At 49.5% G+C, this 70,123-nt stretch overlaps 2 protein-coding genes across 8 annotated transcripts in view; one reads left to right on the top strand and one right to left on the bottom strand.

Moving 5' to 3' along the window:
- The window catches only part of SH3BP5 (SH3 domain binding protein 5), a 41,488-nt gene extending 18,243 nt beyond the window's left edge, over nucleotides 1-23,245 (top strand). Inside the window, exons 3-9 of the mRNA XM_040963129.1 lie at nucleotides 1,336-1,464; nucleotides 17,244-17,408; nucleotides 19,376-19,506; nucleotides 20,534-20,576; nucleotides 20,923-21,142; nucleotides 21,567-21,827; nucleotides 22,070-23,245. Of these exons, the coding sequence (XP_040819063.1) occupies nucleotides 1,336-1,464; nucleotides 17,244-17,408; nucleotides 19,376-19,506; nucleotides 20,534-20,576; nucleotides 20,923-21,142; nucleotides 21,567-21,827; nucleotides 22,070-22,266 (1,146 nt within the window). The 3' untranslated portion in view covers nucleotides 22,267-23,245. The remainder of the gene's footprint in view (nucleotides 1-1,335; nucleotides 1,465-17,243; nucleotides 17,409-19,375; nucleotides 19,507-20,533; nucleotides 20,577-20,922; nucleotides 21,143-21,566; nucleotides 21,828-22,069) is intronic.
- A 2,072-nt stretch (nucleotides 23,246-25,317) lies between these two features.
- CAPN7 (calpain 7) lies at nucleotides 25,318-54,397 on the bottom strand. 7 transcript variants are annotated; one of them, XM_040963058.1, is made up of 21 exons: nucleotides 54,217-54,395; nucleotides 50,655-50,763; nucleotides 48,265-48,422; nucleotides 47,541-47,608; nucleotides 45,758-45,958; nucleotides 43,604-43,690; nucleotides 42,030-42,156; nucleotides 41,382-41,467; nucleotides 39,908-40,001; nucleotides 37,450-37,596; nucleotides 36,341-36,447; nucleotides 35,511-35,631; nucleotides 33,851-33,995; nucleotides 33,622-33,721; nucleotides 33,194-33,329; nucleotides 32,593-32,668; nucleotides 30,148-30,293; nucleotides 29,313-29,375; nucleotides 28,791-28,921; nucleotides 26,946-27,038; nucleotides 25,318-26,847 (listed from the first exon to the last, which is right to left on the bottom strand). In XM_040963058.1, the coding sequence occupies exons 1-21, from the start codon at nucleotides 54,316-54,318 to the stop codon at nucleotides 26,703-26,705; spliced, it is 2,442 nt and encodes an 813-aa protein (XP_040818992.1). In that variant the 5' UTR covers nucleotides 54,319-54,395; the 3' UTR covers nucleotides 25,318-26,702. The 7 variants fall into 7 exon arrangements, with proteins under 7 accessions (XP_040818992.1, XP_040819000.1, XP_040819021.1 ...); XM_040963066.1 differs by lacking the exon at nucleotides 45,758-45,958 and having other exon boundaries at nucleotides 54,217-54,318; XM_040963076.1 differs by having other exon boundaries at nucleotides 26,756-27,038; nucleotides 50,655-50,759; nucleotides 54,217-54,397.
- Between the last annotated feature and the right edge of the window lie 15,726 nt (nucleotides 54,398-70,123).

Here is a 70,123-nt window from a genome sequence, read left to right as displayed (position 1 = left end):
CATCCCCTGGTCTGAAGCCACGATCCAGGAGTTTTATTTAGGTGTCCCACGTGGATGCACAGATCCAGGCACTTGGGCTGTGCTCCGCTGCTTTTCCAGGCACATTCGCAGGGAGCTGAATTGGAAGTGGAACAGCCACCATTCGGACTAGAGTCCCTGTGGGATGCTGAAACTACAGGAGATGCTTTACTGGTTAGGCTGCATTGCTGGCCCCTTGGCTCTGTGACCAAGGGGGGTTAGCCCATCTTCTCTGTGCCTGATTTCCTTCTTTGGGAAACATGACCAGCAGCAGGAGCACCTGCTCCTGAGCCTGCTCGTGATGGCACTTTGGCTTGTCCCTGCTGTGTAGGAGGTGCAGGTGCTCTGTATGCCTCTTTCCCGAGAGGGCCCAGAATAGCCCTTGGCACATCATGTGTCTCCAGGGACTGGGCATGGATGCTGGGTGTGGTTTGGGTGCCAGGTTGCCATGTCTGACATGCCCCCTGGCCCCTGAGCTGTCCGCGTCCTGGGGCTGCCTTTTCTACAGTGGACGCTCGTGTTCGCCTGACCCATTGCACGGATAGTACCTGAGAGGCAGGGCCTGGCATGCTGTGTGTGTGTGCTTGGGATCTTGGAGCACAGGAGATGGTGCCATCTTGGGAACTCAAGCTTCCCCCGGGATGGTTAGACTGGGCATTTGTACCCCAAGCACCTAGACTTTATAGCGTGAACTCTGCTGTCTAGTACAGAACACTAACCACATTCATTTTCGTTTGTTTGTTTTTTTTAATTATTATTTTAAAAAATTCATTGGAAAGAGTTAGAAAAGTCTTCCATGTCATTCACTTTCCAGATGGCCACAACAACCAGGGTAGGTCTGGGCCAAAGCCAGGAGCCTCATCCGAGGCTCCCATGTGAGTGGCAGTGCCCTAAGCACCTGAGCTGCTTCTGCTGCCATTTCCCAGGCTGTGGGCGGAGAGCTGGATTGAAGTAGAGCAGCTGGGACATGAACTGGTGGCCTGTAGGAAGCTGATATCGATGGCAGCTTTGCCCACGACGACACAACCCTGGCCTCCAGTTTTTGTTTGTTTTTGTTTTTTTTTTTTAATGCATGTAACTGTTGAAAGGTTCATTTCATTCTAGCCAGTATCAAGTGCCAGTGGTGACACAGTGGATTATACAGACCATGGGATGTGTTTTCCTGAGCAGAAGGTGCCTTAGGAGGGTGCTGGGGGGAGCATTGTCTTGTGTGGGTGATAACTTAGGGGCGTGGGTGTTGGATGAGATCTCCCTTGGTGGGGAGCAGGTGCTGACACATCCTTTCTTCCACCTTGAACTCTCGTCCTTTGGCTGCAGGATGCCCGCCAGAAGTTCCGCTCTGTCCTGGCGGAAGCAACGGTGAAATTGGACGAGCTGATGAAGAAGATTGGCAAGGCCGTGGAAGAGTCGAAGCCCTACTGGGAGGCGCGGAGGGTGGCGAGGCAGGTACGGTAACCCCGCGGGGCCACTGCGCTGGGCTCTGAGTGAGGGTGCTGTTGGATTTTTGCATCTCTGGCTGGCTGCTGGTGAGAAACACAGGGCCCAGATGCTGGGAAACGGCTGTGACTGTGTGCTTAGCCACGTTGGAAGTCCGTCTTTTATCCCTGTCCCTAAGATCTGCTTCATAGCTCTGCACTATGAATAGGGTGGGTGCTGGTATCTGGATGCCCTACAGGCAGGCACCGTGTTACTGTCTAGTCCACCTCCCTGGGGGCTGGACCTGCTTTCCGGTATATCCCACCAGAACACAAGGCAGGCCTCTCCTGCTCTCCTAGTGTTTGCCCGTCAGGTGGCACCGGTGTATTCTTTGAAACAGGTTTCTGTGTTCCTATAGCCCGACTTTGCAGAAAAGGTGCTGAGACCGAGGCGGGGTGGCGTGGGGAGCTGGGGAAGCCATAGCGCTCTCAGAGTGTGTCCCTTGGTGGTCCCTTGGTGGCCCCTGAGGAGGTGACATGGTAGATGGCTGGCCACCTCCCAGCCTCCAGCTGGCCCTGCCCTGTGAGAGGGAGGTGAGGAAGAGTTGCCCAGCTGTGACTAGTGCCTGCTGTGTGCCATGCCTGGGCTGGGGGCCCGCTGAGTGTGGGTCAGCATCCCTTGTGTGTCCGAGCTTAGGTTAGCTAGGAGCTTGACCAGGTGTTGCTGTATGGGCCTCTCGGGTGGATGGAAGTGGCTGCTTCTAGAAGTCTCTACTTGCAACAAAATTAAGTGCCCTTGCTGTGTGTATGTGTATGTGTGTGTGTGTGTACACGCATGCAGGCATGCATGTGCCCTGTGCTGTGTTGTCAGCTACTGTGGCAGAGGAGACTGTGGCAGGGGGAGCCTTTGGAGAAGAAGCCTCAACACGGGAGGATGAGAGCCAGGGAGGGTGAGGAGCCGGGATGTGGTTGTTCCTCTCCCATTCCTTGTCATCCCCGGCTGCTCCCATCTGGCTGTGCGCTGAGTGGGACCCTCAGGGCTCTGAGCTGGGGTTTCCGGCTGGGGCCTGCTAGCCAGGGGACCTGTCTGCCTGGGTGGGAGGGCTGCCCGAACCCTCTAACGGGGCGACCTCAGAGTCCCAGTTAACTGTTCCTGGCTTGCAGTGGGCTCTGAGCAGCCACTTCCTCTTTTCTGTCCTGTTCTCGCCCGCCCAGACCCCAGGGCTTTAGGAAGAACCCTGCCCCCTGCAGAGGGGCCACAGTTACCTAGCACGTGCCCTTATCCCTGAGTTGTTGAGATGCTCCCACGTGGGGTGTCCTTCCTGCACCCAGGGAGGTGGTCTCCATCGGTACAAGACATCTTCGATATATGTTTAAAGATCTATTTATTTTATTTGACCGTTACAGAGAGAGAGACAGAGATCTTCCATCCACTGGTTCACTCTCCAAATGGCAATAGCTAGATCTAGGCCTGTCTGAAGTCAGGAGCCAGGAGCTTCATCTGGGTCTCCTATGCAGGTGCAGGTTCCCAAGGCTTTGGGCCGTCCTTGACTGCTTTCCCAGGTCACAAACAGGGAACTGGATGGGAAGTGGAGCAGCCAGGACAGGAACCAGGGTCCATATGGGATCCCGGTGTGTGCAAGGCAAGGATTCAGCCAGAGTCATTGCACCAGGCCATCGTGCACACACATTTATTAAACATACAGCGTGACTGGGGGCTGGGGGCTGAAGTCATCTGTGACACAAGAATAAACTTTGCCATTAGGCTTGGGTCTGTGCCCAGGGTACCTGAGTGTGGGTCTGCAGGTATTCCTGAACCTCCAGCGTGTGTGGGACCCAACGTCTTGGATGTGGAACATTCAGCAGGTGGCAGTGCGGCCAGAGTGTTGTGTTGGAGTGGCCTTGAGGCAGTGTGGCAGTGCCTCCCGATCTGGCACTTCCCCGCCTGGTCCCTCGAGGGACCGTGTGGTCAGGACCCCTCAGGGTTGGTTGCTTGAGCTGCACTGACGTCACACATGCCCCTCCTCCATTGAACTTCCTGTTCCCTCTGGTGGTGATGTTGTCCCAGCCTCGTGCCTTGCCTCCTTCAGACCTCTTTCTTTTTAAAAATTTTACTTATTTGAAAAGGCAGCATGACACAGGGAGAGACGGAGATACACAAAGATCTTGCATCTACCAGTTCACTGCCCAGCTGGCTGCAGTGGCTAGGGCCGTATTAGGCATGAGTCAGGAATGCCACAAGGGTCTCTGTGTGGCTGGCAGGGGCCCGAGCACTTGGGCCGTCTGCTGCTGCTTTTCCCAGGAGCGTTAGTGGGAGCTGGATCGGAAGCGGAGCAGTGGGGATTCAACCAGCTCTCCCGGGGGCTGGTGGTTGCAGCTGGAGGCTTAACACGCTGTGCCACAGCCTGGTCAATTTAACCGTTTTCTGTTCAGAGGTCAGCCCTGGCTGGTGTCTGCCACCTCCCTCCCCCTTCCTGGCCTGGGCTTCCTCCCTCCTAGGGCTGCTCACGCCCACCGGCTGGGGGTTCAGGGTAGAGGGAGAAGTACTTCAGGTCCCAAATGCGTGTAGCAGGTGGGCTCCCAGCTGCCTGTTCCTGTGGCCCAGCTCCTCTTTGGGGGGAGTAGGAGGGCAGCAGGCAGCGGGCTGCGAGGGAGGCAGGGCTGTGGCCTCGCTTCCTTCCTGTGACTATGGTGCATGGAGCTCCCTGGGTAAGCCCCTGAGTCACCAGGGCTAACCTGGCCTTGCCCAGCTCTCACTGACTCACTCTGCAGGGGTGAGTGTTGAGGGCGTCCGAGAACCTCTTCCCCTCTGCAGGGGCTCGTGGGTCGGGAGCAGAGGACGACGGCTGTGGCCTGTCCTCTCGGTGTGAGCTGACTCTGGGCTGGGGCAGGTGCTGCTCCGACGCTTCCTGCTGGGGGTGCTTCTGGCCAGCTGCCGCCAAGCAGGGCTTCCTGTCCACTTCTGCCCACTTCCCCGGGCCTCCTGCCCCTCCCTCGTTCCTGTTTACATTTACCAGGGATTCCCACAGAGCAGTCCTTCAAGGGCCCGTGGTGAGGCAGTCAGCCCGGAACTGGTTCCTGCATCTCCCCTGAGGGGTGAGGTTGTCCCCAAGTGTTCGACAGTGGCATCCCTGTATATGCCTGGGTTTGGGCGTCTTTAAAAATCAGGACTTACTGGGCCTGGCCTCGTAGCGCTGCAAGTTAAACTGCTGTTTGCAGTGCTAAAGCCCACGTGGGCACCTGTTCAAGTTCTGGCTGCCCCGCTTCTGATCCGGCTCCTTTGCTGGGAAAGCTGTGCGAGATGGCCCAAGCGTTGGAGTCCCTGCCAAGCTGGAGACCCGTGTGGAGTCGTAGGCTTCCATCTGGGAAGTGGACCAGCAGGTGAAACACCTGTCTCTGTCACTCTGCCTTTCAAATAATCGAAGAACCCTTTAAGAAATTAGGATTTATGAATAGCATTGAAAATTTAGAAAGCAGACAAGAGGAAAATGGGTCCCGGGACCCTCTCTTACCTGCTGTTTGCCCCCTCCCCATCTGTTCCTGAATTAACAATCCCACTGTGGGTGGGTTGGTTGTGGTGGTTGCCTGTGTCTCAAACATTCGTATCAGTGGGGCAGCAAGGTCAGCTCTGGCCTTAAAAGAGAAAAACTCCCCTGCCACGGGCTTGTATGGGAAAGCAGTAAAGGATAGCCCAATGCCTTGGGACCCTGCACCCGCGTGGGAGACATGGAGGAGGCTCCTGGCTTCAGATCAGCTCAGCTCCAGCCACTTGGGGAGTGAATCAGCAGATGGAAGATCTTCCTCTTCTGTCTCTCCTCCTCTCTGTATGTCTGTTTTTCCAATAAAAATAAAACAAAATAAATCTTTTTTTAAAAAAACAGTTCTGGTAAAGTAGAAGTCATGTAAAAAGATCATTTATTTATTAAGATTTATTTCTTTGGAAGGTGGAGTTATGGGATAGATCTGCCATCTGCTTGTTCACTCCCCAGATGGCTACAAGGGCTGGAGCTGGTGAGACACTTGAAGCCAGGAAGCTGGAGTTTCTTTTTGATCTCTCACATAGGTGCAGAGGCCCAAGCATGTGGGCCGGTGTTCACTGCCTTGCCTGGCCATTAGCAGGGAGAACTGGATGGGAAGTGGAGCAGCCAGGACTTGAACCAGCACCCGTATGGGATGCTGGCGCTGAAGGTGGCACTGAACCCACTACACCAAAGCTCCAGCTCCCACTCAGCCCTGCTCAAGGTGTAGCCCCCAGCCCGCAGTGCGTTTGCTTCACTGCCTCACTCTGGAACTTTCTCATCTTCCCCAACTGTGGCTCTGTCACCATTAAACTGTAATGTCTGTCCCCACCTCCCCCCGGCCACCCCCGTGCTCCTGTTTTCATGAGTTTGCTACCCTAGGTATGTCACGTGTGTGCTTAGGAATCACGGCGTCGATGTCGGTCATGACAGGCAGATTTCTGTTAGCTGACTGTCCCCTGGGTTTGTTCACCATGTGACATGTGTCAGTATTGCCACCCTTCTTAAGGCTGGATGCTGTTCTGTTGTGTAGATGGACCACATTTGTCCATTCACCTGTAGAAGTTGGGTGACCTTGCTGTTTTGGGGGAACCTGTTTCTTTTGGAATGTGCCAGAAGACAGCTGAGCATTTTGAAAACCTGCAAGTTTAATACATGCAGAATATTGGGGCTTATTGGAAGTTGTGTGTTTAGTGTTATGGGGCCACATTCATGTCCTACCCTTAACTTCTTTAGAAGAGTAGATGGGAGAGCAAAGAAGTCATTTGACACTTGAGTGGCTTAGCGGTGGGGACACCCGGACGCAGTGTACCCTCTGCAGGTGGGCTAACCGGCTTCTGATCACCTGCTCAGCTTTCGTAGCTGTGGGACCTTGAGTAGGTTCTGGAACCTCCCCTTGTGCCTCACTTTGTTCATCTGTACAATGGAGCTGTACAGCAGTTAGCTTCTGCTGCACAGCAAGACTCCGTGCAACTTAATGACTTAAAGCATGCATGGAGCTCTTGCTTTTGCTCGGCAGTTTTTCTGATTTCAGGCTTAGCTGTCCACCAGTGGTTGTCGGCAGAAACCCGGCTGCCTTGGAGTCCTTGTATGTCACCCTGGGAGTGACTGGGCCACATGTTATCCAGCAGATAGCCTGGGCTTTGTCTCTTGAGGTTGGGACAAAAAGGGAACAAAAAGGGCACACTTTTTATAAACTTCTCTGTGTGATCGATGACGTTCTGTGAGAGCAAATCTCATGACCCATGGGAGCTGGGAATAAATGCACTTGGGTCAGGCACTGGAGAGTGTTGCAGGCATTTTTATAACTATCCACAGGAGTGAATTAGTGCCTGGAAAGCAATTGCATCAAGAAAAGGTTAGTTACTGCAAAGGTTTTTTTCTATGCAAATCTGTTATCTTTATAATTAAATTTATTTTTAAAAAAACAGGGTGGGGCCCGGCGCGGTGGCGCAAGTGGTTAAGGTCCTCGCCTAGCACGCCCGGGATCCCATATGGGCGCCGGTTCTAATCCCGGCAGCCCCGCTTCCCTTCCAGCTCCCTGCCTGTGGCCCGGGAAAGCAGTCGAGGACGGCCCAAGGCTTTGGGACCCTGCACCCGCGTGGGAGACCCGGAAGAGGCTCCTGGCTTCGGATCGGCATAGTATCGGCCCGTTGCGCTCACTTGGGGAGTGAATCATCGGATGGAAGATCTTCCTCTCTGTCTCTCCTCTCTGTATATCCGCCTTTCCAATGAGAAAATAATAAAAATAAATCTTTAAAAAAAAAAAAAAAACAGGGTGAAGGTGCTGATGTTAAACCACCATTTGGGAATCCTACAGCCCATATAGGTTTTAAAGGCAGGTTCATGGAGAAGAGACAGAAAGATCTTCCATCCTCTGGTTCACTCCTCCAGTGGCTGCAATGGCCAGAGCTGAGCTGAGCTGAAGCCAGGTGCCCAGAGCCTCTTCTGGGTCTCCCATGCTGGTACAGGGTCCCAAGGCATTGGCCCATCCTCAGCAGCTTTCCGAGGCCACCAGCAGGGGGCTGGATGGGAAGTGCAGCAGCCAGGACACAAACCAGCTCCGTATGTCAGTGCTTGTAGGTGGAGGATTAACTGATTGAGGTATTGCACCCCCAAGTCCCCATCCAGTATTTCTGATCTGAGTCCCTGCTGCTGTACCTGGGAGGCAGCAGGTGACGGCTCAGGTATTGGGTCCCTGTCGCCCAGTGGGCTGGAGCTGCAGGTGTGGGCCCAGCCCGGCCAGCCCGGCCAGCCTCAGCTGTTAAGGGCATTTAGAGGGTGAACTTAGATGGGAGATTTCTCCCTGCTCATCTCTCTGCCTTTAAAATACAATGAATAAAAACCTCCACTGCAGTAACAAGAATGTTAGAGGTTGAAGAAGGGGGCGATCTGGGCTGTCGGGGAGGGTTGTGATATGTGAGCAGCCTGGGGTCGTCCTGACCGAGGAGCTGGTGGGCACAGAGAGTGAGAAAAGAGAGAGCAACTGGTTGTCTCCCACGGGCCTTGATCCATGGGTAATCTTGTTTTCCGGTGACATGAAGCTGGCTGCACGCAGGAAGTCATCCTTGGCTGCCTCCCGAATCCAAAGCAAACCGAGTGCCATGGCCTGTGTTGGGTTTTGCTTGCAGCAGTGTGGCTGGGGTCCTGCAAGGGGGGCTACAAAGCATGGGGGTAGCTGGCCAGAGGGGGCAGGACCTGCTTTGCTTGGCCAGGGATTGCTTTTCCTTGTGCGGTTCAGGGTTGGCAAAGTGAGATGGCCCAACATGTGTGGCAGGTGTGTTCTGTGACGTTGCCATGGACACTGGACCACTGAAGGGGAGAAGGGTGTTAGGTTTCCAAGAGCACCTGGACTCGATGTTTCTGTCAGCTGATGAATGCTAGCCTTGTTGTGTGTGTGCTTTCTGTGTAAATGTACCGATGTAATCTCTGTTACTTAGAATGAATGAATGAGGGGCCGGTGCTATGGCACAATGGATGAAGCCACTACTGAGAGTTTGGCATCTCCTATGGGCACCGATTCTGGTCCTGGCTGTTCCACTAAAGGACTAGCTCCTTGCTAATGTACCTGGAAAAGAAGTGGAAGATGGCCCAAATGCTTGAGTTCTTGGCACTCATGTGGGAGACTTGGAGGAAGCTCCGGGCTTCTGCCAGGCTCAGCTCTAGCCCTTGCAGCCATTTGGGGAGTGAACCAGCGGAGGGAAGATTTCTCTCTCTCCACCTGTTCCCCTTTCCTCCTCTTCCCTTCTGTCTTTCCCTCTCCTGCCCCCCCTCCCTCGCTCATCTCCTCCCCCTCTCTTCTCCCTCTCCCTACCCTTTTTCACTTTCTCTTACACTGCTTAAAAAAAAAAAAACTCGGAGAAAGAAAAAGGAACAAGTGAATTCCCCGGAGTACTACTGTGAAGCAACACACACGGCGGACGGTCTTCCGATGCTGGATGCCCTGACTAAGCTGCGGAAGGCACCATGCGGCTGCTTTCTTCTGCCACTTTGCCACGTGCTCCCTGGGTCACTTGAGCCCTTAGTGTGTGGGCTCATGTTCGGCTTGCTGCACTTGCCACTTCCACTTCCCATTTCCGGGTGTGTCTTTTCATTGACGCATTAGCGCTGAACTCATGTAGCTGCTGATGGGACTCCCCAGAGGAGCTCATGTGACAACTGCATCTTCTCCCCTGAGGCAATTCAGGGACCCTGACCCTTGGGCACGAGATGCTTGATTTCCGTGATGATGCCCAGGGCTCTTCTCTCTCATTTCTGGCAGCTCCGCGGAGGGGACGGGCTGTTGGGACGTGTCAGGAACCACTGCACAGTTCTGGGTGGGGGAGGCCCATTGTCTTCCCTTTCTTTTCATGCTGTTCAGGTGAGGGAACTGTGGCCTTTACAGGAACCCTTCTGGTGTGGCCCAGGGAGAAAGAATGTGGAAACCTAAGATGGTGGCCATCTCAGCTTGGGGTGCCCATGGAATGTTGACGGGAGGCGGGATTTGGCTGTGGAAAAGGCATGGGGCTCACTTTCTAGAATGTCCAGGTTGGAGTGACCAGGCCTGGGGTGGGGGGGAGCCAGTGATGAGCAGAGAGTGTCTGGCAGTGGGAGGGGGTGGCTTTAACATGCTCGAGGAGGACACTTTGCTGAGTGCGTGCTGTGTGTGAGAGGGTTACTTGATCGAGTTTGGCTACAGAAGCAGACTTGCAGGGGTTGAGTTCTCCGTGCTGAACCCTGGGCATGGTGGCCTGAGGCTTTGTGACTGCCCACCTTCTGGCGGCAAAGCTCTCCTGCTACTGCCTTCACACGCATGACCATCGTGTGTGTGTGAGCAACAGACCTTAGTAGGCAGGGAGCCCGGAGCAAGGTCTGGTGTGTGGCGTGTGCCTGCCTTCCGTGACTGCAAGAAGCCTGAGGATGCGTGAGCCTGTCTGAGAACGGGTCTGCGGGATGCGTGAGGCTGGACGTGCACTTGCGCTCCTCTCCCTGGGCCCCCCTGCCTGCACGGGGCTGCGTCACTTATGAACCCTTGTTTATGAGTCACCGAGGCCTGGGCGTTTCTTACCGCTCTGGGCTCTGTCTGTTCCCCTGGGACTAGAGTGCAGCCTGGGAAACCTCCATCCTGCCCCCAGGGCCAGCCTGCCCTGCGTTTTGGGCTCAGTGATGTCCGGCCCTGTGGCCTTGGTCATCTTCCCTGTGGGTGGCCAAGGAGCTGCGTCATCCCTGTGAGTGTCGGGGCACCTGTCGCCCGGCCGTGATTTGCTGCGGGCATGGAAGGTGGGCTTGCAGCTCTGCATCCTGCCCACAGTCCTGGGAAGGAGCAGCCGCATTCTGGAAGCCTTGCTTGACAGTGGGGCTGGCTGCAGGCCCCGACACAGAGCATGCCTTCGCTCACAACCAGAGGGTCCCACTTCCGTATCCTAGCTGGTCGGCCTCCCCCTCTCCCCTCGCACCGTGCCCTGGGGCTCTGGCTGGAGCAGATGCCATGTCACTCATCTAAAGGCTGTTTTCTCACAGAGCAGCAGGCACTAACCCTTTCCTGCCTGGCAGGTGACAGGAAGGCTGCATGGAGGGCTGGTCACAGACGCTTCCTTCTGCTGCCTTGCCAGGCGTGTCCTTGTGGGCAGAGCTTCTCCTTGGAGTGTGGCGGGCAGGGAGTGTGCTCTCTGCAGTTGATGGCTGTGGCTTATGACCACTGTGTAGCAGCAGGGCGAAGCATGCATGTTGTTCTGTCCTTCTGTTTGAAGCCACGGGATTCCTCGGTGTCCTCGTCTTGCTTGCTTTTCTCCCTATTGGCTGCTTTGAACACACTCCCCGGGCTGATGGCACACCCTTCCTCTCCTGTCTGCCAGCCATAGGCATCCCCCGCTCATGACTTTCCATTCAAGCAACCCAGACTGTAGATGGTGTCTCCGCCACCAGCTGTGTCCCCTCAGGAGGGGCTGGCCCTCAGATGCTCGGCGGTTCCACTCCCGTTCCTGACCTTGGCATCCTCCCGCTCTTCTTCCCTCCCTTCCGTGGAAGTCTGTCCGTCAGTGTCTGATGAACTTGGGCCTGCTGGGAGGTTGGTGACTCGCACGGCTTAGAGACTCGGGTCTGTGGACTTGAAGGTGGTGCTGATGTGGTGGTGTGCCCCTGGCTCAGGACTCTACTCCAGATCTTCCCACGGGGGCATGGCCTGATGTGCAGGAGAGAAGCCATTCCGCCAGGACGCCAAGAGGGAGATACCGAGAACATGGGAAGACACAGCGAAATAATGATTCTGTGTTAATGACTTTCTTTTTTTGAAAGGCAGATTTACAAACAGACAGATCTCCCATCCATTAGTTCACTCCCCAAATGGGCACAGTGGCCAAAGTTGAGCTGATCTGAAGCCAGGAGCCAGGAGCTTCGTTTGGATCTCCCGTGTGGAATGCAGAGTCCTAAGGACTTGGGCCATCCTCTGTTGCTTTCCCAGGCCACAGGCAGGGAGCTGGATGGGAAGTGGAGCAGCTGGGACACGAACCAGTGCCCATGTGGGAAGCTGGCACTTGAAGGTGGAGGATTAGCCTATTGAGCCACAGCACTGTATTTTTAAAAAATGAGTCTGACTCATGCAGTGTTTTATGAAGCATAAAAGAGATGTAAGTAGTTCACATGAAATTCATGCCTAAGTGGGAATCTGCTGTAGTTTGAACATGACTTGACAATGAGACACGAAGCTTGAACTCCAGAGTTGATTGTGCTAAGAGGAAAATTCCTCCAGTTATGGTGTCTGGAAGGTGGGCCTGGTGGGAGCCCCTCAAGGGCTCCTGGGGGCTGTAGGGGCGTCCGTGTCCTCCGGAAGCAGGAACAGGTTGTTAGGGAAGTTGGGCCCTGCATGACCCCTCTCTGCTTTCCCCATGGCATCCTCGGCCTTTTCCAGCTCTGCAGGTGAATTCTCTGCTGCTCATCCTACTCCAGAGCCACAGCTCGCATGCCGGTTGATTGTCAGCTGCCCCTACTGCGCCATGGGACTAGCTTCATAGCCAGATGTTTTTCCAGGTGTTTCTAGGAGAGCTGGGTGAGGTCAGCCTTTAAATCAGTGGCCTTGACTCCTGCCACAGGTGACTTCCAGGAGCCGGAGGGACTGAGCCACAGCCTCAGCTTCCTGCCGTGTCTCCAGCCTGCCAGCCTCTGTGATGGCAGGAGCCAGCCCCTTAGGATAAATTGCTTCCTCTCTCTGTACACATCCAGATCCGTCTGTTTTCCCGAGGGACACTGGCCCAGACACAGCACCTGTCTGGCCTCAGGCTCTGGGTCTGAGCACAGCACCCCAGGGCTTGCGCCATCTGGCTGGCCCCCAGCATCTGCAGGCCTGTGGTGCCCTGCGTCGTGCTGCAGCATGAACGCCTCCACCACATCTCACAGGCTGCGGGTGCAGCATGCTGTGCTGTTTCTTTCTCGCCATGTTTTTCTTGCCTCCCTTTACTAGAGCTGGGGTTGTCGCCCTGAGCCACTGAGCCATGTGGTACCGGCTTATGTAACAGCAGCCATTCCCTGCCCTCCCCCAAGCCCTGTGCTGCTGGCCCCTGTGTCTGCTCTGGGCACCTCCTTGGCTCTGGCGTACTCCCCCGAAAGCAAGCCCAGGAGACCACTTCTGCTCTTGTCTGTGTTGCAGCTGAGGAAAGCAAGGCTCTCGCAGCTGCTGAATGGGCCCAGGCAGTCTGAAGTCCCCAAAGTGCACCTGGCCTCAAAGCCGTGGGTTCCTTGAAATGGACCCTTCTGGAGGGCAGAATTGCTCCTTAGCCTGTCTGTGATGTGCAGAGTGAAGGCGAGATGCTGGGATCTGTGCTGCAGGCATGATTGTGGCAGCCAGGAAATGCTGGAGTTCCGCGTGTGGACATCTTCTGGGGTTCCATTCTCCTCTAGCGGTTTCTGCAGACTTGCCCTGTGGGCTGGAGCCAGGTGGGGGAGAACGGGATCGGCCAAGAGTCTGGGTCCTGACGGGCAGCCCCCTTCTACCCCAGCTTGAGCCAGCCTAGCTGCTGCCCCGGCCCTGTTGCTAACCCTTCCCTGTCTGTCTGCAGTGGTGTGGGCTGTGCAGTGGCCAGAAGAGGCCCTGGGAGGGTGATGCTGTTTCTGAGAAGCCATGCGACCATCCCTGTCCTTGTGTGGGGACACCCCCTTGGCTTTTCCATATGCCAAGTTCAGCGGGGATGGCATCTGTGTATGCCAAACCCTTGTCTTCCATTGTGTACCTGCCTGGCGCTATTGCGGATTTTTTCAGAGTCTTAAAGATCTGGCTTTCTGAAGAGATCATTGTGGGTTTTTCAGATTAGGGAGGCTCAGCCAGTGAAGTCTGAGTAATTGATTCACAATCTAAACTCTCCCCAGGCGTTTGAGATGAGGGGTACTTGATCTAACTTAATCAAATCCAGGAGCAAAAGATATGTAAATAAGGGTGGAGGGTGGAGATTGGGATTTCTGTGAATCAGGTATTTCCTTGTTGTACTGAGCTCCTAGTGGTGCCTGGTGACCCAGGAGAGTCCAGGGAGGAGGTGGCGGGGGGTCAGGTGGGATGGGGGAATGGGTGGGGTGGAGGGGGCCCATGTGGAGCTTCAGTGTTCCCAAGCCCGGAGGCTGGGCCAGGTCAGTAGGCAGAGCTCACCCTGTCTGTGTATGAGGGGCCTGCAAGAGGTTCATGCAAATATGTATATGAAAAAATAAATGCTACATGTTTCAGAATTTGGGGCTGAAGTAGATCTTTTAATTCTCCATGCACTTTTTGCAGTACTCAAGATTTCAAAACGTGACTGAGTCTTGAAACACAGACATTTGGTTCTGAAAATGAGGAGGGGGCACATGTGCCCCAGGTGTGAATTCCCCCAAGACCCATGGGCTCATCCCTGCTCCCGCCAGTCAGCTTGTTGCTGTAGCATGGAGGTGGCAGTCTTTGACTTTTTAAAAAGATTCGCTTATTTATTTGAAAGGCAGAATTAACTGAGGGAAAGAGAGGGAGGGAAAGAGAGGAGGAGGAGGAGGAGGAGGAAGGGACAGAGAGCTCTTCCATTGGCTGTTTCACTCGCACATGACCGCTGCGGCTGGGACTTGCCCGGGGCTCCTCCTGCGTCTCCCACATGGGTGCAGGGGCCCAAACACTTGGCGCATCACCTGCATGTTAGCAGGGAGCTCGGTCAAGAGTGGAGCAGCTGGACCTGAATGGGTACCCATGTGCAATGGCAGCATTACAGGCGGTGGTTACGCTGCTGCATCACAATGCTGGCCCTAGGATTCAGTCCCGAGACAGTGGCACTCGCACCCCTGGATTTGCTGTTGTAATTGTTGTTCGGTTTGGAGATTGTTCTGGTGAATGTTCATGTCACCATAAACTGGCACTTCGAAGGATGGATGCACCTTTATTGTACGAACTACAGGAGAGAACAGAAATCACACAGGCATTAAAGTGATGGGGCTCAGAGGAGTCTGTGGTTTGCTGTTGGTACCAGAGCTGGGTGCCTTAACTAAACAACTGTATCTTCAGCCACGGCAACAGGTTTTGGGAGTGAAGACATTCAGTCACGGTTTCTGCTTCTGTGGGCTGCTGCACTTTGTCACCATTGCAGCTGCCGAGCGGCAGGGGCTGGGGCCCCTGTACGGCACCTGTCGGTGTCCCTGGGTTTGGATTGGTCCGTCTCCTCCCTGACCTGCCCTTACAGGCAAGGAGATGAAGCCACTTGGCTAACGGCAGCCCCTTGGGAGGGAAGCCAGGCAGGTGTGCAGAGGTATCTGTTTAAAAGCAGAAGCTTCATTTTGTAGTTTTGCACTTGGTGGGGAAGGGGCTGTCAGTTGATACACTTTCACTTCCTTCTGAGTGTTTCATGTCTCAGAGGCACGAGGGCTGTCTGCCTTTGGAAGTCGTTTATGTTTGATTCATGTGGGAGACAGGCAGTTTCCATCAGTTGGTTTATTTCCCTGGTGCTCACAGAGGCTGGGTAGGGTGGGAACTCAATCCAGGGTCCCCCTGCAAGTGGCAGAAACCTGGTGATTTGAGCCTGGGCACTCTGGTGTGGTTCGTGGCCATTGTCTTTTTTTTTTTTTTTTTTCCCCAAAGATTTGATTGTTTGAAAGGTAGGCAGAAAGAGATGTTTCGTCTCCCAATGGGCAGGCTGGGCCAACCCGGGAGCCAGGAACTCCTCCTGGGTCTTCCCTGTGAGTAACGGGCCCAGGCCCTTGGGCCCTCCTCCACTACTTTCCCACATGTGTTAGGAGAGAGTTGGACCAGTGCCTGGATGGGATTCCAGCATTGCATGTACTTCCTTAGCCTGCTAGGCCGCAACACTGACCCAATCGCAATTCTTCACTATCTAGTCCTTTTTTCACACATTCTTCCAGCTATTTCAAATATGTATTTTCTTGTGATTGGTTTGAAGCGAGTTCTGTTGTGGTTTGCTCCATGGCGAGGGCCTCCTCCTTCCTTGCGTGCTGTGTGACATGCTCACCGCAGTGATATGGTGAGTACAAAGCACTGTGTGACAGAGCAGCTGCTCAATGATAGCTGGGTAAGAAGTGGGCCAGGGACCAGCACTGTGGCTTAACTAGCTAATCCTCTACCTGTAAGCACTGGCATTCCATCTGGGTGACAGTTCATATCCTGGCTGCTCTACTTCTGTCAAGCTCCCTGCTTGTGGCCCGTGAAAGCAGTTGAGGACGGCGGCCCAAAGCCTTGGGACCCTGCACCCGGGTGGGAGACTTACAAGAAGCTCCTGGCTCCAGATCAGCTCCGTCCCAGCGGTTGTGGCCACTTCGGGAGTGAGCCAGCAGACAGGAGATGTTTCTCTCTGTATCGCCTTCTCTCTAAATCTTTCAACAAAAACAAATCTTTTTACAGAAGTGGGCCAGGAAGCAATTTTCAGAACACTTTATTGTGGGAAATGTGCAGACATAGTTAAGATGGCGCCAACGCAGTAGGTCGCTGAGGGCCTGGCCTGTGGTCGGCGGTCTGCAGTGTTATCATTACAGGTGTTTCCCACACACTCCTGCCGTGATTATGTGTGGGCAGCCCCGTGGCTGAGGCCTCGGCATTCCAGCCCGAGGAGGCAGTGACCGGCTCAGGGTTGTGGACCCCTAACAGGAGTCATTTTTGTTTGTTTCATGCATGTGACCTCCCCCAACCCAGGTTTCTTGACAACACCCCATGGCCTCACAGTGGCCCGATTGTCTTGGGCCCTCAATGCCACTTCTGTCCAGGGTGTTGGCATGTTTGCTTTGTTGCTGTTGTGGCATGGGATCCAGGGGATTTGGAGAGCTGCGGGGCCTGTTTGACTGTGTGGTGCTGGTGGGACCCAGTCTCTCAGGACAGCCATCCCTGCCATTGTTGGTAGCTCTGTTGGCAATGCCCAGCTGTTTTCTGCTGGCCTGCCGACCCCACCACACTGGCGTTGCCCTCCCCCTCAACGGGGAGGTCATGCGGCACAGCCCTGAGGTCAGCCACTGGCTGTGTCCCCGGCTGAGCTGACCTGTGGCCCCTGTGCAGGCAGCAGTGCATAAGGCGGGAGCCCGCAGCCTGCTCGGCCCTGGGACTCGTGTCCTCAGGCCTGGGGTTTTGTTTTGCCCCTGCGGTTTCTGAAAACTTCCTCTAAGTCATGTAGGAGTCAGGTGGAGCCCTGCTGCTCCCGCTGCCTTCTGAGTCCCGGGGGCTGCCCCCGGATGTCCCAGCCTGGCCTGGCTGCCAGCCCCTTGGCCTTGGCAGTGGCCTGCTGTGGGCACCTAGGGGAGTTACAGGGAGCTGCAGCTGGTGCCTCATGCACGCATATGCAGTTGCAGTCACATGGCCTGATCCTGGGAGGGGTAATTTCTGCTGGCCCCGAGAACTGGAATGCGAATCTACTCTGGGTGGCAGGAATTCCCTGTGGTCACAGTTAAGGGAAACAGGTGAACTCCACGTTCACATATTTTTCCTACTCTCATTTATCCTGAATAGTTCAGCATGTCGCCAGTGCAGAAATTGTTCAGGAGGAGTTTGACAGTCCTGTGCTGTGGGGAGTCTTTGGAATGAGGGGTGTTTAGTGCTGCAGCTGGGTGAATCCTCTCGCAGGTGCTCAGAGCCTTGGGGGACTGCTGGCAGCCGCAGCTGGCGTTGACGGTCCTATCTGGGGACATAACTTGAGAACAGGGTCTGCGCTGTTGGCAAGGCCCCTGTGGGTGCCATGCCTGTCCCCAGAGCAGAGACAGATAGAGCTGGGCAGGGTACATCCTGGCTCTCGGGACCCTCCTCTTGGGGTTGGGGATGGCAGGTGCTTGAGGAACTTCCGCCCCATCTGACATCTCACGGGGGTAATTTCTCACACAGGCACAGCTAGAAGCACAGAAGGCCACGCAGGACTTCCAGAGAGCCACGGAGGTGCTGCGCGCAGCCAAGGAGACCATCTCGTTGGCCGAGCAGCGGTTACTAGAGGACGACAAGCGGCAGTTTGACTCGGCTTGGCAGGAGATGTTGAACCATGCTACCCAGAGGGTAGGAGCTGCCCCTGGGGCCCTGTGCTGTGCACACATGCCTGGCTGTCCCCCAGGGTTCCCGGAACTCCTGGCTGGACCTGGTACTAGGTCCTGCTTGGGGTACAGTCTCTGAGTGATGGGCGTCGCTGCCCCTCCTGTATTGCTTCTTGAAGATCTTGACCATGGACTCGGGGATCTCAGGTGGTTTGCCAGAGTCAAGTCCCATGGAGTCCCTGCAGGCGGCTGTGTCTGGGTGTGGGCTTCCAGGCAGATAATCCACAGCCACACTGAACCTGGACTCAGAGGATCGGGGAATGGGTTAGGTGTTGTTGCTGGAAGGCGGGGGTCGTGGGCCTGGGCGGGAGCAGCCAGCATCCTGTGTTGGCAGTGGGCTGTGTCTGACCTTGATCCTGTCCTTGACTTGCTGGGCAGCTCTGAACAGACTCCTCACGGGCAGTATTGCATCCCCGTCTGTTCGGGCTGCTGTAAAACCAGATACTGTAAATGCGGTGGTTTGGGAGCCTTGGGGATGTTCTGTGCTGGCCTGGAATGGAACGAGCAGGCGTTGGTGCCAGCAGTCTGTCCTTGTCAGTGTCGCAGTCACAGGCTCCCGTCCTGGGGGGATCCCATGGTAGACAGTGACCTGCGCTGCCTTAAATAGCTGAATGCAGATGTCTGCCCGGGGTGTCTGTCCTGTGACTTGAACTACGAATCCCCAGGCCTGGGACAGGCTGCTGTCTCTGTGTGAGTCTCCTGTGCCCCCTAGTGGACATGGCGCTCGCAGCAGCTGAGCCCAGGCCAGCTCCTAGCCCAGCTCCACGCACAAGCCAGAGATGTGAAATAGACACCCCAGCCTCATTTCCCTCCTCATGCCTGCCCCCCCAGTCCACTAAGGACTGAGCCGTCAGTGAGGGTGCCTCGTTTCTGCACCCCAGCTGGAGCCCTGGATCAGACTGCAAGTTCTTTTTCTGTTCTTTAAAAACAAGCAAATTATGTGTCTGCTTTGAATATCTTAAAATGATTTTTAATTAAATTATTTTAATTGGAAAGGCAAATTTACAGAGAGGACAGAAATATCTTTCTTCCAGAATGGCCACTGTGGCGGAGCTGAGCCAATCTGAAGCCAGGAACCCAGAGCTTCTTCCAGGTCTCCCATGCAGGTGCAGGGTCCCAAGGCTTTAGGCCATCCTCTACTGCTTTCCCAGGACACAAGCAGGGAGCTGGATGGGAAGTGGAGCAGCCAGGATTAGAACCGGCACCCATATGGGATCCCTGAAGCTTAGTGGTCGCCAGGTTGCACGAATGTCCCTCCCCCTCTCCTCTGGGACTTCCTGCCAGAACTTTGGTCCTGGCTGTGTTTGTGAACCTCGCCATTGTAGGAAAGTCTGGTTTGTCTTTAGTTTGGCCCTCCTGGGGCCTCCATCCTCTGTGCCAGGCCAGTATGTTCTGGAAGAGACCAAGCACCTGCAGTGATGCTTGCTGGTTTTTAGTGTGTTTGGGATGTTTTGGAAGGTGGAGTGACAGGGAAAGGCCAGAGACCTTCCATCTGTAGATGGATTTTCCATGTGGCCGCACCAGCCAGGGCTGGGCCAGTGCAGGCCAGGAGCCTGGGACTCCATCCTGGTTTCCCATGTGGCTGGCAGGGGCCCACATAATTGGGTCAGCATCTGCTGTCTGTCCAGGTGTTAGCAGGAAGTGGGATGGGCAGCAGAATAGTGGGACTGTGCTGGCGTCCCCATGTGGGGCACCCGCCCACGCTGCAAGCGTGCCAGGTCCACTGTGCCAGGCAGTGGGCCCTGGTACCTGCCATTGCTCATTCCTCATTTTACTGTTCTTCTGGTTCCCTGAAGTCTCTTTATCTGCCCATCAGCCCCCATCCTTAGCTTAAACCTGCTGGCTTGTTGGCTCAATAAAGAACGGTGTGGGTCGCATACCAAGCAGGAGCCTCCCGGGGCTTGCCCGGGCTGACCTCTGCGCTGTGTGCAGGTCATGGAGGCTGAGCAGACCAAAACGAGGAGCGAGCTGGTGCATAAGGAGACGGCCGCCAGGTACAACGCCGCCATGGGCCGCATGCGGCAGCTGGAGAAGAAGCTCAAGAGAGCCATCAACAAGTCCAAGTGAGTCCGGCACGGCCGTCTGTGGCCACATGGCTGTCTTGTCACCACAAGCCTCCTGCTTCTTTTGAATCTCTGGGCCTCACAGCGAAAGGAGCAGGAACTCGGAGTGGCCTAGACACCCACACAGACCCGGAGCAGGAAAGCCTGCCCTTGGCCCTTGGCCCCCAGTTCCTGCAAGGAGGGGCCTGGTCCAGGACAGGGCCTGCAGGGGGCGCTCGCGGCTCTGCTGTGTTCTGCCACAGTGAATTCCCTGGGCTCAGCGTGTCAGGTGTCTGTCAGGTCATCTGCTTCCTATATGCCTGTGCGACACGCACACACGTGCACATGAGCAGCACTTGCCTGTTTGCTGCTGCATTTGGTGTGTGTGTGTGTGTGTGTGTGTGTGTAGCTGAACACTGTGCATGGCATCTGGGTGGCCTGGGGGAGCACTCGGGAGGGCAGCCTCCACGCTGCTGCCTTTGCCTGGCCTGAGCACACTTGGCACACGCTCACGAACTCAGTGAACCCATGAAGAAAATTGCCGTGGCCCTTCTCTGCCTACCCTGGCAAGCTCCTGGAGTGCTGTGGGGGCCAGCCTGAAGGTGCCCGTCCTGTTCTTCGTGCTTGGCACACAGGCTCCTATTCCTATCGCTGGGACGTTCTCCATGTGCCCCAGTCGGCACTGCCACACTCTATACGCCCCGGGTGCCAACGTCCTCTCAGCTGTGAGAGTGCCTGTCCACGTCCAGTTTGATGTGGATGCTTCTGGAGCAGGGCTTGGGGGTCTCCAGGAAGGGTACTGCTCAGGAATGAAGCGTTGGTCTCGGTGCACAGACTCCCAAGCTCCTAGGCAGAGCCAGGCAGCATGGGGGAACATGAGTGTTGGTGACTTGGCTACTGTTGCTGCTGGCCAGGCAGTGAGAGCACTGTGGGGTCTGGCACAGGGACCCTCAGGGTGCGGGAGGTGGGGGTGCGCTGGGCTCTGTGTCAGCTGGTGACCTGGCCTCTGCCATGGCTTCTGACTCACGCTCTCTCCCATCTCGTGCAGGCCTTACTTTGAACTCAAGGCGAAGTACCATGTGCAGATGGAGGTACGTGTGGCCTGGGCTGTGCTGCGATGGTACGCCCCGCCACTCTGCTCCTCCTGCGGGGCTGCCCTGTGGCTGTGGGCTGAGGTAGTCTAGGCTTTCAGCACGTCTGTCCCCTCCTGTCCTGGGACAGGCCTTCACACTGTGTGCTCGTGGGACTAGCAGCCTGCGTGGGCCCCATCCTGCACCCACTGTGGGAGTCAGGCCCTCAGGGAGGGGTTCCGAGGCCTGTCCCTGGCTGCAGGGTCATCAGGTCCTCAATGTGTTGGCATGCTCTGGGGCAGTGGGCAGAACACGGGCCCAGGGCTTGCTCGCTAGCTCTCACTGGGCCTCCTGCTGTCTTGTGTAGCTGCTGAAGACGACGGTGGACCAGCTGCATGCCAAGCTGAGCCTGGCCAAGGGCGAGTACAAGACGGCCCTGAAGAACCTTGAGATGATCTCGGATGAGATTCATGAGCGTCGGCGCTCCAGCGCCATGGGGCCCCGGGGCTGTGGTGTGGGCGCCGAGGGCAGTGGCACGGCTGTGGAGGGCCCACCGGTGGGCAAGCCCGAGCTGGACGCCGTCTCTGGTGAGCGGAGCCTGGACGCTGTCACCCACCTTCTTTGCTCTGTCCCTGGGGATGGGGAGCAGGGCCAGGGGAAGGGCACCAGGCATCCTGGGCTGTTCCCCTTTCCACCCGTGTCTAAGGGCCAAGGATGCGTGGGAACATTTGAGGCTCTGAAAGAACCCTGTGTGGAAGACGCACTTCTACACAGTGCCTCGGGCATCTGGCCCTGGCCTTCACCGTACTAGGGCGAGATGTGGGCAGAGCTTTCCCTGAGAGCGCGAGCCCACCTGCTCCTTTATTACCCAAAATGCCCACAAGAGCCAGGGATTGGCCAGGGCAAAGTCAGGAGCTTGGCAACTCCAGCCGGGTCTCCCACACAGGTGGCTGGCTTGGGGAGGCCTTAGAGGGGTTCAGGGGCTTGTATGACAGTGTCCTCTTGTCCCAGTGGCCTCGGAGGCGTTTGAGGATGACACCTGTAGCAACTTCGTATCTGAAGATGACTCGGAAACCCAGTCTCTGTCCAGCTTCAGTTCGGGACCCGTGAGCCCGTCTGAGATCCCCGAGCAGCTCCCGGCGGTGGTGCGGCCCGGCAGCCTGGACCTGCCCAGCCCCGTGTCCCTGTCTGAGTTCGGCCTGATGTTTCCCGTGCTGGGCCCACGCAGTGAATGCAGTGGGGCCTCCTCTCCGGAGTGTGAGGTGGAGCGAGGTGAGCACACTCCCATCCCTCTGCGGGGTCTCAGGGTGGGGGACCCCCACTGTCTCATGACTGCAGCCTGTTGATGTACCCTCACTGTGGAGGTCCCTGGGTGCTGCCCAGGGTCTCCCAACAGCCTCTTGCAAGTGGAGCTCAAGCCTCTAGGGTCCCGGGCCTGAGCAGCCCTTGCCACGCGGGGTTGGGGTGAGTGGGCTGCCTGCCTGCCCCCAGTTCCTTTCTCTCTGTGTCTGCAGGAGACAGGGCAGAAGGAGCAGAGAACAAGACAAGTGACAAAGGCAGCAACAACCGGGGCCTCGGCGGCGGTGGCGGCCGCAAGAGCCAGAGCAGCGTCTCCCCGGAGGGCCAGGCCTTGGAGAGCCGCCTGCAGCAGCTCTCTCTCCAGTGCTCCAGGGGGAGAGAGGGGCTGCTGGTGGACACAAAGACTGGCTGATCCTTGCAGGCCCGCGGCCATCGTGAATGTCACTATTTATACCTGAAACCGGAGAACATCGTGCCAATTGTCGTTCACTATATGCCAAATCTTGAGCATTTTCTCTAATCTGAACTGATGACGTCTCAGAGACCCTGAGGGCTGAAGATTGTTCTGGGAAGAGCTGCTGTCGTGGGTGGACCTCGTGGCCAGGCTGGCGGTAGGGGGCTTGTGGCAGCGCTGTGGAGGTACAGGAGCCAGCCCGCGTGGGCAGCGGGTCCCTCGCCCTTGTTTCCCAGGCTACCTTGAAGGAAACGTCGTCCTGGCCTGCATTCCCCACTGCCACCCACTAGCGAGGATGAGTACTCAGCGCATGCGCCGGCGAAGGCTTCAAGAGCATCCTGTGGCACTGGCCGTTGCCGAAGCCGCGACTTCCTAGAGGGGGTGGGGACAGGGACTGAGGGAGGGTGGGGCGGGAGGGTTCCCTAGCAGAGACCTTCCTGCTGGCTGCGGGATTTGTCAGCCAAGAGGTGCATGCCAAGAATGGTCGCCACTGTTCTGTTAGCCTGACAAGTGTTTTCACTTGGAATGAAATGACTGAAGGGTTGGGCAGCACTGGTCCTTCTTAGGGGAGCTTGTGAAGGGAGGAAGCATGTGTCGGCAAAGGCTGTTACGGAGAGCAGAGGCTTCTGTTATGCTAATAGTAGTTAAGACTGCTTTTCTTTACTGTTCTCATGGTTATGCATATCTAGAATGTCTGGATTTTTCCTTTTTTGTTAGGATAATTTAGCATTTCTAAAAAAAAGGGGGGGGGAGGAAAAAAATAAAGCAACCTGCCCATTTCAAGTTGTCTGTTAACCCTGCGTGCAGCTTGTGTCGTTCAGGCATTAGTAAATCTCCCTGCTGCGGCGGTCTCTTTTTTATTGACGGATGAGTATTCTACTTCCAAGGTTATTTTGTACTCGTCTTAATACCTTGAGTGTAATAAACATGGCCTAAGGAAGCCTGGTGTTGGGCGACTTCCACCAAGAGAGCCCCAGTGTGCCGCTTACCCGCAAGGAGGACCAAGGCAGTGGTCGGCGTGCTCTCACCTCCGGCCTCGAGGCTACCGCAGATGATGAAGACGGCAGGTGGGCAGCGAGACGAGGGGTCCGGCAGAGGAGCGCACGCTGCTGGCCTGCCTGTCCCGAGATGGGTGCTTGTGGTTGGGGGGACACTGGGGCAGTGGGACGGCTACCTGGGACCCTTGCTCTGGTGGAAGTGTCGCACTGTGGGGCCGCTCCGTTGCATTTCCCAGCCCAATGCTGCAGGGGAGAGGGAAGTACACGGCTGGCCAGGAAGCAGAGTGTTAAAGCTGTTCCAGAAATGCTCGGAACCCTTTGCCATAGACACTGAATTTTCCTGGTAAATATTTCCTATAGAAAAATTCATGAAAATCTCACTGCATATTTAAAATGTGCTGCTACTCACTTCTCATAAAACCCCCTTGCCCGGCGCGTTCTCACTTTGTCTCCCTGCAAAGGAGGCACTGCTTCCAGTTCTTCCCCCCTCTAGCAATCAGCAGCCGGAAGTGGGGCTGCTTTGCGGTTCCTCCGAGTGCCCGTCAGCATTGAGGACCCTTGCAGTTTGACTTCTGTAAAAAGAACACGGCATTTCCCTGGGTACTGATATGGTGATGCTGGTGGGTGTGGCTTCTCCCCTTCTCTCCACCCTTCCTCCCAGATGCAGGAAAAGAAAATTGGAAACAAATCAGCTCGTCCACTTCCCCTGTGCCTCGACCCTTCCCGCCCTGATCAGCAGACCCGGGCGCATGCATCCTTCCCAACTGTGTGGGCATCAAACGCCCAGCAGCAAGCCAGCCGTGTCCTTCCTGACTCTAGTTCCCCTCTGACCACTTCCTGCAGAGAAGTCGAAGTGAGACGGTTTGGTCTTTTGGGCAAAACTTGGCCTTCGGATGGCAAAGTGTGCCGCTGGGTGCTCCCCTCTCCCACCGTCACTTCACAAGGTTCAGGGTGCAGAAGCTCCCCACTCCTGTCTGGGCAGCTTTCTCCCGTGCTCTGTTGGGACTCAGGATCGGCCTCGGGGGACTCCTCGCTGGCCGCCTTCCCTTTTTCCTTTCCCCTGCTTCCCTGACCTCTTATGGGCCTTCATAGTTACTACTTCCAAAAAATCCAGTTATTCCCTCAGTCAGTTTTGAGCTGCTGGTGCAGTTACCAACCTGCTGTGTGGTCCGGATGTGTGCTGTCACTGCTGGCAGCAGAGCAGCCCAGGCGAGGTGGTGAGCCTGCAGCAAGAGCCTCACCTCCTGCAGCTGTCTCCCTGTTTTTCTTCAGCTGTAGACAAGACTAGTAGCAGCACCTCCTTCAGCCACCAGACAGAGGAAAGAACTGCACTCGCAGGGCCCGTGGGAAGCCCTCTCGGCTGGCTGCATCTTATGGCCTGCCAGTAGCCCTTCGGCAACTCTGCAAGTAAATTTTCCGTTACTGCTTTAGCCCAAACAAATCTTTCCTTTACTTACACACCTTGAAACTGGGAAAATCCTAAATTATAAGAGCCAGAGGATGATGGGAGGGGACAGGGGAATCTATTAACAGCTGCAGGCCAAACCAGCACCAAATTATACCACCTTGCATGTACGGACCTTGGGTGAACAGTGCCAGCACTATGGCAAAGCAAGCTAAACAGCCAGTGGCATCGTACATGCGCATGAGTTCCAGTCCTGGCTGCCCTACACTGACACAGCTCCCTGTTAATGTGTCTGGGAAGGAGCAGAAGGCCTGAGTGCTAGGGCGCCTGCCATTCCCAGGGAGGCCTGAATGGAGTTCCGAGCTCCTTGCCCTGGCCTGGCCTAACTCTCGAGCTTGGGGGGTGAACCAGCTGACAGAAGAGCGCTTTCTAACTTTGCTTTTCCAATATGTATACATTTCTAAACCTGACCAAGAACTGCAAAGGAGCCGGCCCAGGGGTCTCCTGCCGACAGCCTCACATCCTTCTCCAAGCCCCCCGACCCGGGCGCCCTGCGGCTCTTACCTGCAGCCGCACAGCGGAATGTCAGCAGTTTTGCTCTGTCAAGATGCTCTTTGCCCTGTCTTGCAGCGGGCAAGTGTGGGACTTGTCCCTCTTCTGGCTGGCATCTGTGTGATGGCTCTTTCCTCTCAGATGTCATTGGTGGCCTCTTTGCATTTGCAGCTCTGCTAGAGAAGGCCACACTATGGCAGTCTCCTCCACGGATTCCAGAGGGAGGGAGCAGTCCTACTGCAGGTGCGCCCGCACGGATCTTAAACAGAAGGTTCAAGTCGTGTGCGTTTAATGCAGAGTCTGTGTGCTTTACAGGTTCTAGAAGCCCACAGTGAGGCAGCCAAGTTAATCCACCTAGCCATCAGCATGCTAACATGAGCTACCACCAGTGAATAACCCAGCACCTCCCTGAGTTAAAGTATTTTTGCTAAGCATGTTTTCATGCAAATATTCTGACCACCACCAAGGACACCATTCACTTCAGAGCTCAACGAGCAGTTTCCATAAGTATAAACGTTTTAATTAAAGGCAATAAAAATACAAGAAGTTTTTGATAATTATAAAGTAGAGACAATGAAAAATCCCACCCTCTTAATTTTCAGACCTTTAAAATCTTAGGTGGTATTCTGTTCTGATGAGCTTTTATATAAACAACTGGCCAGTTTATACAACACGAGACTTAATGGCAAATTCTTCCGAACGCTAAGTTACCCGATCACCATACATTAAATTCTCAATTATTTTCTTCAAAGTGCTGCGCATTAAGCTCTGGAGCAGTTTTATGAGATGTAACTACTTGCATCAGCAGCCAATGTACCTCAGTCCTTGATACACAATTGTGGGATGTAGGGACCTAGGGGCCAGAACCTGCATTCTTAAGCATGAGCCTCTTCATGCGAAGCTAATCAACACTTCCTAAAGCTTTAGGCTTTCTTAACATCTGGACAACAGTAAACATTTAATGTCATCAATAATGCAAAGTTACAGTTTCTGTACGGGGTGTACAGTGGAGCTAACACAAAGCAGGTTTACCTTACCACATGCTCTGTAAAAGGGGGCCGTGACTAGGGGAACATCTCGGGACACTGCAGTGGCTGCATTGCCTTCAAGGAGTCTGTGCCCTTCATCTTCCTCTCTGTTCTCGTGCCCTGTCCTCCCACAAAGCTGCACCCAGTGGTGAGCCAGCTCCTCTTCCATCCTGTGCACTCCTGAACACAGAGTGGCCCTAGATAGCCGCCAGCTCTGCTCACACACAACCATGTCCACAGCGCGTGCAGGCCAGTCAGGGAAGTCTGTCTACATTTTGTGCCCAGCACCCCGACAGGCACCAGATTCCACTGTGACTTCCTTTCCATGGTTGTTTCTCATCCTGAAGGTCTGTGTCTTCGTCACAGAGTGGATGCTGGGCAAACAGAACGCTCAGCTCGGGGAGGAGCCCGTCACTGAAGCTGTGTTGTCTTGATGGGGATCGTGCTATTAAAGTCCAAGAAGAAAGGACCTTCTTGTTTAGGTAAAAAAGTGCTGGGAATGATATTGAAGATTCCAGCAGGTATATTTTCCAATTCCAGGTAGCAAAATCCACACCTGTTGTAGTCGGAGAAATGTTAAGAACAAGATTTTACAGAGGATGCCGCCACAAAGAATCCATTTTAAATTGGATAAAGCAGTCAAAATGCCATTACCTGAAGTCACCACTGGATTTCCTCTGGAAGCCATGAGGGCCAGGATCCCCTGCCCAAGATACTGTTACAACCTCAAATCCAACGCTGTACTGCCTGGCAATGCAAATGAACAGCATCGCTCCATTACTCAACAGTCCCCAGCACACGGTGTAAACACCCGCGGCCACAGTGCAGGTGCACTGCTATCCGGACGCTTAAGGCTGACAGACACTGGCTAGCGTGGAAAAGCAATGCCTGATTTCCAATCTTTCTGCTCCAGAACGACCTTTTTCATTTTTCTATAGACTTGCTAAAAAAAGAATTTATTTGAGAGTTATGGGGGCTGCGGATATTTTAAAGATTTCTTTTTGATGGAAAGGCAGATTTACAGGGGAGAGACAGAGATCCTTCCTCCATGCACTGCTTCACTCCCCAAATGACAACAGCTGGAGCTGAGCCAACCCGAAGCCAGGAGCCTCCGTCTCCCACAGGGCCTTCCCAGGCCCCCGGCAGGGAGCTGGGTGGAAAGGGGAGTGCTGGGATTAGAGCCGGCACCCATATAGGATCCTGGCACTTGCCAGGCGAGGACCTTAGCCACTAGGCTACCATGCTGGTCCTCAGATACTATGTTTTAATCATGCCATAGAGTAATGAAGTAAGATTATTTTTATCACAGGCTCCCCAAGGGCTAATTTAAAAAATAAAATATATTTTTATGTAAATTAAAAAGATGTAATAATAAAAAAAGGATAATATAAAAGCCTATGGAGTAAGAAAACAAACCTTGGAATAAAACCTAAATTTCTAGAAACAGTATGCTGACACTCGCCCCAAAATAGTAGGAAATGAAGGACTGATTAGTGAGGAAGTCACAAAATCACAGAAAAAATTATATTCTATATCAAATACTAAAATACATGTATGGATTTAAAAATATAAATCAAACCAAAATAGAATAAAATGTGGTGGAAAACTCCTATGTGGAGAAGATTTCTTGTTTACATAAAATGAAACCGGAAAGGACAGGTGCTGCTTGTAAAACGAATGCCCCGGCTAGCGGTGAGGCGTGGTGGGCTAGCCGGGCTAAGCCCACAGCATCTCAGAAGTGGGTGCTGCTCGGAGCCCCACTCTCGCCCTTGCTGAGCTAGCTCACTGCTCAGGAGCTGGGAAGGCAGTGCAGTGGGACCAAGTGCCTCAGGCCCTGCTGCACCCCTTGGCGATGTGGATGAGCTGCAGGCCTCGGGTTCAGGCCTGGCCCAGGCCCGGCCATTTGGGAAGCGAATCAGTGGATGGAACATCTGCATCTCTCCTTTCTGTGTCAGAGAAATAAATCTTAAGGAAAAAAAGAAGTTTTATCTATGAGGAAAAACATGGAACCCTGGGGAAAATATTTGCAAATGTATGTGGAAGTTAGTATCCTTATGCATACTTTTTAAATTAAGGACAACAGAAAAATAAACAGAAGATATGAATAGGCCATATTGCCAATGAACATTTTTTACATGTTCAATTTCTGCAGAAATTAAACACAAAAGAGCAATTAGCTCCTTGTTTCACCTATAAGGTTACTTCAGAAAGTTCCCGGAAAAACAGAATTAGACAGTCTTTCCTAGGAACTTTCTGAGGGACCCGTGTCTTCCAGCAGCCACAGTGCCTGGCTGGTCACGTGTGGGAGTGGAATCCACTTGGAAGAGTGTCAAGGGACGTGACCTGTCACTGCTCTTCCACGGGCGTGCCGCCGTTCACACGGACTCAGAGACTGCTATGACAGCCAAACGTCCCGATACGCACACAGCTCTTCCAAACTGCTCCCTCCCTTCGAGCTCATTTTTGGTGACATCACTGAGGAAGTTACACGTCACAAACCTTGGTCCTCTAAGCTCAATCAGCAATGGCCCCGGCTTGTCCATGTGGAATTGATAGATGGGGTTGTTTTTATGAGTCTCTGGGAAATTCCCACATCCTCCAGCACTCTGTCCACTCCACTTCCCATTAATCTAGAAACACCAAAAGTTTTTGCATTAGCAACATTTCATATCCTCCAATTTCACTTTAAAGACATAACTCCCTTCTGTCTTAAAAAGCCTCCAGGCCAACAGGCCCTCTGCATCCCTGCCATTCTCCCAGCTGACTTTGCAGAGCCGTCCCACACAGTCGGTCCTGCAGTCCACCTGAGGCTCAGCCCCAGGCCTGTAACTTCTTCCGGCCGTCACTGTAGACTTACATCCAGCCCGGACGGAGGGCTGCTGCCACGGCCCTGGTACTCAAGTCCCAGGATGTTTGCTCTGTGATAAACTGTTACATGTGAAGCCAAAAATGAGAAAGAGGAAAATACATCCTAAATTTCTAAAAGAATGTGCAGATTGCAACCTGGAGAAATAATCTTACCCGTTTTGACATGGTGTATGGAGAAGGGATCTTTGAAAAAGTAAAGCTGCACGCAGAATACACCTAGATTTAAAAAGGAAAAGATCAGACTCAGAAACTGGATACCTGGAAAAACATCAACGTGGTAACAGAATGTACTGGAAGGCTAAAAAGCGCTTGGCATATTCCAGCTGTTACGCTGCAGGCAGTCCAGAATCAAGCCAGTTGGGCTTCCGGACCTGGGGGCGGGGGCGGACAGGCGCACCACGCACCGCGTTGTATCCAAGCCTCGGCTTCTGCGTCAGAGAACCAACCGGCTCTTTCATCGACCAAGGCCCTTCCATCACTTAACAGTCTGTCCAGGGGGCCTTGCTCATCTGTGGCAAATCTAGCCAGAACAAATTCTTAACCATCGTGCCAACTACACCAGAACATTAGGCTCACCGCAGATTGAAAAGTTCAAAATGTTTTCCAAGTCAAAAGAGTATTACATAGGCTAAGAGTTTTTACTCCTTGCTTTAAAATTGAATTTATCAGTCCAACATAGCACATTACCTTAGGACTAAACTATTAAAAATTACTCAATATTATGCAAAACAAAAATATTATGAAAGCATCATTTTCTACAGAAGGCACAGTTTACTACTGATGAACATGAAGATACTTTGAAACACTCATGGACAATGTATATTATGAAAAAGCTGAATCCAAACTTCTTGCAACAAAATAAATCCTAACTCGATATTTCCATGACATGTTTCAAGTACCTCTGTAGAAAAATACAATGGATTTTTCTTCAAAGTTCCTCTTCCAGAACAGTCACTGCTGTGTGCACTGGCCCCATGCGCTGGCTTACCCGGACGGTGTAATGGATCGTGTTCTGTTTTTCGTACTGAGATACCACCAAGGTAAAAGTATGGGTTCCCGGCGTGGTCAGCTTTATCTTAGTCAGGTAATGGGGGCTGTTAATTCGAATCCCATCAATGTATGGAGGCGGGTCAGCTGCAAATGAACACATTTACAGAAAGGGAGACTCTTTTTTGTTCACAGACACTAGAGGAAATAACGCAATGCAATGGGTAGATATGCTTTAAGTACAACCACGTCGGCCGTCAGGGCCGAGGGGAGGCCTGCCCGTGAGGCATCCAGCAGGCCTGCGTGCCTTCGGAGCCCGTCCGGGGAGGACGACAAAAGGCCCTGTGGCTTGTCAGGCACTGCAGTCTTCTGAAAGGTCAACTTTTCTTTTCTTCCGAGATTAAAACATTTTTTAAAGATGCACAAAGGTATACACACACACACACAGGTGTCACTGCTCAATGTTTTTGGCCATTAATCAGCTATTTTACAAAACAAACTCTCCCAACTGCCCACTTCAGCACTAAGGCACATCGACTGACAGACTCGGTGAACGCCTGACCACGTGATGCCTGCATCCTGCACCAAGTGCCTGGGTTCGAGTCCTGGCTCTCACATCAGAGGCAGTAGGTGATGCTCAAAGCATCAGAGGGGAGCCCCGTCCTGGACCGGGCAAGGATTACGTCCACACCAGTTCGCCCAGGGGTCGGCAGCTGCTCCTCCAACCCATCCAGTAGCTTGCTGGCACATCTGTCAAGAAGAAAGCCACAGGATGCCAAGTCCTATCTCCAACCTTATCCTACGGATCTCCCAAACAGCGAGAGGTGCAGCTGGTCACTCTTAGAGTGTTTTCCTAGCTCGAGTTATCGAAGCTTCACTCTGTCTTCCAAGGAACTTGTAAAATCTTGTCCTTTGTGAGGGTGTCAGGGGTCAGGTCCAGGATGCTCACCTCTGTGCCTACAAATCTATCTATGGGCAACTGGCCCAGTCCAGGCCTCAGATGCCTCCATCTATAACTCCAGTGATAACCTCACTTCAGAACTCTTTAAAAATTCCAACTGTCTACATTTGAACATTCCAAAAGTTAGCTTCAGACTTGATTCTATAACAGATCTGCTCCCTGCCCTCTCCCTGTCTTGCTCACTGCATTAACCTTTCTATTGCTTAAAGCAAAATGAAGGCATCACCCTTGATTCCTCTCTGCCTCTTCATCAACTAGTTCTACCCTACTGAGACCCAAACACATTCCTGTCACCCCAAGTTCAGGCACTGTCATTTCTCGCACATTAAAAAATCACCTAAATGGGGGCTGGCATTACAGTGAAGTGGTTGAAGCTGCCAGCTGTGTCGCTGGCACCCCACATAGGCACTGATTTGAGTCCTGGCTGCTCTAATCCAATTCCCTGTTGGAGCACCCAGGAAAGCAGTGGAAGATGACCCAGCTGCTTGCTTGGCCCCTGGATGCACCAAGCCCCTGGCTTTTGCCTGGCCCAGCCCTGGCTAGCTGAGTCTTCTGGGAAATGAACCAGGGATGGAAAATCTCCTTGTCTCTCTTCCTCTTCTATGACACTACCTTCCAAATGAAAGAATAAACAATCTTTTTAAAAATCACCAGATGGTTTCTCTGCTTCCACTTTTAGGTTTGTTCAATTAGAAATGTTCAGATGACACCATTTTCCTGATATGGACCCTCGGTTTTCTGTGGTTTAGTCTGCACACCCTCCTGTCTGCAGACTCCACACCGCCCGGGCACATCAGCCCTTCTCTGTCCCTCGACCCCGCCGATCGTCCTCAGGGCCCTGGGTCCTTGCCCTTGCTCCTTCTGCCTGTGCGGCTTTTCCCTCTATCTTTCCATCACTCAGAGTCCCTCTAAGCCCGCCTCAGAGGAGGCTTTCCACGTCCTTTCGGTCAAAGCAGCTAATCAACCACTGACACAAGAACCCTGTTTTATTTCTGCACACACACACCCTGGCCTTTCTCTTATTATCTGTCTCCCCAATTTGGACATAAACTCCATGAAAGCAGGATTTTGTTTTGTTCACCACTGTTCCTCATGGCCTTGAAATACTTCCTGTTTCCTGCATGGGACAGCAAAGCAGCTTCAGTATGATATGCTGAGGATGAGGTATTTCCGGATTCAGTTTGGTTGAATCTGGAAAGGCTGACACAGAGAAGGTTGAGGCTGGGTCCTCAACAGGCTGCAGGGAGTGTGGGAGGAAGGGCAGGGAGGACAGTCTTGACAGAAGTACGTGAGGCCGGCACCGTGCGGTGGAGGCTGAGCTTCACCCTACGGGTGCTGGTTAGAGTCCCGGCAGCTCCATTTCCCATCCAGCTCCCTACTGATGGCCTGGGCAAGTGGTGGAGGATGATTCAAGCACTCTCTCAACTTACTCATGGGAATAAAAACGTACTGCATATTGAGGGTTTGCTTGGTTACTGAACATACCTGGGTAATAAACTTTTTTCCCATCAGTCTTGTATACAACCATTGTAATAAATTCTCGGTTATTTGCAAAATCATCCTAAAATCACAAAGAATTCCATGTGGTTAAGAAAACTGGCTTAAACATACCACCCAGTGTCAACAAGACAGAGATGTTTTACGAGCAGTTCTGTCAGTGCACAGTGCTGTAAAAACACTTTCTGAATTGAGCTATCAACAGATAAACATAATGTGTCAAATACTAAGTAAGGTTAAATAAGACTGAGGTCTTAAAAAATTATGGTTAGCTTTCTTAGAATAAAGACAACTTTCAACTCTTCTTCAGTATAATATTAAAAGTATTTACAATCAATCCCAAAACTCTCACTCAAGAAAATCATGAGCTTCCTCACATCTTTAGAGAGGATGTTTGAACAAGATTTAAAATGTATGATTACACACAAAGTAGAAATTTCATTGGAGCAAAATATCTGTTATTTAGGAAAACAATAATTTCAGGGCACATAAATAAAACAGAACTATAATCAAATTATGTATTTCTGGTCTGATTATGGTCGTACTGAAAAGAATTTCTGGATGGGAGCTCATTAAAGGGTATCAGTACCTTGTCTGTTATGTGTCTACTAAGCAAAACCCAAACTGCAGCGCCCCCTTGTGGACACTGCACCTCCAGTTTGTACTGGGGGTTGTTGGCCAGGCTATAGGCATCTTTCACAGGTCCTTGCTTAGCATCCCAAGTACTAAAAGATAAAGTCAACAAAAAAGGAAGTAATTACATTTCTTGTAGAACTGAAACACTACACCGCTTTTAAAATGTGTCAATAACAAACTACCGGATGTTCTGGCTTTGTTTTACTGTTTAAAGCTTTTGTTATAATCATGTAATGTATAAAGAAAACAACTTTTACAAGACAGTGATGGGTGGGCATGACCAAAAAAAGATTATTTTTCTAAATTAACCATTACATTTTAAAATTTCAAAAAGTGGAGGGTACACTATAAAAAGCACATTCTGCAATGTATAAAAATTACCTGTGAATACAAGTTGATTCTTTAAAAAGACCTGGATTCCAGCTCAAATAAATCACATCATAATACTGGCAGAGATCATCCCAGGAAATCCAAAATATTCCTGAAAAGTAATGTCTGTGTTAATGATAAATGACTTACACCAAGTACATTTATCCTTGTTAAAACATGTCACTTAACAAATAAATGGTATTAAAATTTAAAAAGACATTACAATGTAAAAGGTATCTACCATTATCTATTTTCTGAGCTGTCCGGGGATCAAAGTTTAAATACTTCTGCAACTCTGGAGTCCAGTTTTTCACGTCATGTTCACTGTATCTTCCTTTCCAACGTAAATGACTCCAAGGATTTTTCAACTGGATGAATCGCAACCCCTATGCAAAAATTGGGAGATAATACTGAATTGCCAATCAGCTTTACATGTTATTAGTTTCATCAATATTATGAACCTTGAACCGTTTTTTTTCCTTTCAAGTCTCCTGCACATGAACACTCTCGGGGGAACACTTTCACCCAGTCAGTTAACGGCTTATCTAACTGCAGAGCTCCGTATCCTCAGTGCTTCTGTTCAAATTAAAACTAAGTACACTTGAACAGCGAGTTCCTCGGCCACACCAGTCACATTCTGGTGTTCCACCTCCGTGTGTCACCAGGAGCTGGTGCACTGACAGCACAGTTCTACTGCACAAGGCCGCTTGGCGCCTCAAGGACTTGCTGCCTTTCTGAAGTCCACTGTCTTCCAGTACTCACAGCCCTGTGCGTCTTGGGTTCTAGCCTCATGTCCTCCCCCTCGTTCAATGCAAATCTGAAGCCACTTGCCCATGTTAGTCCAGGCTGGAAGGCCTGCTCCACCAAGGCACGTGTGCACGCTCGCACACATACACACACACACACTCTCTCTCTCTCTGCTTCCCTCTCTCAGCTAGTGCATTAGCAAGCTGTACTGCCTAGGTTTGTGTAAATTCACTTTATAATGCTTGTACCACAATGAAATGGCCTACTATTTCATATTTTTCAGAATAGAGCCTGAGCAGGGCCGGCCAGCATCCCATATAGGCACAAGTTTAATTTCCAGCTACTTCACTTCTGATTCAACTCCCTGCTAATGTGCCTGGGAAAGCAAGCGAACATGGCCCAAGGGCCTGGGCTCCTGCTCTCATGTGAGGCTCTTGGCTTTGACCTGGCCAGCCATGGCCATTGCCTTCAGTGGATGCAAGATCTCTCTCTCCCCGAAACTCTGCATTTTAACTAAACAAATAAACAAAAGAATGTATTCTGGTTAATGAGTGATGCATGACTCATATGTGCCATATTTGAAAACCAGTTTAATGAATGCTAACCAATTGATTGTCTAGTTAAAAATAATCCATGAGGGCCTGCACAACAGCTCAACTGGCTAACCCTCCACTTCCAAGCGCCAGGATCCCATATGGGTGTCAATTTGTGTTCCAGCTGTTCCACTTCCCACCCAGCAGCTCCCTGCTTGTGGCCTGGGAGGACAGTCAAGGATGGCCCAAAGCCTTAAGACCCTTCACCCATGTGGGAGACCTGGAAGAAGCTCTTGGTTCCTAAACAGCTCAGCTCTGGTTGCTGTGGCCATTTGGGGAGTGAATCGAATGGGAGATCTTTCTTTGTCCCTCACTCCCTCTGTAAATCTGCCTTTCCAAAAAAACAAAAAACAAAAAACCCATAATAAATTTTCAAAATCTAAAAAAACAACAAACAAAGCACACACCAAAAACCCCATAATTTCCAATGCTAGAGGCCAAGATATTTCATGTGACAGGTAGAATGCATTAAGAATTCCACCTAAGCCTTGATTCGTCAGTTTTCAACAATCTCTGAAATCATGTGGCATGTGATTGAGTAAGAGGAAGAAAAGGCGAAACCTTGAACTCCCTGACATCCAGAACGGCGTACGCGTGAGTGGGAACAAGACCCCATTTTTCTCCTTCCGCTTCCGTCATCATGCCAGTGGACGCAGTGATGAGGACATCGCCTTTATGAAACCTGCAACGACCTGAAGATGAGTGACAGTCCAGGGAGAACACAGCGAGCTCCTGGGCCACACCTGGGCCGCACCGACGCTCTGTCCCAGGGGCTCACACCATTTCTGCAGCCTGGAGATCTTTTCTGATGGGCTGTTCCAGCACCCTAGGAGAACCTTCAACAAGAACTAGTTTCTAATCCAAAACACATCCTATAAATCATCTCACTTCACTTTTTTCTTTTTTCCCCAAGATTCTCAGATAAAAAGGATTGACAGCTGTAAGAAAAGCAAGCACTCAACTTTCAAGTGTTTACAGACAGGGTGAAATGTACAAAAGAGCAAATGCTCTGCCAGAAGAGGTATCCGTGCACTCATCCAATCACGGGCTTCAGGTTTGCTGCCCAAGGTCTCTCGTCACTTATCCCATTTGCATCCCTATCCGTGATCACCCAACCACGGGCTCACACTCCCACACCTCTTTCCTGCCTTCCCCTAAGTGGAAAAACATCTAGAAAGTGAAAAACACTTTTTCTGTATTTCGTATTCTAGATTGAGGCACTGTGGACCGAGCGTAACAGTGAGGACAGCTGAAGGCTGACTTTAGCAAGTACAGATATAAAGTCTATTTCAAAAACAATTTTCCTAAGCACTATAAACAACAACCTCTGCAACCTTTACGCTACACAATGCATGATGCCTTTCTACTACTTAAAAAATAATAGAAAATACCTTTGATAAAGCATTCTGAAGGAATTATCTTTACTGAAAGTCTGGCTGTCTGAATGCATAGCAATCCTTTCTGGTATCCACCCAGTCAGTGCGTGGAGATCAATATTCTGCAATAGAAACACGTTTCAGGGTGGTTAACGGTTCTTGAATAAATCCCCATGGTAGCCATTAAACCTCGTCGACTTGGTGTCACGGAGCTGGCAAGAAGTAAAGGACAGCTAAAGTTGCTTTCAACCAGTAATAAATTCCTTCTTAAACTCCAATTCCTACCTGGATTTAAATACATGCTCATTTGTTTCTTGTAACCTTGGCTGTTCTTCCCAAATACTAAAGAACTGTTTTACAGGCAAATGTGATGACTCTTACAAGACTCTCTTTATGATTCCAGCCCACGTACCATTTTCTGAGTTGTTGTATACTAGTTACTTCTAAAATGTCACCATCACTCATTCTTTCTCTAAGCTGCAGCAGGGGAATTAACGCACTGGATTAGAATGGTAGCTAAAGGCACTGGAAGTAAACATACAGACTGGGAAGAAAGAGTCTGCTGACTTACACATTCTCTGCCTGGCATTTTAAGGACCTGGTGTTAGGGAAACTTAAGGAGATATAAAAGTTTAGGGTGATTTGCATATAATACTTAATCTTTGCAGCTCAGAAATTTGGTTATTAGCCTATAGATACACACTAAGGAAGATTAAATGCCTAGATCTTCACTAAAGCCACAGACAGGCTAGCATATAATCGTGAAGTCATATCTAAATTCCAGCTTATCTAATAGTTTTCCTATTTCGGCTGAAGACACTGGCGCACAGCTCAATCTTAAGTTGTATCAATTAATGTTGAGAAAAACTTGAAATGACAAAGGAAAGTACACATACCGAACCTGGACACCCTCGAGGCGAGAGGTGGGCATTGCAACCAGTGTCTTAACCAACAGCCCAAACACCTACTCTCAATGCGCTGCTCTTCTTCCTACCCAAGAAATAAGTACCCTACACCACAAGGGGACGGGCCACTGTCCAGGGCTGGACATCTGCCTTCTTTCTCTAGGAGTGAAAACAGCGTCCAGGGCGCAGCCCGTTAGGATTCCTCATCTTAGTACTTACCGAGTTGGATCCCGGGAAGTCATATCCTCCCATGACTTTCATGTACGCTTTCTCTATGAGAGAAACCCACAGCTCACTCTTGTTGTTGGAGTAAGAACAGAGCAGCTCTCCCTTATGGTCAACAGGTAACTGGTCATCAATTATCACCTGGAGAAAGAGCATTAACAAGGCAGATGAAAACCCTCTCCACCAAGAGGACACACTGATGAAGGAAAGGCAAAATACGCCTATCTTTAAGTAATGACAAGCTTATGCTTCTGGAACCAGATCCATTATAAAATAATGCTCAATACAACTCTTATCCAGTCTTAAGAGCTAACCATGGGGCCGGTGACAATGTGTATCTAGCACACCGCTCCTCTGGCTTGCGGCACTGGCATCCCAGTTCCAGCCCTGGCTGCTCCCTGCCTATGGCTGGGAGAGCAGTGGAGGACTGCCCAAGGTCCTGGGCTCCTACGCCTACACAGGAGACCTGAAGAAGTTCCTGGCTCAACTCTGCCTGTTGTGGCCATATGGGGGGTGAACCAGTGGGTGGAAGATCTTTCCCTTTCTCTCTGCCTCTCCTCTATCAAAATCTACTTTTCAAATAAAAAATAAACACGTTTTTAAAAAAAAAAGCTACCCTTGGTCCAGTGCCATGGCACAACAGGTTAAGCCTCTGCCTGTGGTACTAACATTCTACATTGGTGCGGGCTCGCCTATGGCAGAGGGTGGGCTCCACTTTTCATCCAGGTCCCTGCTGATGCCCCTGGGAAAGCAATGGAAGGTGGCTCATGTTCTTGGGCCCCTGCACCCACATGGGAGACCTAGAAGAAATTCCTGGCTTCTGGGTTTGGCCTGGCTCAGCTCTGGCCACTGTGGCCATTTAGGGAGTGAACCAGCAGATAGCTCTTCCTCTTCTGTAACTCTTTCAAACAAAAATAAATAAATCTGGGGGAAGCCAACCTCATTGTAGGATGAGCCAACTGGTTACATGTCATGTAAGTATTATCGAATCCTAGAAATGTGAATTATTTTATAATTTTAAAAGGATCTCACTAGCAAGGTATTATGTGTCATTTTAGTTGAAACCTATAAAGGACCTGTGTGTGTACAGCTATAAAGGAAGAGTATTATGGCTAAAAAACGCAACTCAGAAACAAAATAATCACCATGAAGACACAGTTCCCAGTTCATATTAAGAAGTGATCTGGAAGATGTGGAGATAGGAAAAATTTTGATCTAACACTAATACTAAGATGATTATACAACAGCATCTGGAATGATTCTTAACCAAGAGGTTGAGACTTTCATTTTAGTAAAAAGTTACCACGACTTTCTGCTTAGTTTTTAAGTAGTAAGCTAGTGGCTCTCAAAGGGGGTTCCACTTACAGCATCAGATCACTTGGGAACTATTGGAAATGCAAATCCTGGTGCCAGCCCCGAGCAGAATGACATCATCTGGGGAGCGAGCCCCAGCAATGTGTGGGGTGGAGTGAGTCCACGCAACTAACAGGGGCACATTACTGAGCAATCATTTCAGGAAGCAGCCACTAGGGCCTGCACATTAAAATGCAGATTCCAATGCGGGTGGCCTGGAGTGGGGCCGAGGTCACTGTGGTGAGCCCCAGGCGACACTGCCACGCGCACACACCCAGGGCAGCAGGCATGGGCGAAGTCTGCAGCGCCCTGAGAGCTCCGAGGGCTGAGGAAACTAAAGCCGACACCGTGCATACATCTCACCAAGGAAAACAAGATCAAGCTCTGACTACGCACAAGCTCTCAGATCTCAACCGACTCAGTTTATCTGTGCAATCAGATAAGGAACAAGGAACTGTAAGATCAGACTTTATTCTAAGCACTAGCAACCCTCAATTCAATGTTGTTTTTTACTTTGTGTAAATTTTCTCAAAACTACTTGAAAAACCTTTATACTTGTTATGGTTTATTTGCTTTATATTTTTTAAAAATTTATTTTTATTGCAAAGTCAGATACACAGAGAGGAGGAGAGACAGAGAGGAAGATCTTCTGTCCAATGATTCACTCCCCAAGTGACTGCAATGGCTGAAGCTGAGCTGATTCGGAGCCAGGAGCCAGTAGCCAGGAGCCTCTTTGGGTTTCTCACGTATCTGCAGGGTCCCAAGGCTTTGGGGCGTCCTCAACTTCTTCCCTAGGCCACAGACAGGGAGCTGGATGGGAAGTGGAGCCACCGGGACATGAACTGGTACCCTAATGGGATTCCAGCATGTTCAAGGCGAGGACTTTAGCCGCTAGGCCACTGCACCAGGCCCATGGTTTATTTTAATTAACAAAAGATGCTCCTTGCAGAAATACTCATGCATGTAAGTTATCAAAGACTCAGTCAACTAAGCTGAGATTATAACCATTTGCACATACAATGTTTCTTAATGAATTCTGTTCCAGATTCCAAGCTCAGACATGGAGAGCCAGGGTGGGCTAGGCAGGAATACCACTCACCTTTCTCGGGACCCCGTTGAGGTGAAGTTTCACCATGTACTTTCCACAGGGATTGTACTCGGGTTCTCCGTCCTTATTCTGAGGGTAAATTATGCTTTGGTAAGGAAAACAAAGAAACGCTAATATTAATATTCAACCTCAATTACTATCTTAAATATGTTATTTTAAAAAAAGAGAATATATTCCTCTAATAGACCTAGAAAACAGAATTTCACTCTATATACCCTGAAAAATCACCTAAGTGGATATATATATATGTATATATTTAATTAATTACACTACATTATGTGACACAGTTTTATAGGTACTGGGATTCCCCCCACCCCTCCCCAAGGTGGATTCCTCCACCTTGTTGCACAACCACAGTTCAAGTTCAGTTGAGATTCCTTCATTGCAAGCATATACCAAGCACAGAGTCCAGCATCTTACTGTCCAGATAAGTTCAACGGCTTGTTGGGGAGACCTTCTCTGGTCTGAAGGTAGAGCCGGCAAAGTATCTTCCCGATCAATTAAAAGCCCCAACATAACATCAGCAACAATTTATAACGTTATGGAATTAATTGACATGGTATTGATCCGGTTAAGCTGATCTCTCACTGGCCTTGAGAAGGCCATTCCTGCTGGCACTGCCAGGGAGCCGAGCACAGCTCTGTTAAGCAGCTGCGTGAAACCATGCAAGTAAGATACTTGACAAAGCTATCTGTCAATTTATTTTTAAAATAAATTTGGATCACACCGAGCATGCTGCCAATTATTTTCTTATCTGACAAACAGCTGAAGGCAAGGCCCATGACTGATCCATTTTTGCACTCTCAGGGCTTAATACAAAGGCCAGTCAAGAAGAGCTGAGCAGAAAAAATTGAATTTTATAATCAATGATTATAAACTACTACAATTTGTAAAAACTGAAGGCAATTTTTTTCAGAAGCATTTTAGTAGCAGTTATAGCTAATAAGAATCTATGTCACTTTATATTTTCCAATAGCTACAAAAGGAGAAAGGAAACCGCTAATAACACATTTTGATTAATCTATTACTTTAAAAGAAACATGCAAGCAATAAAAAATCTTGAGATGTTCCAGTTTTACATTTTCTGCACTTATTTTTCACAGTCTCCTGTGTACTTTACGCTTGCAGCCTATCTCAGAAGGGACTAGCCTGTCGGTGCTCAGCAGCCAGGGGAGGCCACAGCGGCTTCACTCCACAGTGCAGGCACACAGCACCCTCCTCATTTCCCTTTCATCACGTCCATGTCTAGCACTATCTACCATCCCGCATGCTAACCGCACTCAGCACAGCTTGCACGCGCTCTCCGAATGCTTCAGGTTTCTCTGCATTCTCAGCTTACCTGCTTAACCTAAAAAAGGCTCAATTTGGGGTGATTCGTCCTCTCCACTTCCCGTACATGTAACACCTGAACTTCAAATTTCAGGCCAAGAGAAAAAGTGCTAAGGGACGAAATACAAAATTTTACCTGGTAATCAGCTTCTTATTGAATCGCCTTTCGTAAGCGGCGCTGATGGCCAGCGATGCCACAAAGGAGCAATCTGACACGATCGTCTGTTGAGAAGCACAGCTCATCACGTGAAAAAGGCTCATGGAAATGAAGGTAGAGACAAGCTTACACTGGTACAAAATGCTTTAAAAATGCATGGTTTTCCATTATTTGAAGACTCCTCAAGCATGGATATCCAATTTTTTTTGTATGTGCCAGAATAAACTCACCTTTTATTTTTTTCCCCATGGACTTTTCAGTTATTCGCATATTGATATAATTTTAAAATCATAATATTTATGTTTGCACTTCACATCTCCCCTTTTATACTAAGTATCTTCTTCACTGCTGTGTCACATTACTGACTTACATATTTTATTCAAACACATCCTAGAAAAATTAACTTTGATGAAATTAGAATAAAGAATTAAGTAACTTCCTACTTTTGAGATCTATTTTCTTTATCAAGGGTGAAATTTTGATTCAAGCTTAATCTACAAGCATTTCAACAAACGGGATTAAAAACTTCAAAATAGTTATCCACACTTACATTAGTGCACTTAAGTTAAAAACTATATTCACATTACTTCAAAATGATTCCATATAAAATTACACAAAAATGTTTACCTGCTTTATGCTAAAACTGGATACAGTATAAATCATTGTAGGATTGTTGGTGAGGTCTTCTGGTCGTACCCATTTGGAAAATGTGGCTTTCTGTTTAGGGGATAATGGTAGCTTGCCCAATCTATCACTGAGGTAATAAAAAATTAGAATATGGATCACATTAATCTAAAATGATGAGTCAAAGCTTAAAATTAAATGTCTTAGGGGTTCCCCTTCCTCCAGACCAGTGAGCACGCTTTACTTAGAACTCTCAGAAATAACTCTCAGTTCTGGACTGACCTGGAACGCAGTCACCCTGATTACATCTCCCAAGTAAAAACAGGCATAAGTGATTGAAAACAAAAACAACCTGAATTCCTCTACACAAACTTTAAAAGTTTAACCGACCTGTGTTTAAGTAACTCAGCAACAACACAGTTCATCACAAGAGACTGGACTCATGCTAAAGGACCATGAGGCTATGGAGCCTCCCTCTGGCTCTGAACCAACAGAGGGAGGGAGAGAAAAGACCTTTCATCTGTTGGTTCCTCACATACTTGCAGTGGTCAGAACTGAGCTGATCTGAAGCCAGGAGTTTATTCATCTGGGTCTGCCACATGGGTGCAGAGTCCTAAGGCTTTGGGCCATCCTCCCAGGCCACAAGCAAGGAGCTGCATGGGAAGTGGAGCAGCCAGGATACAAATGGTACCCATATAGGATCCCAGTGTATGCAAGGCGAGGACTTTAGCCACTAAGCTACTGTGCCGTGTCCCTGCCCTATGTTTTTTAATGGCTAATTTTATTTGGGTAGCATAATAGCTGATTTTATTGGTGTATGATGCCTGTATCACTGGATATTCAACTTCAATAAACTCTGATGTAAATGTCTTTGATGAATGCTATATAAACATCTTTGCATACTGACTTTGTTAAAATGACTAGAGAGGCTTGCGTGGTGGCACAGTGGTGAAGCTACTGTTTGGGGCACTAGCATTTGCATTGGGGCCAGTTTGTGTCCCAGCTGCTCCACTTTTGATTTAATTCCCTAATGGCCTGGGGAAAGGAGAAGACAGCCTAAGTCCTTGGGTCCCTGCTACCCCGGTGGGAGACCTGGAGGAAGCTCCTGGATTCAGTATAGCTCTGCCCTGACTGGCGCAGCTATTTGGAGAGTGAATCCGTGGGTAGAAGTTTTCTCTCTTTCTCTCTGTAACTAGAAGTTGCAAGTCCTAGACAAACCATTTTTAAAGATCTTAACATAAGCTTCAACTGTCATGAGAGGATGTGGCAATTAATACTTAAAAAAAAAAAAATCACTCTTAAATTGGGTCTTCTTAAATGATGCTGTCACTCTATTCCACATTTTCTATTCAATTCCTCTGCTGTCTTGTGCTGCTGTGTCCTTCGTGCCAGACACTATGCCAGGCATGCAGGGTGTGATGCCAGGCCTCAGGAGGGCCAGCAGAAAGCTGCTCCAGCTCTCCCACAGCCACAGCTCTTCTCCAATCAATACATTAATCACTAACCTTTAGTCCACTGAAAAGGTAATTCAAAACCAGAATGCCCTTAGAAGTAAAACTGCAACAGCCTGTACTCACCAGAAAGGCATTGGGTAAGCAAAACGCTCTCTCAGATCAACGCTCATGAAAGGGACATATTCTACACCATTTATTTTTGAAGTTGTCCTACAAAAGACATATGAAAAAAAAAATGTAATGTCCAAGTACTTTAATCATAAACACTAACCTTTAACATTCAAATGATAAGATCTGGTACTGCATTAAAACCGACAATCTCATATCATTATCTTTTCTTGAACACCATTTTCACAAAAGAACTAACAGAAAGTAGCTGCTTCAATTGAATTCAGGCAGAGTATTCTTCTAAAGCTAATTTCTTTACATCAAAACCAGTGTCAAGACTTCGAGAGGTAATGAGAGTATCTTTTGCACCCGCATGAGGACATAACGCTACTTCTGGCCTAAGGCTCAAGGGAGGATCAACTGCTTAGTTTTTTTGGAATTCGAAAACATGACATTAATAATTTTAACAAATATGCTCTTCCTACTTTCTGGTTACGGGAATACAGCCTAGGTGACGAAAGGACTATCAGCTGCGGTCCACCGCCAAGGCAATCAGGCTGGGCTCAGCTTCGCATCTTTCCTCCTCACTCTGTATGTTTGGGTATCTGCAATCTCTTATATCTGCTATTTTCCCTTACTTCAAAGAGCCGCAGAATAAATCCCTGATTTAGGCTTTTAAAATGTTTTTTCTGGGGGCTGGTGCAGTGCCAACAGGCTAACCTTCCACCTGCAAGGGTCAGCATCCCACATGAGCACCAGTCTGTGCCCCAGCCGCTCCACTTGTGATCCAGCTCTCCGTCTATGGTCTGAGAAAGCAGCAAAGGATGGTCCAAAGCCTAGGCACCCTGCATCCGTGACGGAGGCCGAGAAGAGGCTCTGGCTGTCGTGGCCAGTGGGGAATCAATCAGTGCCTGGAAGACCTCTCTGTCTCTCCTACTCCCTCTATAAAAACCTGCCTTTCAAATAAAAACAAATTCTTGTAAAAATTTTTCTTTAAAAGTTATATTTATAACTTTTATTTATAACTTATATTTATATTAAAAGTGGGTTAGTGGGTAAGGAAAGAAGAAAAAAGACCTCCCATCTGTTGGTTCAGTCTCCAAAGCCTGTAACAGCCAGGGTGAACCTAGGCTGCAGCCAGGAACCCGGATCAACCTGGCTCTGCAGGTAGGTGGTAGAGACCCAACTGGCTGAGCCAATATCTGTGGCATCTCAGGTGCACATCTGGTAGAAGTGGGGGTGGGGAAAGGTCTTCCTGCATGCGGTGAAGGTATCCTAAGTGGGGGTTGAGTTTGACTGGCTCTGTTAATGCCTGGCCCGCTCAGTTACAGGTAACAACATTCAGTGAATTGAGTACTGGTCAATCCAGTCAGTAACGGAAATAATGACCACAGGGCTTTGCTCATCCTCATTTGGTGAGAGCATGAGAACTTTTCATTTACATGAAGAACAGCTGTACTGTGCTAGTGTGAACAGATTTTTCTTTTTCTTTTTTTTACAGGGTGGAAGTCCAAACCTGGGGAGAAGGGAGCCCTTTCAGTTCAGTGATTTTAGCAAAATCACAATATAAACCCACGTGCCCTGCACAGCTCTAAGGCATCACGTTCCCAACTTAGGAACAGCGCGCTGGGTGGTCATGTATCTGCTTTGGGTCAGAAGGCAGGCAGGGCTCTGAAGTTAGTGCCTCACACTGCTGGTATCCCGGGGCTGGCTGCTTAAAGAGCCAGCTGGTTTTGTAATGAGGTCTCCCACATCTTCTCCTGTCTTCAAAACCAAACAACTCTTTAAAGAAATGGAACCACTAGTCATAATTCCAGGCTTGTATGCGCATCCCTGGCCTAGGCCAGCTCACGGGGCCGCTGTTCTCCCACTAGGGCTCTGGCTGCAAAGCCGCACAAATCACAAGCGAGCTGCTGCAGCTCCAATCTGCATCCTACTCTATACAGTTCTCAATTTGCAGAATGCTGGGATTTTCAGGGAAACGTATTGTGTCTAATGAAAATGTGGATTCCAAAATATATTAGGACTAACACACTTTAACTATTTCAAGTTGCTAATATGACTTGTAGTTACACAGTAACAGCACAGCACGCTGTTAAGACCTAATACTTGTTACTGTAATACTTAAATTAACCAAAATCATCACAACTGGATGCACCCGCGGTTTACCTGAGCACTTCTATCTCCTCTGCTGTGTACCGCTGTCCTTGGGCATCAGAGGACTGCGCACTCAGGAAGGGCTGAGGCCTCTCGAGGAAAGGGTTAGAGCCGAGCGGGAAATGTGTTCTCACTGGAGGCGGCTTTGGTTTGATGTTTGTTGACTTGACTTTGCAAGCTGGCTTTGTCAAAGGCTCACTCAATGCTTCAGCTCTGTGAAAGAGGAAGAGAAACTTCCAGGCTTTCTTCTTGGGTTTAACGAGAAAAATCGACAACTAGTTAAAAAACCCTAAGACAAAACATGTAAGTTAAAACTCTTAGATACTAGTCAGCAGTCCATCACTAAACTTAAAGGTGAGATGAACTGCTTTGCCAGCAATAGTTGGTCAACAACATTATGCAGAGTAAGGAGCATACAGGGATCTATAAAGCAATTCCCAGCCATAAGGTGCTCAGTTTCGAGGAAGGAAGACGGCTGCTAGATGAAGTATTACACAGGAAGGAACGCACAGCCCACACTCCCGCCTTCCTGATGACCAAGGTGAGTCTGGCACCACAGAGGAACTCCTCCCGGGGACAGACTTGCATTCTGAACAGTGGAAAGAGAACGGGTGAACACACAGAAGCAAGGACAGCGCAGCAAGCGGGGCTCACTCCTAAAGGATGCATGCAGTCTCTGGGAAACAAACGAGGGGTGGCAGGAGTGAGCAGGGACAAGAAGGCGGGGGTTGGGTCCTACAACGCCTCACACGCTACTCAGAGTTCTGACTCTGTTCTGGCCAAGGCAGTAACAAGTTGAAAAATACAAGTTCTCACACTGTGGCCCTGCCAAGAACCCAGGAGTCTGGTGAGCACTCTCAGAGGAAGCCATGGCTGACCCCACTCCCTCCTGGTGCACTCGGGAACACGGGCTGGGTTATCCACGCAGGCGAGAAAACACCTGGGATCCCGACAGGTGAAACAAGATGCAAAGGCTGAGTGCTCACGTCTCATGCATTTGGGGAAACAAGCTGAAGGTTAACAGATGATGGTGATGAAAAAGGGAAGTTGACTGGTATACCGCGAGAACAGAAAGGAGTGCTAGAGGTAGTCCAACTATCTAGTGGAGCCACAAAAGCAGGTAATTGTTTCAACTCATGCCATAAACATACTTGCAATTTCTATCCTCCTTTGTGTATAACACCCTTACAAAAGGTATATTTCTTACACAAATTCATTCAGTTTTTCAACCAACACCTACTGAGCATAAATCATGTTTCAGGCACTATGCTAGACACCCAGCTACAGCACTGAACAAGAGACAAAATTCCCCACCTTCACGAGGTTGTATTTGGGAGATGGGGTCGGAGGGCACAAAGACATTACCGAATGCATTACACTGGTAAATGTCACACATCTTCGAAGTGGTCAGAGCTTGGGAAAGAATATTAGAATAGAACAAGCAAGAGGAGAGCGTCAGGGGAGAGTCAGTAGCAAATGCAACGGGCAGGACAGGCTGAAAAGCTGATGCTCGGGCTAAGAGGCGGAGGGATCTGTGTGCGCCTTCATTCTAGATGTCTCTATTTCGGGCAGTGGCCCTGGAAGGCTTTGGAAAGGGATTTCAGACATCAAACGGAAAACATCCACCTGCTGGGTTTTCCCTAAACCTAAGCGAGTGACTAGAGAGAAGAGAGACATTCATGGAGGAGGAAGTAGAGTTGCAGATGTCTTTAAGGGTGGAAGTTCGTTATTCTGACCCTATCACACATCGAGATACAACTGTTGTACAGTAAGAACTTGGGTGACTCAAACTCACCTATCCAGGGCCTGTCGGGCGAGCTGTTTCAGCTTGTTCTGCAGGGTTTTATCAGCAGTTTCGTAAGACTTAAAAAGAGATTTTAAACAAGTTACTTGGTCCATGACATTTCTAGGCAAAACATTTACAATGCATGTTACACTTCTTGTGATTTTCATCTTCAAAGGTTGAAGACTTCTCACTGCGGTGAGTTCACACACTGCTTCATGAGAATGAGGGCTAAGCAGATCACCTGTGTGAGGTGCCCACCAGCACCTGTGGCCTCAGGTGCACACAGAGAGCAGGCTGGACGCCTGTTCAAACGTAGTGTTCTACCCCATCGGAAAGCCAGCCCTGTGAAACAGGTGCCGAGAGCCGGGGGCACTGCTGCACCCGTCCCCCTACTCCCGTGCCAGATGCTGCTTGCGGCCCGTGGGCCCAGCTGAGGCTCCACAGGAAATGAGCAAAATCACTGGGTGTGCGCGGTGTTAACACCTGTCGGCAGCAAGGCTCTCCAAACCCAAACGGAATCAGAAAGATCATTCTGAAGTCTCAGACTGGTGGCCTGCTATTCTTCTGCTACTAATTATTAGGCTACAAAGAGGTTAATGGTAACGGGGTAAAAATTCACTGTGAAATATCTACTCTTTATCTTTCTAATGAGGAACTAATGACACCTAAGGTAAACCTGCACTGCTGACAAGTTTATCAGTAGAATTCGGCATCACTTCCGCGGCAGCCTTACAGTTTTCAAACAGAGATCCACAGCTTCTGTGTACAGTTGTATAGCATCTTCAACATGCCCCTGCTCATCCTCATCGAAAGCCTGCGTCACAAGGAAATGGGCACGCTCCAAGTCCAACTGATGCTTGGATTTCAAAGGATCGGCATTCTTCGATTGAACTAGAATAGGAAAACAAAAGCACACACAGAGGAATATTAGCCTAACTGAGCCAGATTACAAAGCTTTTTAATACATGTAGGATACTTTTTCTCAAAACACCATAATCCTTAATTTAAAAAGTTTAGCAGAAAAACATAAGAATCACTACTAATGTCTTTCTAAACAAGATTTCTTTCTTTTCAAGTCAGGCTACAGGGAGAGGGAGCAGTCCTCCAGGCACTGGCTCACTCCCCAGGTGGCTGTAGGTGTCTCCCATGAGGCACTCAGGCCAACAGCAAGGAGCTGGGCGGGAAGTGGAGCGGCTGGGACATGAACCGCTGCCCAGTGGGATGTGGTTTGATAGGCAGCAGCTTTAGTCACTGTGCCACAACGGCCTGAATTTTTAATTTTAACTAATTTTAGAAAAAAAAAATCCCTATCTGACTCATCGCAGGAAAAGTAGTGATTCGGAATATTAAAACAACGTATCCCAGAGGCAGGCACGGAGCCTAGCAATTCAGACACATCCACACTGGAGTTCCTGGGTTGAAGTTCTGGCTCCAGGTCCTAATTCCATTTTCACACTGACCTGACCTTAGAGACAGCTGCTCCCACCCCTGGATTCCTCCCCCAGGTTCAGAGATCTTGGCTTTGGCCTTGGTTCAGGCCCTGCCCCCAGGGCATTTAGGGGAATGACTAAGGGGGGGGGTGGGGGGGGGAAGGGAGGTCTCTATCACTCTACCTGTCAATAAACAAGGAAGCAAATAAATAAGTAAAAAGGGCTTGGGTCCCTTCATTAGAACTCTGCTTGTTTAAAAGAAATGAAAGCCAGGATGCCAGCCCTCACAACTCCCTCTCCTCCAAAAACACCAGAACTCCAAAGCCTGGACAATGCTGAGTCACAAGAAACTCTGTCTTATCTTAACGTAATTTAAAATAATTTTCACAACAGACAGCAAGTATGCAATATACTATGCCCTGATGATAAAAGCTGCTCCTTTTTCTACTCACCTGGATCCAGAATAAGCTATCCTAGTTTTACGGTTTTGACCTTTTCCATCCATTTTTAATACAAAAATACCTCTTGTGGGCATTGGTGGTTTAGTGGTGAGCATAGCTGCCTTCCAAACACACCTCTCTCCAACAGAGATATTCGGAATATATTCAGAATATCTAAAGTTCTTCTACAACTCAACAATAAAAAGACAAGTCAAAGATCGCAACAGAAATTTCTCCAGAAGTATTCAAATGGCCAACTGGCAGAGGAGGAGCTTAAACGCAATCCAAACCACACTGCTTCACCCACTGGAAGGGGAACAGGTGTAGTAGCAAGTGTGGGACAGGATGGGAAGGACCCGAAACCCCGAACCCTGGAACCCTGCTGCTGACGCTACAAAAGCTCGCCCCCTTGGGCAGTTCTGAACACAGAGCTGCCTTCTGACCCAAGAGAACGGAAACACTCTCCCACACAAAAACTTATGTGTACATGTCCATAAGAGCGTTATTCCAAACATTCACAAAGTGAAAATCATCAGGCATGTCTTGACACGACAGTACCATTCAGCCACACAGAAGGAATACAGCAGCTCCACATGCACTGGGTAAGCCCTGCCACAGCACGCTCCTGACGGAAGCCAGGAAACACAGGGCCAACAGCGGGTGAGTCCTTTTATACAAGATACCCGGAACAAGCAAACTTACAGACAGGAAGCAGATCACGAGGGATGGCAAGCAGTGATCATTAGCAGAGAAGGGGTTGCGCTGGGGTGACAGGGTGACCTACAATCACACAGAGGTGACGGCCACGCCACTCTGAAAAGACCCTGCAGATCACTGAGTTGTACACTTTGGAAGGGTGCATTTTTAAATTCTTTATTGTTTCGTAAAGCTACATAATGTTTTAAAAACATTAACACTAGCCACGCCTGAATCCTAGGTCCACCCGAAAACAAAGACCCCAAAGCTCCAGTGTTGCACCATCAGTCCCTTTACAATACAGCTGTTACTGTAACTCACCCAAAAGTCATTTCATTTCTCATGAATCTCCTGTCAGCAGGCTTTCTGCTTTCAAAATGTGGCATTATGAAAAAGATTTTTATCTGATAAAGGATTCTTCCAAAAAATAAGAAAAATAATTTAATTCTCTAGATTCAGCTCTATTTAGAAAATAGGTTCAAAAAATAGGTTAAAAAAAAAAGCAAAACAATGGGGAAACGGGGAGGACGGGAGGACGACACCACGACTTCACTCACCTGCTGAGTGCAGGGCTTCCACTCTCGCCAGGTACTCATTTATTTTGTCTTGGATATGTTCTAGGCTTGATCCTGCCATCTCCGCGTAAATCAAGGCTTGAGCAGCTTCCTACAAACAGAGGACGCCATGGGGCTGTTACAGTCCCAGCTTTGTCTCTACTACACTGCTGGTTTCCATAAGACAAGGTATTAGGATGTCTTTAATAAAGAAGGTTATAATATTTTCATCCAACAGACTTGTTTTTTTAAAAAATATATATTTATTTATTTTCATTGGAAAGTCAAATTTATAGAGAGGAGAGAAAAAGATCTGCTGGTTCACCCCCCAAGAGGCTGCAACGGCCAGAGCTGAGCTGATCCGAAGCCAGGAGCCCGGATGCTCTTCCAGGTCTCCCACACAGGTGCAGAGTCCCAAGGCTTTGACCATCCTCTACTGCTTTCCCAGGCTATAAGCAGGGAGCTGGGTGGGAAGTGGGGCCAGAAGGCCATGAACCAACACCCATATGGGAAGAGGATTTAGCCACTAGGCTACCATACTGGGCCCCAACCAATAGTTTTTCTTCAGGCTTTTAAAAAATGATTTTGAAAAAAAGGTATTTGAAGGGCAGAGTGAGTGAGCTTGACCTCTGATCCACTGGTTCATTCCCCAGATGGCTTCAACAGCCAGGGCTGAGTCAGGAGCCTGGCATTCGCTCTGGGTCTGCCACACGCATGGCAGGGACCCAAGCACCTGGGCCACTTTCTGCTGCCTTCCCAGGCACAGCAGCAGGGAGCAGGATCAGAGAGGCAGCAGCTACTAGAGTTTGAACTGGTACTCCTATGGGACACCAGCATCCCAGGCAGTGGCTTCACCTGCTGTGCCACAACACTGGCTCCACAGACATTTCTTTACAGTAATTGGGATCTGTATCCCACGTCACACTCAAGATCATACACCTCGAAGAGAATGGATTCTTACACGCATTAAAACAACTATATCGAAAAAAGATGGGAAGAAACCATAGTTCAGCTAGAAACTGTATCTCATTGTAGAAAGAAAATATCTCCACCAAAAACGCTATGAACGGTGAGATTTCTAAAGCAGATTTTAGTTGAATTTGATAAACATTTCTTAAAAAAAAAAAAAAAAAAAACCTGATTCTTCTCCCAGGTACAGCACTTCTCCCAGTCCGTTACATCACGGCTACTGCCGTCCCAAGCAGGGCACCAATGCTGCCGCCAGCAGGAGCCAGCAGGAGCCAGCAGGAGCCAGCAGGAGCCAGCAGGAGCCATCAGGAGCCAGCAGGAGCCAGCAGGAGCCAGCAGCCCAGCCACAGCCTCCCCGGCCGCTCCCAGGGCTGCTCGGCCTCGTGGCGCCCCATGCCCAACTAACTGTCCATTTCTACCCACCAGGCATCAGCCATGGCGCCCAGTTACTGAAGCAGGACTTGTTTTCCCGAACCTACCAAAATCAAGAAGAGGACTCAGTTACTGAGTCTGGTGGGACTCTAACAAGAGTTAGAAAATACACGATTTCTTCAGACTCCACAACGATTTTAGGGGAGCAAACAACCATCAAATACTGACACAGTGTGTGCCACCACAATCGCTGTAAATACCTTACAGCTACACTTCAACAACCCGATGTCTCACAGATGTGGCATAAATAGGCAATTACCCATTCCATGCACCTGTACATAAATATGCTTCTTACCCTACTTTCTCCCCATCCCTTTAAAAAATTATATATATATATATATTTTTTTTAAGATTTATTTAAAGGCAGATCCACGGAGAGAGAGAAGGATAAGAGAAAGATCCTCCATCTGCTGGTTCACTCCCCAAAAGGTTATAACAGCTGGAGCTGAGCTGATCTGAAGCCAGGAGCCAGAGGCACCCTCCGATGTCTCGTGTGGGTACAGGGTCCCCAGGCCTTGTATCAACCCCTGGCTGCTTTCCCAGGCCTAGGGACCCAGGCAGCTGGGTCAGAAGTAGAGCAGTCAGGACTCAAACAGGAGCTCATATGGGGAGGTGAGCACCACAGGCAGAGGCTTAACCTGCAAACCACAGTTTATGTAGTCTTCAGTTGATGGAGAACTGGTTTGATTCCACTTCTTAGCTACTATGAGTTAGCTGCTACAGCCATGGGTGTTCACTCCATTTCTTTTGAATACATTTCCCGGAATGGAAGAGCTCCGTCGCATGCTGGACTACTTTCAGATTCTGAGAATAACCCTGTCTCCCTTCATGGCTGTACGAGTGCACATTCCCACCAGCAGTGGATTGGGGTGCCCTCCCCCCACATCCGCACCACGTGTTACATTTTAAGTTTTGGATGATGGCCATTCTACAGGGTTAGAAAGCTCCGTGTGATTTTAAGTACATTCCCTAAGTGGTCCTGGGCATCTCTTCACGTATGTATTGGTCATTTGCAGCTCACCCCTTGGAGAACGCCTGCTCATACCACAGCTCACTTCCTCCCTGGACTGCCTGCCTTGTTCTTGAGCCCTTTACATCCTGGACATTAACCCTTTATCAGATGTATCATTTGCAAATGTTCTCTCCCACTGTTGGCTGCCTCTAGTGACCTGACCAGATGGCGTCTGGTCTCAGATTTAGATCCTGGAGCCATTCTGAGTCGATCTGTGTACAGGATGTAAGGCAGGGACCTTGCTCCAAACTTGTACACAGAGATGCTTTTGCCAACACTGTTGGTCAGAGGTTGTCTTTTTCTTCAGGGTGTTAATCAAAGATTTATCAGTCATAAATGAATCGCACTATTTTAACCTACGGATATGTCAATGCTATTTCTTAAAACCGAAATACAAAGAATTGTCTTTTAAAAACCACCGGATGAAACTTCTTTTTAAAAATGTCCACAAGGAAGGTTTCTGAAACACACCTAAGTCTCTAAACAAACGAATCCCACTTTATTGACAGTGCATATACTTAAGTTCAATAAAACATTCCTGTATTATCAAAGTCTGCCTTTCTTCCTAAAAGACAAGGGAGAGCTCGCCAGGCTGCAGCTAGCCTGGCCTGTGGCTCGAGGCAGGGGTGTGTGTGCACAATTCCGACAGCGGTCACTGGGTACTCGGGCCGTCGGACTGAGCGACTGTGCCTCCCCTCCACCCTGCCCAAAGTCACCCGGAAGAGGCACCAATCTAGGAAAAAAAAAAAAAGCATTCGCTAACAAGACAGTAATCGCATCAAGATGCCGAAAGGACAGACGAGCCTAAATGTCGAGTAAAGTACATGCACCTGCTGAAAACTACTCAGCTGCTAGTAATTAAAGGTAACGTTCGGGGAGAAGATTCGAACTCCAGCTCTGCTTAGAAATCAGCATGAAAAGGAGGACCGGAGCTTGCAAAAACAAACAAACAAAAACAACCCAAGGAAACCACCGGATACGGTCTGACCCTTTCAAAACCCTGTTTTGTTGCTCTCCGGACACGTATCGGAGCCGGGTGGCACACCCCCAGGGCGCCCGGCCCCGCCGCCCCGGGTCCCCCCGCTGTCCCCCGGGTCCCCCCGCTGTCCCCGCCGCCCCGGGTCCCCCGCTGTCCCCGCGTCCCGGCCCGACCTTGTAGTAGAACACGGCCTCCGAGTAGCGGCCCTCGTGGTCGCTCCGCACCGCCCGCCGCGCGAACTGCACCGCGTCCCGCTCCAGCGCCGCCGCGTCCATGGCGCCGAGGCCGCGCCAGCCCGGGCGGGGCCCTCACTCGCCCAGCGCGCCCGCGACCCCCGGCCGGCCCTCGGCGGCGCCCCGCGGAAGCCGCGGAAGGGCTCCCCGACTCCGGCCCGCCGCGCCGCCGCCCCCCGGGCCCAGCCGGCCGCCCAGCCGCGGCCCAGCCGCCTCCCCTGACGCCCCGGCTCCTCAGACGCCGCGGCCCCGCCCACCGGCCGCAGCGCGCAGGCGCGGGCCGGACCCCGGGCGGCCCACCTCAGCCTGTTTGGAGGGGCGGGGCCTGCTGCGCACGTGACTACCAGGGCGCTCCGGATTGGCCAGGCAGCAGCAGGTGTCGCATCCCAGCTGTAAACTTACGTGGAGCTGGCGGTGCCCGTGGATGCTGCACTGTCAGCGTTACGCAGGAGAGCGGCCGTCCCTCCGTGGTGAGAACAGGTGTAAAGTGCCTCGAGGAGTGCCTCCCGACATCGTCCGGACGACTGGAAACCCGACTAGGGGCCTCACGTGCCGCTGTGGCGTTCCTTCGAGATGGCCAAGGAAAGCGTTTGTTTTCCACACTTTTTTTTTTTTAAAGATTTATTTTTATTATTTTTTATTGGAAAGGCGGATATACAGAGAGGAGAGACAGAGAGGAAGATCTTCCGTCCGATGATTCACTCCCCAAGTGAGCCGCAACGGGCCGATACTATGCCGATCCGAAGCCAGGAGCCTCCTCCGGGTCTCCCACGCGGGTGCAGTGTCCCAAAGCCTTGGGCCGTCCTCGACTGCCTTCCCAGGCCACAGGCAGGGAGCTGGAAGGGAAGCGGGGCTGCCGGGATTAGAACCGGCGCCCATATGGGATCCCGGGTGTGCAAGGCGAGGACTTAACCACTTGCGCCACCGCGCCGGGCCCTCCACACTTTTTTTTAAACCCCCTGACTCCTCATGTGGACTGTATTGTTGGTTAATAAACAACGGAACGTATTTTCCCTTGTTACCTCCCTAGGATAACTTGCAATCGGCGATTCCTTGGTTAAGTGTTTTCGCCCTTAGATACCAGCATTCAACAATAACCACAACGGAAATGGAAGAAGCAGAAGCAGCAGAAGAAAAACAAATGATTGCTGTGGAGTCAAAGGAATAGGAGTCTAGACCGTGTGACTTGTTGTTGTAGGAAACATTAAAACAGCCCGCAAGGCTGGGGGCACCTTGGGGGTTGGGAAGCTGTAGGAGGGATTGTTGCAGGAAGTGGTGGAGTGAGACTGTCCTCTGTAGGGGCGACTTCCCCAGAGCTGGCAGATAAGTAACAGAGACGCTAGAGGCATCACCGGGAGCTGGAGGGGCGACGGAAGCCCAGGTTCTCTCCCGGGGAGTTGAGAGCCCAAGCGTAGGATCCCTAATTTCCTACTGACTTCAACCAAGCTGATCTCAACTTGCACAATCCTTGTGCAACATTTATATAGTCCCTTAGTTTCCTGTCCTTTCTCTTTTCTCATCTGGAATAATGCAGTCATCCTACTTTAGGGCAAAAATGTTATAGTACAGTGCTTTTCTTCACCCAAGAGAAGTTTGCGCCTCCTTAACCTTCCTTACCTAGAACACATGTACATGTTTAGACTCTTATTTCTCTCTTCCCTTACTCACTGGCTTCATTTGCCGCATGTTCATCTGAGTTTCCTGACCAACAAATGCAGGCACAGATGTACGTCCAGAATTATCGGAGGTGCATATCACAACATTCTGTTATCATGAAGGAAGCTGTCCATGGGAAGCTGTAGAAACATCTAGAACCATTTAGTTTCGAAGAATTGCTTTCGGGCCCAGGGTGGTAGCTTAGCGGCTGAAGACCTCGCCTTGCACAAGCCAGGATCCCATATGGGCCACCGGTTCTAATCCCAGCAGCCCTGTTTCCCATCCAGCTCCCTGCTTGTGGCCTAGGAAAGCAGTCCAGGATGGCTCAAAGTCTTGGGACGCTGCACCCACGTGGGAGACCTAGAGGAGGTTCCTGGCTCCTGGCTTCAGATTGGCACAGCTCCGGCCATTGCCGCTGCTTGGGGAGGGAATCATTGGACAGAAGATCTTCATCTCTGTCTCTCCTCCTCTCTGTATACCTGCCTTTCAAATAAAATAAAAATTATAATATCTGCTCTCCTCAGGAGGGGAACTTTCGTTTTTAACAAGTACCATTCTCTCTCCAGAGACGGCACCCACAGGGAGCTGTGTACACTGCGGTGGGCTGCCCCAAAGGGACCTAGTCTGTCTCCTGCAGGGCATCCCAAGTGGCTGTCAGAGACTAGAGGAAGCCTTGGGTGACAACGTCCAGATCTTTAAAATGTCCGAGAGCTTCCTCAGCCCCTCGCTGTGGGCGCCGTGTGTGGACTCCGGTGAGAATAGGTGAGTCTCCTAGGCGGGTGGCACCTGTCTTCTGAAACGGGGAGAGGCTAGTTCTCTAGAGAGGCTGGTTCTAGCAGTGCTTGTGACAATCAGGCAGCCAGGCATAAGGACCCTCCCCCTTATAACCTTTATCTAATTTAGGGTGACATGAATTAACACTGCCTTGATTGTTATTTCCTCCTGGGTGGTCCTGGCAGGTCCCGGCCACGTGGTCACTAGGACCACCCATGAGCTCTGGGCAGGTGGGGAGCAGTCATGAGTAAAACATTTTTAAAGCTCTTGACATAAGCTTGAACTGTCCTGGAAGGATGTGGCAATTAATACTTTTAAAAAAATTTCATTTTATGACACAATTTCTTAGGTTCTGGGTTTCCCCCAACCCTTGCAAAAAGCCCTCCCCCCATATTGAATTCATCCATATTGTTACATTAGTACAGTTCATATCCAGTCATGATTCCTTCATTGCGGGCATGGACCATGCAGAGAGTACAGCATCTTACTGTCCAGATAAATTCAACAGTTTCCTTGGGAGACCATCCCTGATCTGAAAGTAGAGCTGGCAGAATATCATCCCCACCAATGAAAAGCCACTATACAACTTCAACAACAATTTACAACATCATGAAGTTAATTGACATGGTATTGAGTGACCAATATGTTAGAAAATGCAAGTTCTTAACCACATCCTGTGACTACTTCATTGACATTTCAGTTTTAGTTTATACACAACTGGCTGCTATGCACCTTAGAATGGTGATAGGGCACACTTCAGCTGTCACGTGTCTGTGCGTTGACAGAGGTGGGTCAGAAGTGGAGCAGCACTAACATAGGATGCTGGCATTCCAGCTGGTGGCTTCCCCCCTGCATCCCAATGGGAAGGGCATCTATGGCTCTTTCTCTCCCTTCCATCCTCTCTCCTGTTCTTGAACTCTGCCTTTCGAATACCAGATAAATCTTTTAAAAAAAATTATCAAGGGGCTGGCATAGCAGGGACTGCTTTCATTCCATATGGGCACTGGTTCAAATCCTGCTTGCTCCATTTCCAATCTGGCTCCCTGCTAGTGGCCTGGAGGTAAACAGCGGAAGGCCGCCGTGTTCGGGCACCTGTCGCATGGGTGGGAGATCTGAATGAAGCTCCTGGCTTCTGGCTTTGGTCTGCGTCAGCGCGGGCGGTTGGGGCCGTCTAGGGAGTGAAGCAGCAGACAGAAGATCTCCTTCTCCTTCTCTGTCTGTCACTCTGTCTTTCAAATAGCTACATTTTTAGAAAGATAAATAGTAAAAAAAAAAAGAAATATTTTAATCTACCAATTTACTTGTCTTAACCATTATGTTGGAAATGAAACATTTTTTTAAAAAAAGATTTAAAAAATTTATTGGTGACTCAGATATACAGAAAGGAGGAGAGACAGCAAGGAAGATCTTCTGTCTGCTGATTTACTCCCAAAGTGGTGCCACAGCCAGAGCTGCGCTGATCTAAAGCCAGGAGCCAGGAGTTTCTTCCGGGTCTCCCAAGCAGGTGCAGGGTCCCAAGGCTTTAGGTTGTCCTCTGCTGCTTTCCCAGGCCACAAGCAGGGAGTTGGAAGGGAAGTGGAGCAGCCGGGATATGAACTGGTGCCCCGGTGTGATCATGTCACATGCAAGGCGAGAACTGCAGCCACTAGGCTACTGTGCCGGGCCCAGAAATGAAACATTTTTAATTCCCTACTTTGGGCAATGAAAGCTGAAAGCGTAAGATTGATGGATTGTGTCTGTGTCGATTTCCCGGTCATCAATTTATACTGTTATTCTGCAAGATGTTACCGTTGGGAGTAACTAGGTTAAAAAAGCACATGAAAGTCATTATTTCTTACAACAGAATGTTAATTTATTATTATCCCAAAGCAAAAGGTTTTAATTAAAAAAATAATTCTGCAACGATAGCATTGAAAGACCTCATAGACTTTGTTGAAAGATGATGCCATGATGTGCGCCATGCAACCAGGAAGAACGAGGGGTTATTTCCTTAATATTTTGTTTAGGCTTTCCATCATTTTTCTGTTCTTTTAGTATTTAAAGATACAGTGAGTAATTGTTGAACAATTCATAGAATGCTAAAGTAGAAAAATGTCTTAATACGCAGGGAAAGATGCGGATGGCAGTGGATCTTCCAACCGTGGGCTCCGGCAGCTCAGCCACGGTCAGGCCTCCTCTTTCCCACAGGTTGATGTGGGGGTTCAAGTTCAGAACGTGCTTTCCAAGGCCTCCTTCCCTGCGTCCTGGAACGTGTCATAAGGTCTCTAGTCTCAATGATTTCATAGTAAATTTCAGGAGCCACTATTTTATTAAAACATTTAGCTTCAATTTGCCTATTCTGATTCAGGATTCAATTGGTTCAATCTTCATCAAGTGTAATTGGAATAAGCATCAGGGAGCATACACAAGTGTCCCACGTCACATTCAGTATTTTAAAGTTTGTGTTCATCTAGTTAACGCCCCAAGTGAAAACCCGAGACATTGCCAACACCCCAGAAGACTCCTTCGTGTCACCTCTTGGGCAATAACTCCGCTAGCCAGAAATAACTAGAATTCTATCACTGTAGTTTGGTTTTATCTAGCGTTTAATTTTATAGCATGGATTCTTTTAATCTGGGTTAACTCATGTTTGTATCTTTGAGATTTATTTATGTTTCTGAATGTGCTCCTCTCAGTGTTGCATTATTGCTTTCAATGAGTGTGAAATATTCCCTTGTATTCAAGGGTAGGATAATTCACTAACCTATTCGATGCTTGATGAATAATTGAATAATTGGGGTTGTGATGAGTTAAGTTGGTAAGGGTATTTTTAGGTATATCCTCCAGTGGATGGGCACACTCCTTCCGCTGGTGCAGGCCTGAGAATGCAATCCCCATATCTCTTTCTCCCTTTCTCTTGTAACTACTTTTCAAATAAATAAATCTTAAAACAAGGAAAGAAAGAACTTTTATAAGTTGTTATTTGAGGATCGGGGTTTTCACACCAGCATTTGAAGTTGTGTGTATCTTGGACGCAGTCCTGGCCCAAGCTGCCATGTTGGAGCGCTGCCCGGAAGGAACTCGGCAGCAGAGGCCCCAGTTACGTGCACCCCAAGCACACTTAGGCTTGGTTCTCGCAGGTACAGTCTGCTTGGGGAATGGGGATCCTGTGACCCCCAAGGGTTCTGGAAAGGAGGGCTTTGGGCTGGACGCCACTGCGCCCCGCATTGATTCCAGCTCAGGGTTCACACTTGGGTGGTAGATGACTAAAGGAATATACTATTATAGCAACGTGGGGGAAAATCTGTTGGGAGGTGGGAGGTTGTGGCAGGGGAAATCCCAGTCTCTACAAAATTGTACCATAAAATTCAAAAATTCAAAACAAAAATTTTAACAACAAAACATGAATACAGGGCCTCTTGGTGGGAAGCTCATATGTAGTTCCACAAAGGAACACCAGGTGGTGCTCTGATCTCAGAAATTGACATACTTGTTCAGGCTAGTTCCCCCTATTCCCACTCCCAGGCTAGATCTTTTAAATTTATTTAATTAAAAAAAAAATTTTTTTTTAAAGATTCATGGGCCTGGCATAGTAGCCTAGTGGCTAAAGTCCTCGCCTTGCCTGTGATGGGATCCCATAGGAGCACCAGTTCATATCCTGGTTGTTCCACTTCCCTTCTAGCTCCCTGCTTGTGGCCTGGGAAAGCAATGGAGGACGGCCCAAAGCTTTGGGATCCTGCACCTACGTGGGAAACCCAGAAGAAACTCCTGGCTCCTGGCTTTGGATCAGCTCAGCTGCTGCCCTTGCGGCCACTTGAGGAGTGAAGCAGTGCATAGGAAATCTTTCTGTATCTCCTTCTCTCTGCAAATCTGGCTTTCCAATAAGACTCATTTACTTTCATTTTAAAGGCATATTTACACAGAGAGAAACAGAGACACATTAAGAGACATCTCCCACACACTGGTTCACCCCAAGTGGCCACACAACAGCCAGAGGTGGGCTGGCTCGAAGCTAGGAACCAGGAACTTCATCTGGGTCTCCCACATGGATGCAGGGGCCCAAGGATTTGGGTCATCTTCTGCTGCTTTCCTAGGCATATGAGCAGGAAACCAGATCAGAAGAGGAGCAGCTGAGACTTGAACTGGTACTCATATGAGATGCTGGCGCCACAGGCAGAGGCTTAACCCACAACACTACTGTGCTGCCCCTCAGGCCAGATTTTTAATTCAATTTGCCACAAAGTGCCTATATCTCTCTTAATGTAAATCTAGTAGAAATATACCATAATTCTATAACATACTAATGTGTTTCTGCCTATGTATAAATAACATAGATTTAAGCTTAAATAAGTAGGATGTATATGAAGGATATTACAAATATATATCTGATTAGGATACGTAATCCAGTAGGAATACATTGTAATCTTACATATATATCAAAATGTATGTCTATACATATATATGGCTAGGTATCCATTTTCTATATATAAACAGGTTTAAGGCTAAAAATAACACATACCTACGATATACATGAAGGATTTATAGATATATAGGATTAAAATATGTAATATGATAGTTAAAATTATATCTAATTAAGTTATAGGATATCTACAGAATATATATAATTAAGAGATATGCAAATTTAGCACAATTGGATTTATAATTAGTTATAAATCAGTGTGTCTACAGTTAAATATTTAATGGAATTAGAATTACATTGCACCACATGCAGTTATAAACACACTCACCTGTCGTTTCCCCATCAAGAGGTAGTTGATGCAGTTGAACGTCACGTGTCACCTGGGCCAAAGCTGTAAGAGATGGAACTACAAGCTGTTTGTGGTTGTTCCCATGGGCTGTCACCCTCCCAAGGGCGTGGAGCTCTGAAGGGCCCCGGCTCGGATCCTCAGCCTGGCCACCTCCTCTCCAGCCCCGGCGTGCTGTCCCTGCACCGGCAGCAGCATCACTCAGGTGTCAGGACCTGCCAGACCTCATTGCTGACCTTCAATCCATTCCAGTTCTTGGTGTTGGCTTGGATTCAGCGGCACAGAAAGGGCCTTCTCCTCCCCCTCTCTCCAGGCAGGATTCCGTCAACTTTGCCATTCTTTCCACAGATTTCCACGGGCTTAGAACTGGCTGTTAGTTGTCCCAGATTTTTTTCTCCGTTCCTCGAGCCTACTCTTCCTTCTTTTCTTCCTTCCTTTCTCTTTCTTTCTTTCTTTGTTTCTCTTCCCTTCCTTCTTCCCTAATGTGAAATTGATCAGAATTAGATTGTGTGTGCATTTCCTAATTGACCGGGACTGGAATTGCTACATTTAAAGTCACTGAATTAACATGGAGGTGGGGATTTCTGTGGGATGGAAGCATCAGATATGGGCCGAGAATTATCCCATAGGCCCCACGGGAGAAAACAGTTATCACCCTTTTGTTCTTGTCTGTATTGATCCTCAAAGGCTAAGAACTAGGCCCAGGGAATACAACATACAGAAGGGCCTTGATGGTTTCAGCCACTGAGAGCGAACCTGGAGGCTTTGGAGCACAGTCTACCTACCAGAATTCTGTCTTTCCCTACCCGGGATGCATGGGATTGGCGAGGACCGAGAATGTGTTTGTTTTGCCACTGGCCAAGAGGACTGAAGCCCTGTCTGTATTTTACAGGAATAGCAACGTCCCAGGGATTTTAGAAAGTGTGATGATGAATAATATCCTTCTGATATTTTGGACTTGGGTATCTGGAGCTCGGAGCAGGCATCTGGAGCAGTGCTTGGGCTATCCCTTGGGAAAGCCACATTGATATCAAAGTGACTGAATTCCAGTGCTGGCTCAGCTCCCAAGCCAGCTTCATGGGACTGTGCCTCCTGACAGCTGCAGGGACTGATCCCGGCAGTCCCCGATACTGATCGGGGCGAGCTGGATGCGGATCCGGGATCTTAGCTTCCAGCTGGCCTCGCCTTGGCTGCTGTGGATTTTAGAGGGAGCGAATCAGCGGAAGGAAGGTCCTTCTCTGTCCCCTTCAAATACTCTGTCTATGGCATGGTTTTCAATACAAATGAATCAATGTTATAATTGTAGTTAAAATGTCAAACAGAAGCCGATAGGCTTTAACTCCTCCGTTTACCCACATAACGGCCTGGGGAGTGTGGGCCTTCTGGGCTTGCCTTTGAATCTTCGTGTAGAATATTCTGTCAGAACAAAGAGCTGTGGCTTTTATTTATTTATTTATTTTTTCCTGCAGAAATGAATTCAAACAAGTGTTTGTTGAGCATTAGTGATGTCCCAGGCGCGATAGAAACTGTGGAAAATAAGAGGCTTCCTCTTGGCACTTGCGTTCTAGCCAGAGGTGAGGGTGTAACAGATAATAGCCACGGTGAATATTCCATGGCATGCCCGGAGGTGATAGCATGCCAGGGGGTGATAGCATGCCAGGGGGTGATAGCATGCCCGGAGGTGATAGCATGCCAGGGGGTGATGCAGGGAACAAGGACAGGTAGAGTAGGGTCAGGGAGAGTGGGTGTGCTGGGAGGATGTCATTCCTAGCGTCCACTCCAAGGGCTCAAGGTTAGAAAGCAATTTGATGCCATAGAGAGTCTTTCATAAGCTTTTTGATACGTTTGAGGAATGTGCTTTAGGGTCTACTGAATTTCTTAATGTTTTCAGTATGTAAATATTTCTTTCCCCAAGATAGATATCCCCGCCACGATAGATTTTTTTTTTATAGACCTTTATTCGATGCAAAGTGGACGGAGGAACTGGATGGTGGTTTGCACTTGAAGGGCTACATTGAAGGTTTTGGAGCAGTTGTTTGAGGTTCAGCCAGTTGCTGACCTGTGAGCTGGGTCCTGTGAGTTTGGGCAGGGCTTGGTCCCTTGAGCCCAGGGCTGTGTAGCCCTGGTTTACCGTCTAACCTTTCTTGTTCTCAGCTTCTCTATTTCCAGTCACACAATGAGCAACTAGCTCTGCTATTTTCTCCCAGATGGGAGTTGAGGCACCGGAGGTATCAGCAGAGTAACTTACAAAGCAGCAATCAATTAGAAGTGAAAATTAAATCAAGTAAATGAATTAAATCAAGCAGCAGCAATCAAATTACACAAAACAAAATAACTTCTTTATTAATTCACAGGCAAGGCTTAGTGTTCCTCTACCTCTACAGACGCTGAATTTCAAATCAGGGAAAATTCTTTTTAAGCTTTTACACCTTGGGGCTCCAAGAAGATTGATTTCATTTAACAAACACTGGGAGAGGGGTTGCGAGGAGGCAGGCACAGGTGAAATATTTTACAGCAATGAACACACGTGGGCCTGAGAACAGTGCTATGAAGTGGAGGTGCTGCCATTGTCCGCCTTTGTAAAATGGGACGAATGGGGTGCAGAGCAGTGAAGCTCCGCCCAGTGCCACTGCGACTTAGGGGTGCATCCTGGATTTGGAGTCGGTCAGTGTCTCTCCAAGAGGCCTTGCTCCCCCCTACGCCCTCTGCAGAAGATGGCGATGACGATGGCTGGCCCAGAATATAAAGAAGACTCTTGATTCAGTGTGATTACTAGGCAGTTCTTATTCTTAAGCAAACGGACCTTTTTAGATTAAAAGGAGTGGAGAATGAAGATGCTTGTGGAAATGGCTGCCAGTGCAGGGGAAGGGAGTGCAGGGTTGTACTCCTTGTGGGAGCACCAGCGATACCTTCAGGTGAGTCTGCTCCTCTCAGGCAGATGTGTTTCTGAGCTGTTTGAATTCTTCTGCATGTCACAGATGTTTACGGCGTTGTCCAACTCCTGTAATAAAAATATGAGCAAAAGAATCATCTGGGAATGTTTATGCTCCATCAAAAGCATTCTGTGTGTGAAGAGGGCGTCTGCCCTGCTCCCTGTGTGCCTTCTCCTTTAGCAGCTGTACCTGTCAGCTTCCGGCGGAAGACTCAGTGCACACCCTGGGTGTTTACAAGAGTCTTTGTGAGTTGGGCCAAGGAGGCCATTTGCTTGCACAGTTGACACACGGTGCAAACATCTCCTCCTTTGCTTGCTTGCTTGCTTGCTTTCTTTCTTTCTTTTTTTAAAGATGTATTTACTTTTATTTGAAAGTCAGATTTACAGAGAGAGGAAACAGAGAGGAAGATTGTCCATCCACTGGTTCAGTCCCCAAGTGGCCACAATAGCTGGAGCTGAGCAGATCTGAAGCCAGGAGCCCGGAGCTTCTTTAGGGTCTGCCATGCAGGTGCAGGGTCCCAAGGACTTGGGCTGTCCTCGGCTGCTTTCCCAGGGCAGAGGCAGGGAGCTGAATACATCCTTCTGAATGTATCGCTGGGAGTCAGAGGCTTCGGTTAAACAGGAGCCTGTTCAGTATTTTGCCCTGTTTTAGTAGAACTATTCAGGAAGTCGTTTTCACCCTGTGATGGATAGCTTCCCTGATACAATGGCATCTCTACAATTGTTTGCAGTCATTATAATAGATTGTTGGGGATTTTTGAGATGACAGTTTCACCAGGAGATGCTTGTTTGAGTAGGCCAAAGTCCCACTGAGACAATATTGGGGTTTAAATATTCAAATATGATCACACTGACTATTATTCTTGGGGGAAAAGCATGCAAGCGCCTCTAAATTTTCACTGTGGCCGTGTCTCCCCATGCCATGAGAGGAAGCGGTGGCAGCTTGTGAGTCCACCGAGAACCGGTGAAGGGGGTGAGAGAGATGCAGCACCTGGAAACAGGAGGTGCTTCTCAAGCGGCCCTGTATGCAACCCACACTTCCTGGCCTGGAGGACACTGGGCAGCTGAGAGGTGTCTTTTGCTGGGCAGAACAAGGAGACCCGTCATGGGCCCCGCTGAAGGAGACCTTAAGGGACAGAGCATCTCTGGAGCGGTCACTGAATTCTCTGCCCCCAACGGGACCATTTGGGAAGACCAGAGGGAGACGGCTTCCCCAGGACCTAGTGCCACTTGGCTTTATGCCCAGGCTGTGCAATCTTCTGTAGGAGAGACCAGGGTCTCCCCAAGTGACCAATGGGTACGGTGTCCCTGGGTGTTATCAACCCACCCCAGCCTTTCTCTCTCTGAATTTACACATGGCTTTTGCATTTATGTAACATGGAACTTTAAATTGATTTACTTATCTTATTTGAAAGGCAGTATTATGGAGAGATAGACACATATAAACACAGATCTTCAGTTCACTGGTTCACTCCCCAAATGGCCACAGAGATCAGGGCTGAGTCAGAACAAAGCCAGGAGCCAGGAATTCCATCTGGGTCTCCCTCGTGGATGGCAAGGGCCCAGGCACTTGGGCCATCTTGTGCTGCTTTCCCATGCACGTTAGCAGGGAGCTGGATGGGGAATAGAGCAGCCAGGATTTGAACTGGTACCCCTATGGGATACAAGCACAGCATGCACTAGCTTAACTTGCTGTGCCACAGTGCTGTAGTGTGGATTTTTCATATAACTTTTGCAGTCACTTTATGGGCTGTAGGCAGGAGGCGTGGATTCTCTCCAGCTCTTTGATGGATGCATAAACCTCCCAATTTTCCATCTTTGAGAGACAGATGAGTTGGATCCCTTATCTAGAATTGCGCTGTCCAACGCACTGACCATGAGGTGTGTCTGACTGTTTAAATGAAAACAAACTAAAATTCAGTTTCTCAGACCTGCTGGCCACCTTGCAAGTGCTCCGTTGCTGTATGTGCCTAGTGGCTCGATACTGCCTGGCTCACAGAGTATCATCCAGTCTAAACTTCTGATTCCTTTCTCCTTTTCATTTAGATTCAAGATTTCCATCCTAAGTGCTGTCATTTTCCTCTCTCCCACCTTTTTTCTGTTCACTCCTTCCTTCCTTAAGTGTATTTCAGATGCCTCTTCGAAGGCGTATTTGAAAGTTTATCTGCTTTAACTTATAACACACAAATTATTTTGCGTATGATCTGTGCTGATTCCTCATGAATCACCTGGTATATAGAATCCAATATCCAGCTGGAGTTTCACTAAAGTGGGAGAAGTTAGCCATTTCGGAAATGATCTGAGTACAGAGACTCGTATTAATTATTACGATCTTGACAATTCAATTGTTTGTAATGCCATCTGTACAGCAGGTTTTTTAAAACTTACCCTTATTGACTCTTTTCTAATCTAGTTTTCCTAGATACAACAAACTTTTAAAAAGATTCATTTATTTATTTGAAAGGCAGATTGCCCGGAGAGGGGGAAAGATGACATAGAGTTTTTTTCCATCTGCTGTGTCACTTTCTGAATGTCTGCAAGAGCTAGATGTGGGCTGGTCTGAAGCCAGGAAGCAGGAGCTCCACCAGGTGTCCCCTGTGGATGTCAGGGACCCGGATACTTGGGCTTCCTTCACTGCTTTTCTGTCCGGTAGTCGGAAGCTGGACAGACGTAAACAGCTATTACCTGAACTGGTGCTTCCCTTTGGTTGCTTGCATCCCAAGGGGCAGCTTAACTTTCTACACCACAATGCCCACGGTAATGAGCTGTTCTTACTCAGCCTTCTACCCTCCTGATTTGTGCAGCGTTGGATTCATTGTGTGAATTCCGTGAACAGACCTGGGACACCCTGCTCTCAGCTTTGTAACAGTTCTTGCACTGAGCAAAGCACAACTGTGGTATGTGGCACCCGGGGGTCTTCACTCATATTTCACAGACAGTAGGAGGATGTGGCTCTAGAACAAGAGGGACATGGCCGTATCTGGAAAGTCCTGATGCAGAGGTTGGCTGCGATGCCTTGCACCCTCCCATTTCCCACTCCCCACAAATCTCCAGCTGCCAGGGTCATGTAGTTTAAAAAGTAGCAGGAAAAAAAACCAAACTTTTTTTTTTTAAAGATTTATTTTTTTATTGGAAAGGCGGATATACAGAGAGGAGAGCCAGAGAGGAAGATCTTCCGTCTGATGATTCACTCCCCATGTGAGCGCAGCGGCCGATGCTATGCCGATCTGAAGCCAGGAGACTCTTCTGGGTCTCCCACACGGGTGCAAGGTCCCAAAGAATTGGGCCTTGGGCCGTCCTCTGCTGCTTTCCCAGGCCACAGGCAGGGAGCTGGAAGGGAAGCGGGGCTGCAGGGATAGAACCGGCGCCCATATGGGATCCCGGGCGTACAAGGCGAGGACCTTAACCACTGTGCCACCGTGCCGGGCCCAAAACACACATTTATTAAGTACCTGCACTTTGGGGGCAAAAAGGCGTGAATTTTAAATACCAACCTTGCCATTCACTGATTGTTATGAAAATCTGCATGTCTATGTTCATCCACACTGACAAGGGTATTTTAGATTCAAATTAGAATCATAAACTTAAATGAGAATCATTGAAATGCAGATAACTGACATAAAAATTCCAGGCTGCAATTATATCTTCAAGGGAACATCACTGAATTTTTTTTTTTTTTAACAAACAGTAAATGATCTTGTAATTTCTTGATTACTGGTGTTGCTATCTAGAAATGTGAAATATCTAAATCCCTTCCCATCTTTCTCTTTGAATCACTGTTTTAGTCCCTTTCTGAGTTCTGGGAATGAGAACCCAAACAGTTAGCTATGAATTTCAGTCCCGTGGACACCTTGCCTATATTCTGTAAGGAAGGAGAGCAAAGGAGCTCAGCCCTTTCACAGATGGTTGAGAGTGGAGATTTTTTTTCTGGACTGCATGGCAGCTAAGAAGTGCGGGGCAGGAACTTCACTGCAAAGTCTAGAGGGCTGGGAGGTAAACTGAGGCTGTGATGGCTTTAGCGGACTTCCGTCTGGGATGTCAGGACGCTCACAGAATTCAGGATCAGCTGGTACTGCTCTGAAGTGGACATCCACAGGGCCATCTTGGACATTCAGCAGATGAGCAGCAGCACCTGCTCTGGGAGAGCTCTGAGTTTCACGCGGCCTTTTTCTGGTGGTGCAGGATGAGGGAGACCTGACACTTACCACGTTTCATTGCGATCACTGGTGGGGTTTCCAGGATGACGTTGTTCCAGCCAAGGCCCTCAGGCTCAGAGGCATAATATTTTTTGCCATTGTGGTGTGAGAAGCCAAAACTTCTGTTTTTGGAGATTACAAATGTTGAGGACAAGGTCCGCTACAAAAAAAAAAAGTGTGAGTCCCTGATTCAGAACCTGGAGAAGCGAATTCTACACGAGCCCTGCAAGATAAAAGTTGAGTGACAGAGAGTTTATTTGACCCAGAAGCCTATCCTAGATATCAGGGACCCTTCTGGCTCTTGAAATAAAATGAAATTAATCTTTCTGGCTAGGCGGGGGTGAGGGAGTGTTAGGGAAGATGGGAGAGGGAAGACCCTGCAGGGTCTAAGCTCCTGAGCTAGGCACCACTTCCCCTGGGGATTCCTTTTAATATCTCCTGTGGCTGTCACCATGCTGGAGGGCTGAACCTTCCAACAGTAATGTGTCTATAAAGCCCTTATATCTCTCCTTGATTTCCTGGCCACTCCTACAGTGTCAGACTGTGGGAAAGCCAGTGTCCAGATGCTGTGGGCCTGCTGCAAGGGGAGTAGAAGCAGATGTCTCTTTGATGTTGCTGGATGTCTCTTTGAGGGTGCAGGACACACTGTCCTTCGCACTTGACTCTGTGCTGTTGTTGATCTGTTTCCCCATGGCCAAGGTCAGCCTCGGCCCTCTTTCCTTAAGCTTTTCTCCAAAACACAAGGCCTGGAGAGATGCTTGCTCCTGGCATTCTCTCTCCTTTCCTGGAGACATGGCCTTCAGGGGGTGGCGGACCCAGAAGGTGACTTTGAGGAAGTCTCCACCCTCCATGCACAGCACAGCTCCTGATCTTCAGAGTAGCTAACCTCTAAGTAATGCTTCAATCTTCTGGCGCCAGGGACTATTTCAAGGGCTTTCATAGAGTAACTCACTTAGTCACCTATAACTCTATGACATAGGCATTATTTTACAGTTCAGGAAACCAATGTACAATACAACTGGATTATTGGGCTCAAGTTAGTAGCAGAGCTGAGCTTGGCACTCGAGGCAGTCTGGTTCTAGAATCTGTACTGTGCTGCTTTTCAGGATGGCTAGGAGAGCAGTTTGCCTCTTTGTGCCTTCTTAACTATGTGCTTTTTTTTTTTTAAAGATTTATTTTTATTGGGAAGGCTGATCAGATTTATGGAGGAAAGACAGAAAGATCTGCTATCCGCTGGTTTACCCACAAATGACCACAATGGCTAGAGCTGAGCCAATCCCAAGCCAGGATCCAGGAGCTCCTTCTGGGTCTCCTATGTGAGATCAGGGTCCCAAGGTTTTGGGCCATCCTCTGCTGCTTTCCAAGCCACAATCAGGGAGCTGGATGGGAAGTGGAGCAGCTGAGACACTAACTCATATGGGACGGTGGCAGCCTGCTGTGCCACCGTGCCATCCCCCAAAATGAATGCAAATGTACAAATATTTTGAAATAAGCAGAGAATCTGAGATGTCCTAAATTAGATAATACCGAGTCTTCAGGAACCC

This window comes from Ochotona curzoniae, unplaced genomic scaffold, assembly GCF_017591425.1.
Source record: "Ochotona curzoniae isolate NIBS_2020 unplaced genomic scaffold, NIBS_Ocur_1.0 contig_1302, whole genome shotgun sequence".
Taxonomy (NCBI): Eukaryota; Metazoa; Chordata; class Mammalia; order Lagomorpha; family Ochotonidae; genus Ochotona; species Ochotona curzoniae.
Note: the sequence above shows the minus strand (reverse complement) of the source record. Positions and strands in the feature narration are given on the sequence as shown.

Bases quoted from the DNA above. Each gene is read 5' to 3' on its own strand.
- CAPN7 (XM_040963058.1), bottom strand. From the start codon at position 54,318: ATGGACGCGGCGGCGCTGGAGCGGGACGCGGTGCAGTTCGCGCGGCGG. The intron at 42,157-43,603 runs GTGAGTACAGGC...TTATTACCTCAG, and splicing joins GCTTACCCAATGCCTTTCTG to TGATAGATTGGGCAAGCTAC. The intron at 33,996-35,510 runs GTTTCGCCTTTT...ATTTTTGCATAG, and splicing joins TGGATGTCAGGGAGTTCAAG to GGGTTGCGATTCATCCAGTT.